The 71,476-nt window shown below is 45.0% G+C and overlaps 1 protein-coding gene across 2 annotated transcripts; it reads left to right on the top strand.

The window, feature by feature from the left end:
• The first annotated feature begins 23,966 nt into the window (after positions 1–23,966).
• On the top strand, positions 23,967–63,656 carry MYL10 (myosin light chain 10). Of its 2 annotated transcripts, none has more exons than XM_063404935.1 (7): positions 23,967–24,167; positions 49,863–49,949; positions 52,674–52,749; positions 54,139–54,243; positions 57,621–57,699; positions 62,649–62,697; positions 63,429–63,656. In XM_063404935.1, exons 1-7 carry the CDS (start codon positions 24,006–24,008, stop codon positions 63,525–63,527), a joined length of 657 nt encoding a protein of 218 aa, XP_063261005.1. In that variant the 5' UTR covers positions 23,967–24,005; the 3' UTR covers positions 63,528–63,656. The 2 variants fall into 2 exon arrangements, with proteins under 2 accessions (XP_063261005.1, XP_063261006.1); XM_063404936.1 differs by lacking the exon at positions 23,967–24,167 and adding an exon at positions 40,113–40,156.
• The last annotated feature ends 7,820 nt before the right edge of the window (positions 63,657–71,476 follow it).

The raw sequence follows: 71,476 nt of genomic DNA, 5'->3' as shown, positions 1-71,476 counted from the left end.
ACAGCCCGGCAGGGACGGGAGCACCGCTCCCGTTCCCGAGCGGGGCCAGCGCTCCGCGGGCACGGGCGGTGCCGCCGGCGGGCAGCGCTGCCCGGGGTGATGTCCCCGCACCAGCACCGAGACCAGAACCAGCGCTGTGCTTCCCAGCAAGGGCCTTGCCTCGCTGTGTGGCTGCCGGGGAGAAGCTGTTCTGCGTGTGCAGGGGGTTTTTTGGAGGCATCCTTGGCTGTCTGATGGAAAACAAACACTATTCTTGCAAACCCGCGCTCTGGGAAAACGCAAAAGAAACTGGCAACTTAAAATAGTTGTGTACAGGCAATCTCTCTGAAAGACCTCATCTGAGCATTTTACAGCTCTCTCCTTCTGCTTTTATATTTTAATTAATAATAATTTTATACTTTATTTATTTAATTATAATAAAACCAGAAGCATTTTCTTCTGCATTTAATTTAACACTAATCCTAAAATCATCCCATCCTTTCATATGACACGAATTATTTCTACTACTTTTACCCTTGTTAAGAACAGCATTGCACATGGAGCTATTTTTTACAGAAATCAGTGAGACTTAACAATTCTCACAATCAAATTTAGGGTGCCAGGATCTGACCTAAGGTCATCTTGCTGATGGAGTCAGTGCTGCTTTGGCAGCACAAGTTTTCTCTCTACATATTACAAAAAATACTTGAACTCAGCCTCTAAAAGGTGCTGGGCAGCTGAAGTTCCCACCAAAGCCAGGGACTGTTGGATTTGCCCCACGTCAATCCAGGCTCTGCTCATCATGTTTATTTGACAGGCAATAACCTTTTTATTGAACCCAGCACATTACACTGATGATCCACTCGTCAGCAAATATGATTGCAATAATCACTCGGTATTTATTTAACAGCCAATTGCTGTCTTTTGGGAAAGAGTCAATTTACATAGTTCCAAATTAAAATGAATACATTTTCTAATGGTTATTTAATAAAGGCCAAGGTAGGGGACTTGTCTGCTGGTGAGAGGTGAGGATGGGACACCAGGCATCTGCATGGAGTATTTGGTTCTGCCACTGCCTTGGTTTTGCTGGATGACCTTGGGCAAATCACTTTGCTGCCACATTCTTTTTATTCCCTTGTAAAACCGATATAATAGTACCCTGGTGCCATGAAGCTTAATTACTGTTTGTAAAGGATTTCAGCCTCCCCAGCAAGGAGCTGCATGAATTCCCCTACAGCAGCCTGCTGACCCCGACTGCAGGAAATGCATGCAGCTGTTTATCTGGAGGGAGGTCTAGCTAGAAATGCAGTTGAGGCCAGTGAAGTATCTTTCTTTTAAGATAAAAGAAAACCTTCTTCCTCCTACGCTCTCCACCAATGTCAGAACTTCCTATTGCTTTTAAGTGCAAAGTCTCATTTTCTCTGAATATATGTATTCAGGAGCCTGGCCAAGCCCCCTTGGTATCGATTCCAATTGATGGGGCATGTAGGAATTCTTTTCCCTTCCCCAGCCTGGGCTTTCCTCATGTGATAGCATCAGAATCTCACTCCTTGTGCTGTTTCTTTCCTCTCCCTCTCCCACTCCTCCTTAGGAATATAAAGCACTTCAGAAATGGGACTGGGTTTGCAATAAGTTACTTTAATTGGATTTTTTTTTTAGGGGGGTATTGGTATGCACAGGTTATCTTTAAATGATTTACTGATGTACTGCCAAGCACTGCTCATTTAACCTCCTTCCTGCTCTCTTTGTGTATGGATTCCTCTAACGATACTGGCAAACGATCTTTTAGAGAGCGTGCCACACATCTCTGCAGTGAAAATCCCAAATGGAAAGCTCCAGACGCTGCCATGGCAGGGATGGCACGTCCCAGTCTCGCAGCTTTTGGCACTCACTCTCCAGAGGCCTGCTGGGCACCCAGCACCTTGCAGGGTGGGCTCTCACCCACCCCCAGCCCCAGGAAGGCAAAGGGGAGCCTTTTTTTTCCCTTTCTGCTTATTTTTTATTATTTTCCTTTTTTCTTTTTCTTTTTTTTTTTTTCCCCTTCCCTGTGATCGTTGAGCCACTCCGACGTGAATTTATGTGTGTAATCATCTGTGTTGTAATTGGCAGCCTGGCATATGAGTCACTAACCAAATTAACTGAAGTTTCCTTTGGGGAAAAATGTAATCAGTTACTACACTCAGATACATTGCACCAAATTAACTCTTGCTGTTTGCAGGGGTTTGGGCTGAGCTGCCTGATGGTTTCCTTCCCCAAAACACAGGGGAGGAGGCCGAGAACAGACAAGGGTCAAAAGCCCCAGGGATGGGGATTTCTCTCTCAAATAGCTCCTGGAAAGTAATTGACAGTAGTTTCTACCCTAAGAGTTCAAAAATCACAATTAATATCTGCCCCATATGACGAGATTGACTTTAAAATCAGTAAGATGGAAAAATACATGTTTTGCTTGTTTGGGGCATTTAGTGCTTCACCATGTGAGCTTATGTTTGCAACTCAAATTATCAGACCTCTACTTTCAGTGGGAAAGCAAGCTGAGATATTCACAGAATCACATGATTCAAGAAGCTGGAGCTTTAAAAAAAAATCCACTATTGCAGAACTAAGAGTGAGCTGGTCAGAGTTAGCAACACAGCCCTTGTTTAGTTTTTGTCTGCACTGAAATCTATTTGGTGCCGAAATCTAAACAGTACTGTGGAAATAATTGATAATAATTTTTTTGGTTTGCTGGCTAAATAAAAGAAAATCACAACAGTAAAATCTCAAAGTGGAATGAAATATTTTATTTGATCAGAAATGAAATATTAACTTAAAAATATATTTCTATAAGAAAAAAATCAGATCCTTAAATAAGTATCTTCACCTTTCAAGAGTTTCTTCCCCAGGTGTGGTAAATAGATCCAGTTGAGCTTGATCTGCAACTGTCAGAATAAAAAATATTCTATGAACAGGTCAGAGGGGCTGACCCAAGAGATCTGGTCTAGTGGGTGACTGAGGTGATGGAAGACTCAAAAAAGTGGTGATTGCTGCTTAGGAGTCCCAGGGCCCAGCTATACAGAAATGTAGGCACCAATCTCTGCAGTTTTAGCCTCTGGAGCTTTGGTATCTGGAATTTTTGGCTGTCACTTCTTGAGGAGTGTAGAACTTCTCACTGGAGTGTTGGTTGAAGGTAAATCCATTAACCAGTATGAAGGGCTGTGAAGGGAGGTAAAGGTGACTGAGGGACCAGGACAGCTTCCAGGAGGACCCTCCAGCCCTGTCCTGGACATCCAGCCTCAGCCTCCCAGACAATTAAGATTTTCTGGTGTCTTCTGTGTAGGACTGAACTTGGCCAGTTGGAGAAAAAGGATGTGTGGAGCCCTGTGGAAGAGGAGGAAGGCTGCTTCAGAACAGAACCATGCTGGGCAAAATCTGTAATTCAGGCACAAACCCCCCACACTGCTCAGGGGATGCCCTACAGCTGCTGGAGGTATAAGCAGAAGATTAAAATATTTTGGCCCTTGCTCCCACTGAAGTCAGTCAGCTGGTGCACAGCAGCTGAAGTTACGACACCTGCTTTTATTTTAATCTTAAACTCCCTTCAAAAAGACTCTGTCTGAAAAGGTGTGGGATTTTTTTTTCCCTTCTTTTCTTCCTTGCTGGCCTTGCAGAAATATAGCCCAGGTGTCTCAGTACCACTGTGACTCTTTAGCATAACTCTGACTCCTGAGTACACTAATATTTCCTTTCTTTTTCGTGTTTTCAATTTTTTCCTTCATATATTTATTTTAATAGCTAGAACAATCTATTTTTGCAGTTGGAAGAATGCAAAATTCAATTTATCTCACAGAACACCTAAAATGAATTCAGCCAGAAAGGGGGTGGTGTAAGATTTAAATCCTGACTGTAAGCTTTTGACTGGAGCCATTTGTCATTTTGCTTCACGGATTGGAGCAGTGAAGGTTTTATGGTGTGAGCCCTCAGAGTGACAGAGCCGGGTGTGATTTCCCACTGCTGGGTTGCCTTTCCCAGGCCTTCACAAGCAGCCTGTGCAAATCCATCCCTGCCCGAGATTGCTGTGGAGATGGCTGGGCTGGACACAGTCCTGCTCTCATCCTCTGTCCTGGGTGTGGGATCTCCTCTGCTGAGGATGGGCACCAACACCCTGCACACAGCACATTCCTGGGAGCTTCTCACCAACACCCTGCACACAGCACATTCCTGGGAGCTTCTCTGTGCCCTAACTCAGGTCTGCAGGATGGTCTCTGACACATTGGTGCTGCAGGAATCAGAGGAGATCATTCCTGGAGGTGTGTTTGGAATCAGGTGAAGCCAAACTGGGCGTGCATTCCAATCTTTAGGGCATTGTCTGGGATCACAGAGCCTTTTGAGGGATTCCATCACTCTCTGCCTCCTGCTAAACGCTGACAGCATTTTCAACTGGGAGGATCAGCTTGCTGGGGCAAAGAACAACTGTAACAGGGGCTGTGGAATCTGGATTTAGTGGAGATGTGGAGGGTCCATATCTTATGGTGCCACCAGAAATCCTCTTTGGCAGCAGCCTTGGAAGGGGCAGGTGTCAAGGGTGAGTTGGTTCTTTCAGCCAAAGCAGAGCTTCCCTGAAATGCCTTTTCAATGGAAAATGGAGCACAGACAGCAGTGATGCTCTGATGGTGGGGATGCTTTTTGGCTGCTTTGGGAATGGGGGGAGCTGGGTGTGCAGATTTCTGATCCTTCCAGTCACTTTCCACAAGTCTCTGCTTGCCAAACTTTCCCAAAGTTCCTGTCTGTGCTGAGGGCTCTTGGATCCAAGCACACTGCATTGGTTCTCCCCTGCCATATAAACCAGCAGGGCTGTAATAGGTGGGTGTTGGAGTCCAGGATATCCCTCTGGCCACCCTGGAGGGTTTGGAGACTGTACAGGAGAGTTTGGAGACTGTACAGGAGGGTCTGGGATCTGTACAGAGGGGTCAGTCAGACCCACACAGGTCCCAGGAGGACACTGACTCTGATTCCTGCCCATGGGAGTGAACACTCACATGCAGGAAGAATCACAAATCCTAAGAATTTAAAATAAGTAGTAGCTGGTTTATTATAGAATATAAATATAGAAATTAGGATTCTTAGTATATGGGGCTGAAGAGACAAGATGGAGGAATTGGGGAGTGGCCCCTGTCCTCCTTGTTCTTGCTCTCATCCCCCATCCTTTGTTGAGTTGGGTTTTAGAGATTGGCTTAGAGTAGAACTGACATGTTAGCATAGGTAGTAGGTATTGGTACAATTTTGTAAATAAAAAATACGTCTCAGACAGTGGTTGGGTCAGGGGTACTGTACATAAGGTGCGGGGCTCTCTGATCCACCCCAGTCCAGCCGCGTGTCCTGCTCTGCTGGGGATGCCCTGCAAAGCTGGACAAGAACTGAGAGATAATTAAGAATAAACAGCCTTGATAACACGAACTGCTGGACTCAACTTGTCGTCTCTGGCTTCGGTGTGAAACACTTAGGGCCAAGAGAAGACTGAAAACCTGATTACCTCTGGGAACAGCAACCCCGAGGAAACTCCCAGGGAACAGCAACCCTGGGGGAACCCTGAGCACCTTGGGGAACAGCAACCCCCAGGAGAATCTCAGGGAATCATGAGAGAGGTGGGTGGGCACCACTGCTCAGAGCTGTGCTCAGCTGGGCTGGGGGTCTGGGCTCTTCTCTGCCAGGGAGAGCAGGGCTGGCTCAGGCCTAACTCCTGCCATGGCTGCTCACTCAGGGGGAGCCCTGGGTGGCTGCAGGGACACTTTTCTGCCTTCCCAGGGCAGCAGTGATGGCAGGGGAGGCACGACCTCAGCCAGCTTCTCCTCCTGACATCCCACTGATGCTCCTCCTTCCTCCCTCTGACAGTGGCCAAGGGCTTGGCTCCAGCACATCACTGCAGAACCAAGCACCCCAAACCCTCCCACTCCTGCTCAGTGCAGGGGATGCAGGCAGAGCCAGGAAACAAGAAGGAAATGCTGGGAAATGCTGCTTTGCTGACACAGCCTCTGTCATGCTGCAGCTCTGCCTGGGTGTTTGTCAGGATGTGTGTGATGCCCTGGGCTGTGAGGGCACGGGGATGTGCCACTGCTGCCCACAGTGGCTGCAGTTCCCTTTTCCTTGGCCTCTGCATTATTAGAATCATGCCAGAGCTGCAGAAAGATCTTTGAGACGTGAATTGTAATCGATGCAAGGCAAAATTTGCACTTGGAGTGGTATAAATAGTGCATAAATATCCTTCTTGCTGTCTGCACTGAGGTGAGTCTTGTCTTCAGAGCTTCCACTGTTTTTATTGCCTTTCCCCCCTCCCTTCACAATACTGAATTGACTGACTTTATCTTGGCACTTTCTGTGTCTTGCCAAAAGAACAAACCCAAAATAGCTTTCCAGGGTGCATTTTGGATGTTTTTTTTTTTTCCTGTGCCACTGAAAGAAGAGCTGGTTGTTCCAAAGAATGCAATTTATTTTACCCACTTTCATCCCGAGTTTATACATGGGCCATTAGCTGCCAGCTGAGTGATAAACACATAAATGGTGGAGGTAATGCCTACATCTTGGATCCACTTGTTCCAAAAGCTTTTCCCTTCTCCCTAGCTGTGGTTATGAGCTAGCAAAACTCACTTAAACCTTTTCCACCGGCAGAATTAACTTCCATTAATGTTATGAGTGCTTCAGGCAAAAGAGCATTAGTCTGTTACACCTCCTCTGAGAGGTCTCCTCTGCGGGGCTGAGCAGCCTGAATGACAAAGCAGCCATTTAAAAACCTGTCTGAAGATCTTGCACCAAGAAGGGGAAGTTTTGTAGCTGAGTTGTTTGGGAAGTGCAAAGTCCCAGATCTTCAGGAGTCAATCTGGAATCTGCAGTCTCTGGTTTTTCTGACCCTCATATTTTTTTTTTTTTTTAAGCACATTTTTTTCCTCTGGAAAAGGCTCCTGGTGAGCTCTGCTGGGGCCATGGTGGTGGGGAATGGAGTCCTGAACCTCCCTGAGCTCTGGAGGTTTGGGGATGGAGAGGGAGGTAACACCTCTCCCTTCCTGTGCCTTCCCTGCCCTCATTTGGAGTGGGAGACCTGACCTCAAACACCAGCACAAAGTGCAACACAAATATGATATAAACGATTTTCAGCATCTTGTAATCTCCTGTCCATGTAATTTCAGCTAATTTAACTGGTTTTGGTGCAGTGACTGCAATCCCACCCTGCAGCTTTGTTCCTCTGCAGGTCTCAGTGAATTTCTGCACAGTTAGAACAGGCAGGGCCCATTTTATTTAGTAATGGAGTAGGTTGTGAACAGGTCTGTTGTTGAAGCATTTATTGTTTTTCAACTTAAGTTATGGTTTCATATAAATAATATATGTAGCTAGTCAATGCTTGGGAAATGCATTCTTTTCCTTGTGAAATATTTATGGACTTCAGTGCCTACTAAGTACCCAGTCAATTTTGAGAATACAGCTCTAGTGAGAAGGCTTGGTTGCCTTTAGAGTCTTGGCCAGGGTGGGACAGACCTGTTAGCTGAGAGATACTGGAAATCTGAATTTTATCTATTGATTTGCCTCCCTCATTCCCCCTCTCTGTGTGGGGTCTGTCCACCCCCCCTCAGATTTGAAAATGGGATTGATCTTGGTGGAGTTTCTGTACTGACAGAAAAGACAATGGAATCCTTTACATCAGTAGGGAACGTCTATGGCATGACCTGGTAAAATTATAATTCATACTGAAATAGAAATCTGCTGGGATTTTCACCTGCCAATCAAATAATAAAAAAATATTGGACTCTTTTCTATAACAAATTACAACCTCCAAAAGGCTGTCACTATTCACATGTGATGCTATTTTGCCCAGTGTACAATTCCCATATGTGGCTTCTGCATTTCCCACATCCTCTGAGGGAAAATAAGAATTAGCCCAGACATGGATTTACATGTGGGATGGTCCAGTGTGATTTGGGATCATCTGAGATCTCTCCAGCCTGGGCAGAGGTGTTTCCCTGGAGGAACTGCAGTGATTTAGGACAAAGAAACAACACACTCAGCCTCTACCTCGGGGAAGAATTCAGCCTCCTTTTTGTCACAGGGCTCTGTCCTGCTCTTGGACTGGATGTCAAGACTTTGTCATACATGAGACTTCAAACAAGGGGCCACCTGAATTTTATTTTGGGTTTTTTTCAAGAAATCAGCACGTCAGCACTTGAAACAGGCACTTGGGGTGTCGTGGTGGGTGAGCACTTGGAATACAAGAAAAGAGGTGGCTGAAAATCTGCCACGATGGAATTCAGTCCTAAAAAAAATGACCCTGAACCCAACAACTTCAAATCTGTTTGAAATGATTGGAGTCATCTGAAACATTTAAATATTTTTTCTTTTTTTCTTTTTTCTTTTAAATTTTTTTATTATTGTTATTATTATTTTAATTATTATTTTATTTTTATTTCTTTTTTACTTAAAATTTTATTTCATTTTTATTTAAAATTTTAATTCATTTTTATTTTAATTTATTTTTATTTTTATTTTTATTTTTATTTTTATTTTTATTTTTATTTTTATTTTTATTTTTATTTTTATTTTTATTTTTATTTTTATTTTTATTTTTATTTTTATTTTTATTTTTATTTTTATCTCCTGCAGGCTGGAGCAGCCAGCACTGGCACAGACCAATGACAAGCTGCTTTTGCAACACTCACTGCAGTTTCCTGCTCTGGTGGCCTGTGAATGGATGATTTTCTCTCTCTTTTTTTTTTTTTCTTAATAAACAACCCTCACGTATCTGTCTGAAACTCACACCATTAAAGCCTTAACTCAGCAATCTAAAATGACGTATTTTTTCCCCTTACCTACATGTCAAATCATAAACATCAGCCTCAGTAATAAATATTTCTATTTTACATGTATATTTTTATGCCTCTATCCCAGCTGGATTTTCAAGGCTAAGGGCGTCAGTGTGAGATCCTCGCTGCATGTTTAACAAACAAATAGTGAAAAATACGGTATGCTGATGTGGAGATTATTATACATAAATCATTGAAAAATGCTCTTTTTGAGAGGAGAGAATCACAAAAAGAGCCATTGACCTGAATAAAAGAAGCTCAGCTGTACTCCAGAGAATTTGCCATTTTCGATACATGTTAGTGCTTGCTAACAATTGTAATTTATTAATCCTGTTCTCTCTTCTTTTCCTCCATTCTTGCACATTTGATTTTTACTGTAAGCAAGAATTGTATTTATTTTCTAAGAGTGCAAATTGATCTTGTGGCCACTGATAAACACTAACAGCTACTTGATAGTCAAGAAAATCTCTCAAAAGACCCATAAGCAAAGCAGGTAGAAAAGACCTCCTCACTAGATCATTCAATTTTAATATTTCTAAGAGAAAAAGCAGTATTTGCATCCTGAAACAGAGCCAAGGATATTCTGGCCTGATTTGCAGGTCATAACTCTCCTCATGCTCTGTTTGGAAACAGAAGCTCCCTGCCTTGTGCAAATTGATGGAGCTCTGCTGCCCCAAATGAAATCCAGCCAGCTCTGCTGATACACTCCAGGATGTAGAGCAGGGAGAGGATTTTATTTTCCATAATCTCTGGAAAACCAGGATGTCTGTTTTGCTATTTAAATGGGAGCTGAACCCTTGGAAATCGCGTTTCTCATGCAGAGAAACCAGAAGCAGCCTTGAGATGCCAGGTACCTTATTTTTATTTCCATATCAAGTGTATCTGTAATGCAGAGCTGTTTTCAGGAGCCATCAGCCCCCTGCTTCCACCCTTGGCATCCCAAAGCTCCCTCCTGCATTCAGTGTTTGCCAAACATGAATTCATGACCATGTACACATACCTGCACCAGCAGATGTGATTGTCTTTCTCCTCATGTCTCTGTTTCCCACTTTTTTTTTTTTTTCCCCAGTAGTTTATACAGCCAGAGTTCTGCAAAGGAAAGGACAGGAATTAAACAGAGTCCGGGGTGAGGTAATCTCACCTCAGTAAATACCCAGTTCTGATTTGTAAGCACCAGATGTCTGTGTGAAATGGAAGTTTTCTCCCTCCCAACACTTCTTCCAGGTACCTGTAGAATTGCCTTTGAATTCAGCTGCAGCCTCAGCACCATGTTTTGTTCTATTTAACAGATGTTGACTTATTTTTCAGTAAGAGCCGTTTCCTTCCTTTGACAGCGTACTCAGAATTTGTCTGAGGAGGTTTTCTTTGAGGTCTTCCTTGAGTATGCTGTCAATTTACTGACAAAAGGAACTGAGTATTTAGCTGATCATTAGTTCTTGGGTTTCCCGCTCATTTGCAGCCACTGAGGGTGGGCTGTGATGTGCCTGCCCACTCCACTCAAGTTTTAAATCTTATTCAGGTTCAGTAAGTGCTGTGCAAAGCTCAGTTCTTCTCTAAATGATTCTTTTCCCCTGTTATGTGGCTAAGATGAGGTCCTTGCTTGCCAGAACACCAATCTCCCCCCACTGCTGCTCTTCAGTGCCTGTAAAAAGGATTGGGGGGAAAAGGAGATGAAATAAACCAGCATGCAAAGAGAAATAACCAGGAAATATGTGGTATATTTCTGCCATATATTTTAGTAAAGTCTTAATGTGGACACAGGAGTATCTGTCTTCGTAGATAAATTTCTGTATTCTTAGCATTTATTGAATCAGCAATGTCCCCATCCATTATGTAACAGGAGCAGCTGGTCAGCCTTTCATGTGATGAACAGTTTCCTTTCCTCCTCATAGTAATGCTAGAAAAATGCCATTATTCTTCAGCACCCCTCAGCTAATGTTCCTTCAGATTGTCATCCTCACTTCTATGCAAATGCAGACCCTAATTTAGAAGAATTAGCTTTGAGTAAAGTGTTTTATACTGGTAGGGTTGGGAAAGAGCTTCTTTCCAAAAGGGAACTGGAATAGGTCAAAGAAACTTTTGTCAGCATCATCCCTCCTGTGTGCCTGAGCAGTTTTGGAAAGAGGGATGTAATTATTGGCCTCAGCCAAAGAAAGTGAGCTACAAGTCTGCATTTCACAATCCTCTCTCCACCATGGGCACCTCTCTGACCCTCTGAGAAAACCTGCCATGGCCTCCCTTAATACTGGGACATCTTTAGCACATTTGCAGACTATGCCTTCCTTCAGTTCCCTCTGGATTTATTTATTATGCACGTTAGGAAAAATTTCACACCAGTGAAAATCTGATGTTGGTGATTTGAAACCTTTCTTGATGAGAACTCATTTATTTTCACTCTCCTGATGCACCCCACAGAGGTTTGCAGCTCTTGAGCCCACGGTGAGAAGCAGCCAGGGGCTGAAGGGAGTGCAATGTGCAATCCAGTTCTCCAGCAGCTAGCAAACAAACCCAATGAAATCTTTTGGGAAATTGTTGGAGTTCGGAGTCTGATTCACAGCCTGGTGAGGGAAGAGAAAATGCTTCTCATTCCATGTGTGTTGGGTTTGGTTTAGATTTGGTGTCAGTGGCAACCCCAAAGTGGGGCAGATGTTGAATGTCTGGTGTCAGGCCAAGGACTCCCTTCTAAAATGCTGAGTAAAGCTGACTAGGGAGCAAAACATGTTTTAGTAAAAATGGGGATGTTTTAGAATTTTTGTGTCATCAACATGAAAACAAGGCTGCTTGTTGAAGAAAGAGCAAGTGAGCAAACAGGTTCAGCTCACAGCACGCCAAGCCTGGTGCTGAGGATATTTCCATAGGATGTAGGAGCCCAGGGTTCATGTTCATGGTCCCTTGAGTGGGGCCAATGTGTTGAGCACAATTGCTCCTCTTGGATGGGTTCTGACTTCATAAAAATCCCATTTCTTGGGGCAGAGGAGAGAGGGTGAGCCCGAGGTTGGGGTGTTTACAGTGGCTGTGGGAAGACCGTGTCAAATCCTTGCTCTGCTTTATTTGGAGCCATCTCAACCTTTATAAATCCACATCACCAGGGAATGTGCTGGCCATGGGCTCCTGGCTATGCTGGGATCCCTTCCCAATCAGGTTTTGTCCATCAGTCTCAAGCTGAGCAGGAAGATTTTTCCCAGAAAGTGTTTTGTGCAAATGCTGTGTTTCCCACAAAACGTTTCAGTTCTGAGAAATCAGGATTTTCTTTCTCATGCCCCCCAAAAGAATGGACACCCCCAAACCCCTCTAGTTGGAAAATGCCTGACTAACACCAGCACTGAGCTCTGATGAGGTCAATTGCCCACTTGCCTCCTTCCAGCATTTATGTCTTTTTATTTCAGAACAGTTTGAGAGCTGCTCTTCTGGCAGGAAATTGCAAAAAAGCCAAGGCTGCATTTAAATTCAGCTGCAGCTTGCACCGAGGGCAGTTTTGAAATAATCTTTACATAGAAGATGTTGTCTCAACTACCTATTGAACACATTAAACCTCCCCCACGCCTAATCTCCCTGCTTTGCACTAAAACATAACATTTATCTCATAAACACCAGAACCAGCACCTAAGAAAGAGGCCTGGAAAAAGCAGCTTTAGTAATAGAAGCAATAAGTCCATCCCAGAGGGACTTTCACTGTCACATGATGACTAACTGGGAATGTGCATGCTGAGAAGGAAGGGAAGAACTGATAAGGGGGTCAGAGAGGTTGAAAACACTGATTTTATTGGCATTAGAAACGTGACCACTATAAGCAGCATGTCCAGGGAGCAGCCTTCATAGCCAGCAGATTACTGGTTGTATTCCTGCCTCTGCTGTTGGTCTCTTGAAGGGTTCTCAGATAAATAACCTTCCCCTTTGTGCTCCTGTTTCCCTCACTGTAAAGTGCTGTCAGTGATGTTTGTTGCCTTTGTAAAGCACTTTGAGATCTGTGGGCCAAAGGGAAGTGTTAGAGTTGTTGTTAGTTCCAAAAGGGAAAAAAAAGCTGTAAAACTGAGCTCTGAAGTCATCCTCATTTTTCTATGTCTTTTTCCTCTTAGTAATATTTTATCTTTTGGGAAGAAACTACTGATTGCAAACTACTGAACTTAGAAGTGTCCAACAGCTTTGACTTCTGAGTCAAGAGTGAAACCTTCCTGTAGCTGAGCTGTGTGCAGGTGGATGGAAAGGCAAAGGGGACAGAGGGTGACAATTTTTGGGTGTCCCACTGGAAAGCTGGGGCAGGGGCAAGCCAGGGATGCTGAGCTCAGGGTCAGAGTTCAGATCCCTCACCAGCCCTGAAGTTCACCCTCCTCAGAAGCTTCTCTGTGCACAGCCAGGGCAGGCACAAACAAGAAATGTGCTCTGTTCATGGGTAAAAACAGACTGAAACAAAGATAAGGTGCATTAAATAGAAATAATATAATATACAAAAAGTCCTCCACATTTTTGCCATTTCCTATGTATGAATTACTGCATTTAGGTCACAAAAAAACATGACTTGGAGCCCTTGTTACTATTGCAATGGGCCTCAGAGCAATCAATAATACAGCCAAAGCAGCTGTATTTGGAGACTTTGTTCTGCCATTTGATTCCTAAGCAGATTTTTCATGACCAAATTAGAGAATGAAACAAATGACTGTTCAGGAAGGCTTGTTATTGAATGGGGTTCTGTAGTCCAGTGCCACAGCTTATGGTCCATATGGAAGCCCAGCTGAGAAACCCAGCACTGCTTTATCAGCAAAGCTACAAATATTTACTGGGAACAGAAGTCAAATGGGAAGGACTGTCTGATCCAAGCTATGCATGTGTGTAACTGCCCAAAGCATGAAAACAGTTTTTTCTCAATTTTTCTTGCTGTATGGGTGGTCTCCAGTGTTATCCATAAATAATCTTTTTTCCTTTTTTTAAACTTTGCACAGGATAAAGAGGATAATAACCGTACCAGCTTCACCAGCCCGTGGAGAGAACAGCTGAGGAGAGCATGTGAAATTGCTGTGATGAATAGCAGAAGTGGGGGAGGCCTCTGGCAGTGAGAGAGATCTAAGCAGCACATCAGGCCAGGAGGCAAACTGAGAGAAAACTTTTTGGATGTACCCAGGTAGGTGGCTAGGATTGAATTAGGAGTGAGGTATGGTGTTAAAGAAGAGAAAGCCAACAGGTTCTCTGTGCAAAAGGGAACCAAAGGAAAAGGAATGAATCAAAATATGTGACTTAAACCTTGTCTAAATTAAGGAAGGAACACTAAAGTGCTGCTCTGAAGAAAGAGCTTGAACTCCATCACGGAAAAGATATTCTAAAACAGTTACAGAGAGCCTTCCTCCTCTTTAGAGGTGCTGAAAGAGAAAACAGCATGTGCCTTTCTGTTAAAAACATGCCTTTCCAAGGAGAAAAGGCTTGAAACCTGAATACTTCAAAGATATTAACCCCAGTGTGCTCCAGTTAACTCGTGCAGTGATGGGCAGCAGTGGTGGTGCCAGAACACCTGAAAACAGTGAGCTGGAATTCTCTGTTTCAGAGGCAAGGCCAGGCTGTCCTGACACTGACCACACTCCTGATGTAAAGGTGGGATATGTGCAAACCATACTGCAGCCTCCAGCCTCCCCTCTGCCTCAGGAGCTGCTCAGCCCAAGGGGGCACAAGCTCATTGCCCCCTTCAGCTGCAGATGCCTCTGGGCTGCTGGCAGGACTGGCCAGGCTTTGATCTGCCTCTGGCCACACAACACACTCACCTTGTGAAGGCCTCAGGCTGCTTCCACTCTCTGCTACCAAATGTTAAAGATCAGCACACTGGATAAATATTAACAGGATTTCAGGCCAACAGCTCAGCGGTGAAATGCTGCCACGTGCTGAGATCTTTGTCCTGATCTGTAGCTGTCAGTGGTGTGAGCTTGTCTCAGCAGCCTCTTCTCCATTTCACTAATGACAGCTGTAAACCTCCTCTATCAACAGCCTGGCTTAAGCCACGACATGACTGCCTCTGCTGTCTCTGTACACTCAGAAACCTCCTCCCCCTGCTCAGAGTGTTTTGGAAGCTCACACCCATCGTGGTGGGACACTGACTCCACTGCTGGCTCAGTGATAACAGATGTCAGGGAAAAAAACAGGAGAAAGCCTGAACAAAGCATTTTCCATCAGAGGCACTAGAAAAGTGCAGGAGAATCTTCAACAGCAATCAGGACAATGTTGTTTAGGTCATTCTTCTACCAAGGTTTCCTCAGGCAATAAGCATGGGAAGTGACTTTTCCATTAGAATATTGATGGAGCTTGTGTAGGTGAGATTGTGGCCAGTCCTGGATTGGAGTTTCAACACACTGAATCCTCTCTTTGAGAAGCCTGAAGCTTCTGGGTAAGTACATTACCAGAAGAGGCATCTGTATACCATTCACAGAAAGTATTATGCATTTCAGAATACACTTGATTTTTAAGTAGTTCTTGAACTCCCAAGTGCTTAAATCACTTCTGAAAGTAAAATAGTGACTCTTGAGTCAGAGGCTTTTGTAAGTATTATCTCTGTGTTTTCCAGTTAAGTTTCTCTTCAAGCCCTTAAGTGATTTTTGAAGGCACTGATCACCCCCAGGTTGTGTTGCTGCTCCTGACAGCTGTGAGCAGTCAGCACCTCTGGAGAAGTTGAGAAGTTTGCTGCCTCAGTTCATTTGCCTGGATTTTAAAACTGTGGCCTCTGCTTTTATTGACTTTTGAGACAGGTGAAGTTGATAAAGTGAACAATATAAAAAGTGCAGCAGAGCATTAAAAAGCAGGAAAGATGACGAGAAGAGATTGCGGCCAAGATTAAAAGGCAGGATTTCATCGGGATGTTTTCCTTATGCCAAGACTTCCTTTTTACTGCCATTTTTCCTTCATGTAGAGTTGCAGTGAAAAAGCTGCATCCTGACTCTCCCACACCATTGTATTTTATCATAGTCAGGGATGCACATCCTTGTAAAAAGCACGCTCAATATTTTTGTGGTTAAATGTCACCTGGTTTGGTGGAAGCAGAAGCCTCACGCACAGATCTTGGAGGAATGAGTCATTTTATAACTTGCATTCTCTGCAGCTCCCCCTTGTCTGGGCCTGTTCTCATCCTGAACCCAGCCAGGGCCTGTCCCTGAAGTCACTTGAGACCTGGGCTGGAGGATTTGTGCCCCAGCACACGGTCCTGGTGTCCTGTGGCAGCAGCTCTGTGCTGGGACTGAGCTCCCTGCCCGCAGCTCCCCTGCCCGGGCTCCTCTGAGGCTCTCTGGGGTTTCTGATTCGATTCTGGAGGTCTGGACAATCCTGCTGCTTGGATCTCCCCAGTTAAACAGGGCCAGGCCTGGTTAGTTCGTGGATGCAGTGACCTCCAAGGAAAACACAGGTGTCACCCTGCAGGAAGTGTGGTGGTGATTCGGGAGGGGGCTCAGTTCCCTCACTCAGGGTTGAACTGGTCTCTCCAGGGCCAGAAAGTGCAGAACTGGCAGTGATGACAACTTCCAAAGGTCAGGGCAGCATGGAAAACCACTGTCTGTTTGTTTTCTTTGTGGGGGCATGAGGAAAAGTTCCTGCCCTAGAAACAAGGCACCTCTGGTGTGATTAAAGAAGTCAACAAAACTCTGCTTCTTTAAAACTGGGAAATCACCCTTTGCAAAGATCACACCTATGGGCTTCCAGGAGGTCAGAAAACCTCCTTAGGCTACAGATTCTTTTTTGCAACAGGTCTCCTAACTTCTCCACTCATGGCCCATTCCCTGCCCCCAGGATCAGCCTGTGCAGAGCTAAAACTGAAAATGGATGGCACAGCTTCCACCTGCCCTCCTCACACTGCTCATCTAGGAACTGTTCTCCACCATGGGAAAGGAGGAGAGTAACTGCTGAAAGGGTTTTCATCCCAACCAGGATTAAAGCCATTACTCCTGTGCTTGGCCAATTGTTTAAAGTGTCACTTAGAAGAGGTGTGGGAGCAATCAGGTCCATTGGAGACCTGATTCAGTCCGTGGCTTGTCTTAGATTTTCACATAACATGTTAACTTGGAATGAAATCCTCAGTTTGCTCTTTCATCCTTTTAGGTCAAACTTTCTTTTTGCTTAGCACTTTTTCTAAGTGCCCAAGCAGCAGTGGATGAGAGTTCCTGTGACATAAATCTTTCTGCCTCTTTGGACTCTTTCCTATGTATTACACCTGGATCAAAACTTCAGCTCTTTAAATGAGAAAAGATGCTGTGGTTCCTCCCACTAAAGCTGGACATTGATCCCACTAACATCAGATTTACTCCTGTGAAATGCCTTTCTCAAATCAGCATGTTGTTGCAATAACATGCCCTAGGGTGAAATCCACCTTTAGGGCTGACTTTTTTCTCCACCAAGGAGAACTCTTTCAGGACTATTGCTGATATTCCTCACTTGCACAGTCTATTGATCATTAATTTATTGCCTCTTTCTGTGGGACAGTGCTGAATGCATGCTGGATTATAAGGTATTGAGTCACTGTTCATTACTGATTTATTGAAGCCTGCAGTGGGAACAGAATGAAACAGTGCTAAGCCTGTTTGAAACTGAAGTCAAATGAATGTAAAGCAGGTGCTCAATGTAAGTGCCTCTTTAAATGTTGTCCCAGCAGAAGCACGGATTCCTCATCCTTAAAGATTTTGCATTAAATCATAGGGGTCAAAATTCAGGGTTTATTTCACTGGATCACTCAGCCCAGGAGCAATGAGCTGTTTCTGATCCCCCACTGAAGGCACTTCCCCTGCAGACGGGCACTTGGGTGCTCCATCTCATCTGCTGCTCCTCGTGGTTACTGCTGCAGCTCTTCATGAACATTCCTGCCAGTTGCAGCTGGAATTGCCACTTCCCATTTGAGAGGAGAAGGGGGGAGCAAGTTCAGCTCCTGGATTTTTTGTGGGTTTAGGCATCTTCATGACAGCTTTACTGAGCTCGCTCGTATTATGCTCTTCCTGGCATTTCCTCCTTTTGAAGTCATTAAAACCAATTTCATATTTATAAATAAAGTGTCCTAATGCATCTAATATATGATGAGGTCTGGCTGCTGCCTGCTTTTCTTTTTAATGTTTGTGCCAGGTGCCTCTTGCTTTCAAGGAACCAAGCAATGAATAAATTTAACAGATATTTCTTTTAATTAGCCCCCAAAGAGCTAGCAATGAAAAACACTATCAGAAACATTCTAGTGCTTTAGGAAAATATAAGACTTCTTCACAAAGCCTCTACACAGAATTACAGAACAGCAATAAAATCATCACTTGCATGCAGAAATAGATTGTTTACACAGGGATCTCTTATGAACTGGCATTTATTATGATTAACTTCTAATCACACAAATGTTTCCACACGTGCATCTGAGCAGAGCCACTGAAATCAGGGGGACAACTCTGCTGCCTGACATTAGTGCAGGCATTAAAGTTTGTGGGATTAGAGCTCCATTTGTATCTCTAAGAGCTTTGCCTTCTCTTAGAAGGGGGAAGGAAAATTTATATTCCAGATTGGTGTAATTACTGTAGGACATACAATATTGGCAAACTAGATTCTCTGAATGTCTGCAACATTTCAAAGTGGTTTAAGATAGAGGCTAAAGGCTGACAATTTCTTATTCTGACTTACATTCTGTCCCCTCTGCTTTGGATTCTGCATTCAGAGCTGCCACAAGAATGTCAGCACTGCAATAAATATGCATTTATGTAGCACCTTTTTTTTTGAAGTTTTCTAAACACTTTACAGACAGCCCTTTATATTCACAGATCTTAAAGTAGTTTAGAAATCTCTGTTAGTATTGTTTTCTTTCTTTTACTGAAGGTGCAATGAGTGTGTTTCCAGAGGAGCTACTGATCCAGGATCCAGTGCTTTCAAATTAGCTAAATTAGAATTCTCTTATGAAAATTTTCTCCAAAAGGTCTCAAGTGGCTCTGAGGGAAAACATAAAGTTTTTATTTCCATCTTGCAGCGTGCTGGCATAGGCAGGATTACACAGGGCTAACAAACCTCATGTGTGACAAGAGTCAGCCCAGAAAATTCCTATCAACAAGACACACAGTAACTGTGTGTGCCCTATGGCTGGGATATTGGGAAGAAAATCCAAGGATCCTGGCTCCAAAGTTGTTTGTTGTAGGTAGATCATGGGGCTGAGGGATGTGATAATTCTGCACTGACTCTCCCACAGGTCAGTTTTACACGTGGCTTTGGGGGAGACTGAATTTACATCTGGAGTCTGTTTTTTGTGCCTGGTTTATCTGGGCTGCAGTTGAATTGCCCCCAGGATGCCCAGATGATAGAGCAGACTGCATGCCTCCCAAAATATCTCAAAACCTGGAGCACAGGGCAGGGGAGGGCAGGGACCTGCACATGGATCTGCAGGAGGCAGCCTGCTGTGCCTCTCTGATGCTCTGCACATCCCAGATCCACAGTCCTTCATTAAGGAGTCACAAACCCAGATAATGGAGTGGGCAGGGTCATCCCATTGTACTGATCTGATCCCTGGAATAGCCACTTGAGGAAAAATCCTCCCTTGTCTCCCCCAGCCACATGGAAATCCCTTCACTAGAGACCACTATAAAGCTACAGGAATATTCTCTTCCAGCAACATACTCCCCATAATGTTGTTATGGGAAGTGCCTTAAAAGTGGAAATCAATTCTTCTTTGAAGTCATTAACAACCAAAAACGAGTGCAGGAGCGAGAGGGCTGGAAACAGGAGAAGATTTAAAGTGTATCTCTTACATGTGCTCCAGCAGAGAGGAGGGAAGAGATCCAATTGCTTTCTTACCCTTGGAATTCCTCTGTTGGTTTTAATAGCCTGATACCCTAATGACAAACTCCACACACACTCTGGGGTATGTTCTCAGCTTAATCCATGGGGATACACGTCTGTAATTCTCATTAACGTCAAGGAGCGTTAGGAGGAACATAAATCTTTGCTCACTAAGATGTGAATCTAGGCTCTGATGCTCACCATACAGCATCAGCTGCTGACTGAAGAATAAGAGGAATTCCAGCACCTAGAAAGTCTCCTTGAGAGTTCCTAGACTAAACAATCAATCCAGCCAAAAAAAATCGGGGATGAAATTTCTACTCCACACTTTTGGTTCAAAACACCAGCTGCGATAGGGAGTGATGCATATCCTAGGGGCAGGCTCCAGCTCACACAGGAACTCCATAAAACCCCTGCAAATCCCCAGCCAGCTAGACAAGCTCTCCAGTTCCACCAGAAACCCTGAAAAATAGATAAGCAGTGCATTTCTCAGTTAATTGTTAGTACCACACGGCCCAGGAAAACATCACACTATGCACATACATAAAGGGGAATTTTGATGCCAAGAAATTAGAACTACTCCATAACAGACTTCTGATTTGTGATTTCTTTGGCACTGAGCCTAACACAAAATCACTGTGATTTCCAACTACAAATATTTTTGGAGCCACCAGACTTGGTCCCACGTGTATGTTAAATGAAATGAATGTTCAAAATCCACAATAAAACTCCAGAGGGGAGACTCCGATTAGAATATTAACATTAATCTTAGGAAGTCACTAGGAACCATTCAAGCTATAATAATAAATTGCAATAAAAAAGGAATATAAGGGCTTTTTTTTGCTGTCTGTTCAGTAAGCAGGTGTTACTGTGAACACACTAATCTACACAGCACACAAGAGAAGTGGTTGCCCTTAAATTTTCCAGTTGCATAAAATAAATAAATGACATTACCATAATATGTACAACAATCCCTCTTATAGGAGCTTAAGTGCAGCTCAGGGACTGGTGCAGATACTGAGATAACGTAATGCAGCTCCCCAGGATAGGACTGGAAAGTTTTCAAAAGCAATCCTTCTCTCAACAGCTCCAGAGGCAGGAGCAGGAGCCCGAGTTCACTCCCTGCTTGTGGTGAGAGCCATCCCAGGGCCACTGGAGTGGAATTCCAGTCCCTGGAACTCACCCTGGGGAGTCACAGATGAAGGACACGAGGCTGTCGTGCTGCTCCAGCAAGGGGCTGAGCTGTGCTCGTCTCACTTGCTACCTGTGCTGAACTTTGATGTTATTTGGATCCAGGCTGAAGTGCTGAAATTTAATTCTCTGAAATGCACCTTGAAACCAGCAGAGGTTCGATTGTCAGAATGAGCAGCCACTTCCAAAAGCAGCTTCCTCCAGGGCTTGATCAGGACTCCTCAGCTCTGTCACCCAGATGATGTGGATGGATATGTTCAGTGTTAAACTTGGTGTTCAGAAGCTTTCACACCATCTCCAACATGGCAATAAAACTGTGATACTCACTGTACAATCTTGGCTTGCAAAATTCAGGAATAAGAATGATCAGGAGGTGAACCAAACCACACCAAACCAAACCCAACCAAACCAAACCAAACCAAACCAAACCAAACCAAACCTTTGACTTTGATTGGAATTTTTTTAGGTTTGCTGTTCTGAAATTTAAGTGGTGACAGAAAAAGTTCCTCGTTATCATTAGAAAATTGGACTCAAGTGGGACTACTAGCACATGATTCATTGTATTTCATGAAAAGGTGAGAAATGAGGTGTACAGGAATTTCCTCATTCAGTAAAGTGCTGCTTTCCAGTTCAGGCACTGGCTCCCGGTGGTGAACACATTTCTTTTGTTCTGGAGAAGTCATTTTTCACACTTGGCTCTTTTGTGGTGTTCACTGTATTTCTGATGCAACTCATATTCCAGGAAGCCTGGGAGCTCCCAAAGCAAAGTCTGCTCTGCAGGAGCTGTAGCTCAACAAGGAGCTGGAAGCTAAACCATTCTGGGCTGAACCATTGAATCTTTTGGGATTCACTCAGGGCTTGTTAGGAAACAAACTCCAGTCCTGAAATGTGAAGCATCAAGACTCCTCCAGGAACTTTTTTGATCTCATGTTCCAAGCAATCCACAAAGAACTGACCAAACTCTGCCTTTAGTGTGTCTGTGGGTCCCTGTGAGGAGTTTTCTGTGTGCAGCCTCGCAGAGCAGCAGAATTGTCCTTGCAGGTATGACACTGCTCTATTAATAGTCTATGAAGTACTAGGGGCAAATGAAAGACACTTCAGATGGCTCTTGAAAAATGAATCAGTATCTGCTCTGAAACTGGACCCCAAGTTTGGAATAGGATGTGTCTGGGAGAGATTATTTTGGGGCCATATGGTTTCTTACTCTGCTCCACCCTCCTTTTCAGGAAATGAACATGTCCCAGCACCCTGTACTCACTGCAGAAGGCCATGGGCACCTTCTGGGAGCAGACTTTGTTGGGCTCTCAGGAATTTTGTTCTTTCCTGACCTGTCTTTGTGGAAAACACTTGAGCAGGGAGAAGCCCTTATGCACCAATTCTTGTCTTCATCCTACAAATAAGTTGCTGGCTTTTCTCTTCACCACTCTGCTTTCATCTCCTGTCTCTCCTGCCTGGCACATCTCTCCTGCTGGCTGCTGGTGGGACGAGCCTGTGATTTGTTCCAAGCAAACACACGTGCACATTTTCCACCATTGTGTGGTCTCCTGTTCTGAACTTACCTGTGGGTGTTTACTTTGGTGGCACGACCTGGTATTTTGTAGCTCTGTACCTCTTTTTTTTTTCCTCCTTCCTTGATATTTTGTTCCCCTCAGCCACGATAACTCTTCGTCAGAAGCCGCTGCATTTCTGCTTTGATCACACAGAATGCTCTGTGTAGCCTCGGGTAACACAGTGCTGCTCAGCACAGATGAAATAGCTACAAACCCTCTTAGAAGTGGGGTTTAAAAAGGGATACCAGCGAAATCAGATCCCTCTAGCTGGACAGCAGTCTGATAGCAGCACAAGGTCTGTTGTGGTATTTGGCAGCCAGACAGTCTTTATTGTTATTAGATGAAACAAAGCTTGTGATCTTTAGTCCTTGACCTTCACTGCAGCAGCACACTCTTAATCAGACCTTAATTTAACACCTAACATGGGCACAGAAAGGCCCAGCCATGGGCTGCTGGTTTAATTACATGTGGCTGATCTCACCCAAGCAAATTTAACCTCATTGCTGTGTGCTGGGCACGGGATGGGCACGGCCCTTCAGACACAGCACGAGCTCCCAGCAGAAACAAACAGCAAAGGGCTGCTCCAACTTTTGTGTGTTCACTTAAAAGAGAAATAATTGCTCCTCTAGATACTTTGCAGGTGACGTTACAACCTTTTCAGGGAGAGCTGGAATCAGTGTGATTTACAAAATCTGTTTGCCCTTTGTGCTTTCACTCTGGCATTTTAGGTATTTCTGTTATATTTAAAGATCAAGCCTCCTGCTGATGAGATTCTCCCATGCACATTCATGGGATCTGTTGCTGTGTAGTAGCATCTGTGTAGCTGGGTAAGAAGTAATATTTATGTGTTTCATGATAAGATTTTCACATTTTGCTGCTGCTTTGTGCTCAGCTCTTCACAAGCTGACACAATATTTATTTTTGACATTTAAATCCAAACAGTCATATTTTTACATGTTTTGACACAAAATTCGGTCTCTCTCTGAGTTAGTCTGGAAATCTGAAAACATCCAAAGTCTTCTTTCAGAAACAGGATTGTTTTGATTAATCAGATTTCACTTAAATTTTTTTTTCACCAAAACCACAATCAGCAAACCAAATGCACAACAAACATTGTAAACAGTCTGCAGCTTTTTAGTGAAATCCCAAATTTCCCATTAAATCCCGGTTAAATACACAAAGATTTTTGTGAGCATCACAGGTTTGCTTGAATGAGATTGCCTTTGTGAGATGTGATGTCTACCTCTGGCAGAGCACCTTCACAAAAATACTACTGAATAAAAATTATGTGAAGTAGTAATGAGCAGCAGGAGCTTGGTCTGTGGGATGTAGAAGACAGAGGTTCCACTGCCAGTGCTGGTCACTGCCTTGCTGAGACCTGCTTGAATCACATTGCTTCAGTCTGCAGATGAACTCTGATGGCCCCTAATGAGGTTGGGCAAGAAATGAACATTCTGTGTGGTCTGTCCTACCTCCTGTGGCAGGGCTGGCAGCACAGGACAGGTGTCCCTTTGGTGTCCCCGTGGCGCTGGAGGTGGCTCTGCCCTGGGACACTGGGACATGCACGCTGTGGAATGGAAAGGTGAGTGTGCACTGCCTGGCACTCTCAGCAGGAAGCTCCTTACATCCACCCTGCCCACACATGAAGGACTTCTCAAGATGTAAGAATCAAGCCCCAAGATTTCAGGATGAAAGGAATTTAAAATCAAACATGAACCCAAAACCTCCAAGGGGAGTTCTGAATAATATTTCTTCTGCTGCAGAGGAAAGCAGGACCTTGCCCATGGAGATGCTTTTTAGCTTTAAAGGCCAGACCACTGAAGAACTTCTCTGGTGCTTTTGGGGCTGTTTGAATGTGAGTTCCACTGGACTGGTGAGTTCCTGTTGATCCCCAGCTTTGGAAGGGCACAAGGCCTTTGTGTGTTTAGTTCTCACTTTGGTTTCTACGTGGTGGCTGCTGTGCAGTCATCTTCTGGTTCACTTTGCACAAACTTTCCACTGTAGCCCCCTTACACTGGCTGAGCTCTGACTGAGACAAAGAAGGACTGGCAGTGTCAGAGCCATGGTGGGGCAAGGTTTAATCTCCAGCTGGTGCTGTGCTTACCCCAAATCAATATGAGCAGCAGGTTGTCACTGGGACTGGGAGTGAATCTCTGTGACAGGCTTATGCTTTTTAAAAAACTATTTCAGTTTATCTTGTGCAGCTCTTTTGCCATAGGTGATTCTTTCTGTTGCAGGGTCTGCTGCAATGTTCCCAGGCCTGGCTGGAGGATCAGTGTTGCTTTAAAACCTGAATAAACAGTTACACGCCCTGGTAGCTTCAGATCCAGTAGCCAGAACAAATGACATTTTGCATGAGTTCTTCCAAGTGAATTGCTCTGTGACCACTGTGGGCTTTTGAGTTTTTGACTCATGATATAGAACACTGTTAAAGCTTTTCTTGAGGAGCTCTGAAATGCCCTTCTTTCATCACCCTGATTGTTTCCCCAGTCAGTGCAGTTAGCTGGGAGCCCAGTATGGTTTCACTACCCCTGTGAGTTATGTTTTGACTTGGGGTTTGGACTTCTTTGTGATTGAATGTTTTTACAGGGCTCCCTGTGACCTCATGCGAGGCCAATGGCTGTGTTGATGTGCAGGAATGTAGATGGGCCTGCAGAAATGTCAGGGTCTCCCATTAAGATGTTTCTTTCACCTCGGCAGGGGGACTGGGTTACTGGAGAGCTGTTGCTGGATGCCCTGCAGTCAGTAACACAGCACCAGAGCACAATTGCCCTGATGTGTTCCAGCAGCACGGTGTTAATGTGCCAGTGCTTCTCGGGATTTCAGCACCCAGGCATCACTTCTGTGCATACAATAACACGGGCAAGGGGCCTTCTGCTTTGGGAAAACACTGCCAGCCCCTGCTGTGCGCTGGGGTAGTGGGAAACTATCAGCACTTTTCCCATTGTGCCTGGATGTGCCATTCTCAAAGCCCTGGATGCAGGACCTGCTCTGAGAGTCCTGGAGCAGGATCTGCTCTCACAGTCCTGGGGCAGGATCTGCTCTCACAGTCCTGGGGCAGGACCTGCTCTCACAGTCCTGGATGCAGGACCTGCTCTCACAGTCCTGGAGCAGGACACACTCTCACAGTCCTGGAGCAGGACACACTCTCACAGTCCTGGAGCAGGACCTGCTCTCACAGTCCTGGAACAGGACACATTCTCAAATTCCTGGAGCAGGACACATTCTCAAAGTCTTGGATGCAGGACACACTCTCACAGTCCTGGATGGAGGACCTGTTCTTGCAGTCCTGGAGCAGGACACACTCTCAGATTCCTGGAGCAGGACCTGCTCTGAGAGTCCTGGAGCAGGACCTGCTCTCAAAGCCCTGCAGAGCCTTTTTCACCTTTTCCCTCTGAGGACTGGCTCCCAGCTAAGGGAGTCAGCAGCACTTCCATTCCTCTGGGACACCTCTGGCAGACGCTGGCTCACTGCTGCATTTCCCTCCTTCACAATGCCTGAACATTTGCAATTGCATTCCCAGAGTGCAGTAAATGTTCTGGAAGTTCACTCATTCGTGTGCAGAGCAATGAGGGGGCACTCACAGAACAACTTTCTGTCGGCATTTGTCTGCACCATCCAATGAGTATTTGCTCTACAAAGGCACCTAAAAGAGCAATTATATCTTCCAGAAAGTCTTGGAAGTTCTCATCATGGGCAGGTATTTGTTATGCTGGGGATTGGACTCTTGCAAGGAAAGCAAAGTTTCAGCTTTCTTGATAAAGAAAAGCAACACACCTTGTTCACGTTTTTCCTGATATTTTTATGTGATGCTTATCATGCTCAGTTCTTCTTAGGTGTGGAGTTCCCAAAGCTGGATGATTAAAGAATCTTAGCTTGTGTGAAACTCCAAACAGGAATTTTTGAGCTTTCATTATTGTAGAGAAAAGCTTGGGAAAAATTGCATATTGAAAACAAGTACTGGAATGCTAAAAAAAAAAAAGAACCCAAAGTCATGATCCAAACTGATACAATATTGTGGGATAGAGAATAATTTAATCCCAGCTTCTCACTGAAAACTGCTGCTTATTGAGCAAAATAAAAATATTTTTAATTGTATTGCCTTAAGTATACTTAATCCAACATCAAAATGTTTTTGCTTAGAAGATTTTTTCAATGTCACAAATATTGCATACTATATTAAAACATGAATTTTCATTAGGAGTGAATTCGATGCAAAATTAAATATTAGCCTTATTTAGAGGTGCTTGTATACCCATGGGGATGTGTGGGTGTCAGTTTGTGTCCATGTCTTCTAATTTTGAGTTAATACTGGTATTTTCATGCCTCATTCATGATTTTTGAGTGCTTGAGTTTGGCAGCACTGAACACCTGCCTCAATTGTGGGTACTAAGCTTCTTTGAAATTTTCACCTAAATTTAAAATTTCAGTCATAAAAAAATAATCTGAGACCAGACAAGCCACTTGGCAAATGCTGGGCTATAAATTACAGCTGTTTCTTTTTATTAAAGAGTTGTACAGTAAAAAAATAAACCCCAAACACCTAAACCCACAAATCTAATTACACCAAATGTGCTTCTTGTCCAAAGCTGAGCTCTGAGCTCAGCCTAGCCCCAGTTAGGCCAAATGGTTTAGCTGCAAACTAAACTTCTGTAAAAACAGAAGCTGAAATAGCAACACAGCAGTAATGCTGTGTTAGCCCTCCAGGGAAATATCTAAATAAGCAGTAAAAGTAATGAAATAGCATTTATAGCCTTTGTGTCATAAATGTATTATTTGTAAATAAAAACAAAAGAGGTTCACTGTGGTAAATTGGCACAGCTCTGCTCCCAGTTCTGCTCCCAGTTCTGCTCCCAGTTCTGCTCCCAGCTTTGCTCCCTGTTCTGGTCCCAGTTCTGTTTCCAGCTGTTCCCATCTCTGCTCCCAACTCTGTTCCCATCTCTGTTCCCATCTCTGTTCCCAGTTCTGTTCCCATCTCTGTTCCCATCTCTGTTCCCAGTTCTGTTCCCAGCTCTGTTCCCAGCTCTGTTCCCAGTTCTGTTCCCAGCTCTGTTCCCATCTCTGTTCCCATCCCAGTTCCCAGCTCTGTTCCCATCCCAGTTCCCAGCTCTGTTCCCATCCCAGTTCCCAGCTCTGTTCCCATCCCAGTTCCCAGCTCTGTTCCCATCTCTGTTCCCATCCCAGTTCCCAGTTCTCTTCCCATCCCAGTTCCCATCTCTGTTCCCATCCCAGTTCCCAGTTCTCTTCCCATCCCAGTTCCCAGCTCTGTTCCCATCCCAGTTCCCAGCTCTGTTCCCATCCCAGTTCCCATCCCAGTTCCCATCCCAGTTCCCATCTCTGCTCCCAGCTGTTCCCAGCTCTGCAGTGCAGCCCCTGGGGTCAATCCAGGCTGGCGCTACGGGGGTCAGGAGCAGCCCTGGCTCTGGGCTCATGCCCAGGGTGGGCAGCAGCCAGGGGGGCTCTGCCCCTCTCCAGTCTCCGCTGGAATTCCAGCTGGAGCTCTGCCCCCAGCCCTGGGCTCCCAGCACACAGAGGGACCTGATGGGGGACGCCAGCCACAAAAATGTTCTGAGGGCTGAAAAACTTCACCCGTGAGGAAAGGCTGAGGGAGCTGGGGTTTTTCAACCTGGAGAAGGCTCCAAGGAGACCCAATTGTGGCCTTTTGGTACTTAAAAGGGACTTAGGAGAAGGTTGGGGTAAAACCCTTTAGCAGGTCCTGTTGTGACCATGGAACACAAGGAGTGCTTTGTGTTCAGCAGAGCTTGAGGGCAGGGAGAAGGGATTTGGCTTTCTTAGCACTGCAGGATGGAGCTGGGCACATTTGCATGCGCTTTGCATTTTCCTGGTAAATGTCCCTGCACTTTGAAAAGTTTACCCCTGGAAGTTACATAACAAAAATCAATTGTTATTGAATTTATGCTCAGTGTGTGAATCCTGTTCCAGGAGGCCTTTTGAGATGGTCACCTCCATGCATTTTCTTGTTTTGGTTATAACATGAGGCAGGAATTGTGTCTCATTTACTGACTATATCTGGCATAGCCACAGGCTCAGTTTGCAAGAGAAAGAGAAAAAAAAAAAAGGTGGAGGCATTAATTGTTCATTAAAAAGAGCAAAAAATTGTAACTAATCATGGCACAGCGCTGCTGCTAATGCATTCAAAACCTCCCTCCACCCCCCCCAAGCCATATGGGGGTTTAAAATGTAAATACAATTTGTAATTGAGAGCAGCATTTTATTACTTGCTTTTAAGAGGCACAGGATGCCTGTAACCCTCAATATGAAATTTCCGCTGGCTGCAGATAAATTCAGCCCCGTGTTTTGCTTTTATTCCCGCCTGGGAAAGGTAAGGGCAGGTCTGCAAGAGCTCAGGATCTCACTCAACACCCAGGGAGGGAGAAGTGGCTGGGAGCTGTGGTTTGCAGTCACACACTGCCTTCCTCACAAGCAGAATAAATCCTAAGAGATGCTGAGAGCTGCCACAGCCCGGGCTGCAGTCAGTGAGAGCTGCAGGCACACAGCCCCTGCCTGCATTTGTTCCTTTGTGCTGCCTAAATGCAGCTTTCACTGCTGGCTGCAGCTGTTTGTCTATCAGCCTTGAAAAAGCACCCCAGAAATGAGGCTGTGGCCTTGGGGTGTGCTGCATCGAGGGCTGCACAACTGTGGGACAAGGAACAGGCTCCTGGCAGATGTGAGTGCAAGGCAAGAGACAAGAAAAACACACGGAAAAAGGATGTGGGGCCTTTTTCTTCTTCTGTGATATGCCACAAGGATATATGATTTATAGTTAGATCCTTTAGGGAGCCAAACAGGCTGTATTTGACTTAAATTAACCATAGCAGGGTTCCACTTCAAACTTTCAGGATTTTAGCAGGTTTGGGAATGCAGAGTTCTTATATGGAGAGGAAGGGTTTAGAATGGCACCACCAAAGATGTTACTCGTGGGTACCTGTGTCAGCCTGGAAATAATCCCCTCACACTTCCTGTCCTTCTCTTTTCTGTCAGCTCTGGGAAGCAGCGTGAAAAGAAATCCCCACAAACAGCACAATAACCCTGCCCTGCAGCTCCTGGGAGCAGGGAAAGGAGAAAAGGAACTTTGCACATCTTGGCTGGAAGGACTGGTGACCTCCACCTGTGCAGAGGTCAGGAATGTCTAGAAAATTAAAGCACAGTGAGGGTAGAGGGATTTAAACAAAGATCCAGATTTACCTCTGGATTTTGAGGTAAAACCATTCCACCAGCTCACGTGCTGGTTGCTCACTTGTAGAAAGGACAACTCAGGGCAAAGTTCCACCAGGGGGAAGGTTTAGGAAACTGTCCAACCATGGGTGTTCCTGGGCAGAAGAATTCACATCTCTGATAGAATTATTAGGGCTTATTTTCCAAGAAGGTGAATCATGTCCAACAGCTCTAGGAAAAATAGAGAAATCAATCAAAATAAAACTGAAAGTGAAATATGTACTGCTGTGAATGGACTAGGCAGCAATATTGCAAGTTTTGAGACCCTGTGAGGTGCCTCATGCCTCACAGGGTTCAACTCTCTTGTATTCCTCTCTGAGAATCAGGAAAGTATTAATTGTAAGAGTAGAGAGGAAGGCAGTGCCAGTGCCTGCCACTTCAGTGAATACAAACTCATCCTGCTACTTCAAGACTTCTCGGCTGAATTAATGTGTAGGACATAATAACAGCCATGCTGAGAGTGAAATATTCCCTCTCTCATTAGAAACCACTTCTGTTCTTGTTGAGCTGTATCCTCCCACCTTCATCTGCTCTGGGTTCTATCCAACATTATTTACAATAATTGTATCCACCTTCGCTGTTGGATTTCTCAAAGGAATTGTGGCTAAGAGGGATAAAAGATGTCTACACACTCAGTGGCTTTTTCCTCAAACAAATCAGGAAGTCAAGCATGGTTTACAACGAGGAAGAGCTACTTGAAGAGCTCTGGGGTGTATTTTTTTTAACCACTTAACGTTGCAGGACACCTCGACATCCTGCCTTATATACGAGGAACTAAAATTGTACATTCTGTCAAGTAGATAAGTGAGTTGATTAAAAAATCCCTGAGTATCCAAGAGCTCCTGCTGAAATCTCAGGATACATAACACATTCCTTGACCCAAAGACTGGAGTAAGGTAGTGTACCCAGAGTTTGTTCTTCCTTCCATGATCTGTCAGCTTACTGGTAAGAAGCAGGCAAACTGCCCAGGACAAGTGTGGAGTGATGATTGCATTTGCTAAAGGCAGTCCTTTGCACCTATATTAGCCTTGAATATTTGTCTGTTTCCTTATATAAAAACCAAAATTATAAACACCACAAGCAGGACATGCAGCTGATGCCTCCTTGCACAGAAACTCTTTGCATGTCACACTGACAAACACCAAAATGCAAATTACCTCTCCTCATCATTAACCCACATTTATCCACTGGGGCTCTGCACAGCCACCGTGGATGAGTGAAGAGGGGTTGGTCACAGATAAACACATGGAACAAAAGATAAACACAGGGTTTAAACAGACTGGACATTTACCTGCCTCACTGAAGTGGGCACTCAGCAGGCAAAAGAGTGTCTGGTTTAATGAGGTTAATGAAAATTGGATTTCCTTCTGCCTGGGATATTTAAGAACCTTAGGTTGGGAGTTCACAGCAGCCTTGCCTGGAGGACTCTGTTTGCTTGTGTGCTCTCAAGAACTGATACATACAAGTGATCAGTGAGTTCTGAGTTCCTTATGCCTGTAAGTGAACACAGAGCATTTCCTGGGTTCGTTTGCATTTTTCCTTTCAATACAGAATGCACCAGTGCCTGCCATTGATGAGGGAGAATTACTCACTCACCACAAGAAAAGTAAAAACCTGGAAAAGGTGGCTATTTGCTAATTCTGTCTTCTGAGGAGCTTGTGAAGTTCCTGGCTCCCTGTGGGAAGCAGTCATTGCTGTTATCTGCACTCCAGTTGTTGGTGGTAGTTAGTCTGGGAGCCACAATTATTCATTGTAAACATCTTCCAGTTCGGATTCCAACTATTTTTCCTTTCCCAGAGGAGATTCCCCTCAGTGCATCGCTCTGTACCTTTTCAGTGAGGTGCAGGGTGTCCATGCACAGCTGTGCTGAGCAGGACCATGGAAGAGCCTTTCCCAAATGATTTTGAGGACGGGGTGTGCTCAGTGTCCCCCTTTGCAGGGACCTGGCTCCAGCTGACCCTGCAGCTGCTGGGCTCTGGTGGGAGAGAGCAGCTCTTCTCTCCTGCCCTTGTTTTCCTCAGCAAGGAGCAGCTTCCATCCCTGCTCTGGGGACAGCAGATGGATTGTGGAGCAGTGTCACCACAACCTGCCACCCCCTAGGGAAGGATCTACCTTGAGCTGTTTGCTTCTCCTTTCAGGAGAGATTTTGGCCTCTAGAAGCTTTAGTCTTGACTTCTACTGAAAGGCATAATGTGGGTCAAGTTTGTTTCTTACTAAAGTTCAACTCTCTGCACCCAGATCGTTTCAGTTTTGTCAGTTCTCGTGTTCTGGGCTTTAGGCTTTGGGATTTGGGGAGTGGCCAGGATGTTGGAATCATGGCTCAGATTGCTTTTAAACCAAAAAGCTCAAGTTAAAGGTATTTCCTTCACAGACAAGGGAGGAAGACTGGTTCCTCAAGGAGTAACTCAGCCCACCTGAGAGGCAATTATTACAATTTATTGTTATTTTTCAAATCTTTTGTCCTCTAAAACATGACTTTTGGGGTGTGGAGTCCTACTTTTGGGATACTTGTATGGGCTAAATGGGAATATGCCAATGTGTCTGAGTGTGGCATTTGCATTTCCTCCTGTTTGAGTGACTGTAGTGTGTATTTCCAAACTACCAGGGGATTTTGTGTTGCATTTCTGAGTACATCGGGGTTGGCTCACACGCATACATAACTAATGTCTGTGTTTTGAAGTGCCAGGAATATCAAATGGGCTAGCAAGAGAACTGAGTCAAAGAGCAGGTCGAGACCTGTCACAACAGGGTAATCCATCCAAGAGAACAGGGATAGCTTGGGGGGTCCTAAGTTAAAAGAGCCTGATTAGTCTCAGCTCAAAGTGAGGATTAGCAAGACTGGCAAAGGCAGAGCAAAGACAGGCAAGGCTCAGAGTGTCAGATCTGTAGGTTCTACCCACAGGGTGCTCAGGCAGTGCTCCCCAGGGAGGCAGTGTGAGGGCTGGAGGTGCTGAAGCACCATTCAGAGTGTGCCTGGCTCTCTCCTGGAGGCTTTTCCAGGGGGTGCTCACCTCATCTCAGAGCTGGTCCCTCCCAGGCCCCACCTGAGCCCTGCTCTGGCAGGATGTGTTGTCACCACTGTGACACCTGAGCCTCCACTGCCAGGAGAATCCTCCCTGCTGCACCTTCCACCTGCAGCTCCTGCACTGCAGTGGAACCACGGCTCCCAGCACTGTGGATCTCCAAAGCTCCCTGCCAACCCAAACCATTCCATCACTCTGTGAATGCTGCAAAGGCTCCAGAGTCTGTCCTCAGCCTCAAATAATCCTGCTTTTTCTAAGAGGTGCCAAGGCTGTTGTTTGTGAGGTCAGAATATAGTACCTTTCTTATATGCTGTGCTCCTTTTGATAATTTTAAGCCAGGTTTAGGGGTGTGGGTTGTTCCATTAGCACAAACAGGGGAGTTTGTTACTATGCCAGGTGATGATTCTCCCATAATGATTTTTTAGAAAAGTGCCAAAGGGTTGAATTAGGAACTTGTGACATTTACAAAAAGTTGTTGAATGCCTTTGTGGCTCCTGGATTTACAGTTACTGTGCTGGAGGGATATTACCACATTCTACACTCATCTGCAAAGCACTGTCAAGCTACTCTATCCATAATTTCCAGAGTGACTATTTCAGCTGGCATTTTCCACTGCACTTAAATTCTTGAATTGTCCCTCATTTAGCAGTCCTTTATCCAGTGCTTTTATGGGTGGTGTAGCCTAAAATCTGTGCTGTACTCCGAGGTGCTGCCTGTGTCCTGTTCCACTCTGTGTGTGCCTGCAGTGGAGCATCACTGGCTCCAAATCCCAGTGTGATGTGACCCAACCAACTCTGAGACTCACCTGCAGCTAAACCACAAACACCTGCCACAAGTTTAGGCACTAGGTCAATATTTAGATATTATTTTCTCTAAACAAAATTGGATTTTGCTATACTGATTTTTTTCAGAGGAGGTGGAACCCTACATTGTGAGATTTCAGGTGAGGAGTTCCAACTGCTCACCCCAAAATTTTAGGAAGACCCATGCCATATTGTAAACATTGCAAAAATTATACATCTGTGTTGGTACAGACAGAAATTAGAAATGCAGCAGATTAATTTAGAAAATAAGATCTCATCCTAACAGAAAATGGCATAGCTGACCCCACCAAAAGCTAAATAAAAGACAGACATACTCAGGTAAAAATTCTGACAGGGAGAACCATTTGTCAAGCCTTGTTCCTTCATTCTTTGAAAGCTTTAAGTGAATGTAATTCCTTTCTGTGGGGATACCTGGCCAGAATGTTGGCACATGTCTAACCTCACCTGGTTTCCCAGAGCTCTTTACTTCCCTTAACCTCCCTGCACTCCTGACTTTTCTTTGCTAAACCCAAACTTTTCAGCAGGCCAGGAAGAACAGGCTTTGCCAGCAGAAACTCATTGCATTCTCATCAAACCCTCCCTTGCAGCAGTGATGTTGTGACCTGTCCCTGTGCCTCCAAGCCTCCCAAGCACCACCAACATAAGGCAATGTTAATAACAACAACAGCAATGCTTAAAAATAGGTCCCAGCTCAGCCAGAAGACATGGGCTTGAAACTGATATATAGAACTCTGTGGCCTGAGCTAGAGAGGAGAAGAGGCTAGAGGTGGTTTTTTTTGATGGATTTGTCTGTAAAACCCTACTGGAAAGTACATTGGGTTTCATTCTAATCCATCAGCTCAATTATTTTTGTTACTGTTGGGTCTCCTGTTTTGGTTCTGTTGGGTGGATTCATCACCAGAACAATCCATTTTCACCTACTGCTGCCCAAGGCTTCCACAAATGAGGTTCATGCCTGCTCTTTGCACTGAGGATCTGGGCAGGATAAAGCAGCCAGGGAATAAAAACAAAGAATTAATGCAAAAGGCTGGGATTTTGCTGCCTTGTGCTGTAGCCTTGTCCAGGACAGACATCCCATTGGGCCTGTAGATGCAATTTTGTGCTTCTGCTCCCTGTCTGTGGAAGAAGGAAGGAATAACAGCATGTTTCAACCTCGTGGGTGTGTTGGGAAGGCAGATTCAGCCTTGGCTTTGAAATACACATCCACTGTAGTAATTAGAACAGTACAATAGCAAATAAAAACAGGAAGAAGAAAAGTACCTAAGCCACAAAAGGATTTGTTTGATGTGCACCAAATGAGATATGGGACCACAGACTACGTGAAGAAGTTAAGAGAAATATTGAACAGCTGCTTTGCTGCACAGTCCTACAGAATGAAATAACCTGCAGGAAAAACAGTGCAGGCTCCTGCACTGCCCAGGAGGGCAGGGTAAGGTTACAGGGACTGTGACTGTGCTGTCATTCCCTTACTCCCAGGAGCTGCATTTTCCAACTTGATGGCTTTCCTAATGTAACTGCTCTTTATGTGATGATTTTTTTAGAGCCTGATTCTTTGCTAGTGTAAATCAGGAGGAAGCCCCAGCAAATCCAACCAAGTGATCTCAGTGCAAAAATTTTGGGAGCCTCAGCAGAACCAGGTGTGCTCAGTCCTGTAACCTTCTTCTCCAAATTCTGCAACAAATGCCCCGTGCTGGAATGGCAAAGGGGTATCACATGAAAACACAAAACAATGACAACAGTGCATTTCTCAGTAGCCACATCATATTATGTCATTGATGTCAGGTTGAGTTATATTGGTCTGCTTCTTATTATGTTGTGTTATGCCTTTTGACATAATGCAACACACTGTAAGTAACATAAAGTGACCTCCAAGTATAAAAGAGTACACAGTTTTTGTCAGATTAGAGAGTGGCTATGAATGCTCAGAGAGGGAGGGGTAGCTCAGAGAAGGGGGTTTGCAGTCAGTGTCCTGAACAACAAATGCACAGAACTTAATTAACAGTTACAGCAGCCCTGGCTGCTTCCAAAATGGTGTTTGTGTCTCTGCTCGACAGAGAGAGGAGATTCACAGTGGGATTTGCACTGTTTAATTTATTTAAAATTCTGCAGAGGTATCTGTAATAGCTCCTTTTCTGTACCTGTACTGCAGGAGCTCTGAACACAGTGAACATAAGGCTCACTTGCCTAAGATCTGCTTTGTTGCCAGGCTCCAAAATACAATATTGAGACCACACTTCCTGAGCAGCACGGGGTAACCTGTCCTCTGTATGAAGAATTTAATCAGCAACTGAGAGAACAACTGCACAGAGAAAAGAAAAGGGCATCATCATGGCTCTTAAAAGAACAGGAGCTCCTGATAAATTTAAAGTGATTAAGGAAAAGTAGTTGGTTCAAGGCAAGTTGCTGATTTTCTCTGGAGGGCTTGAAATCCACCTTAGCCTGGTGGTTGTGCCTGGTGGTTTTGCTGGAATTCGCTGATGTTCTCCCTTTAGTGCCTTGGTTTATTCTCCTGACCCAGGGTTTGCTCAGCTCCAGGACTTGCACAGAAACTGGAGCCCTTGGTGTGAAGGATGCACTCTCCTAAAGGCCAGGGGGTGTTCCCACCTTTTGGCAGGACGTTCCCAAGCCTGATTCACTGCCACAGCTCCTCTTTTGAAGGCATCCACTCAAAGGCAGGCCAGGAGAGGCTCTCTGTGGGCAGGAGCAGAGTCACGTTGTGGTGTGGAGTTGGTCTCAAAACTTGCAATAACCTGCAGCAGCCCCAGTACTCACACAAGTCCTTGCCATTCACTTCCTACCTGGCATATTCAGCATTAGTGGATTTTTTTTTTTCCTGGCTGCAAAAAAAAGGCCACGTTCCGTTTGGCACTGCATCTGGCATCCCATCTCCCCACAAGGATTGTCCCCAGGACCTGTCATCTGCTTTTTTGGATCGTGAATGTTGTACAGATCAGAGACATTCTCATGATCAGCCTCAAAGATGGAAATTGCAAAGGCACCTGAATATGTTTGATGTGGGCTTCCTGAGCAGTAACAGATGTGGAATCTCACTTTAAAAGGTCTTTTAAGATTAAAATTTAACATTACTGACAGGAATAAAGTGTAACATTTTGTGTGAAAACGCTGCACAGGTGAGCACTTAGAACAGCACAGGAAACCAGAATCCAACGTGTTGTGTGCATTTTTTTATCATTTCTCCATCCATAAATGCAGCATAAATTATTATTTACCTAATTTCCAGGTACACAACATTGCTTTTAGGTGTTTATGGGATGCTGCCCTTGTTCATTAGGCCATTAAATCTCCAGGAATGAGCAGTTCCCTCTCCTGAGCAGTGTGCAATAAGGCAGCTCCTCTTCCCACACTGCCAGGAGACCTGTGCAATCAGACCCCTGTGACACCGACACCCACGGTGCTCTGCAGGACTGCACAGCTCTGCCTTGAAGTATCATTTCCTGGCATTAGAGAGTCCAGAATTAAACATGAAACATTCTGCTAATCCTTGTCAAGTTGACAAAGAAAGCTGTTACCCTGTACTTGATCAGCTCCTGAGGAGAGCTGCTCCCCTCGGTAGCACATCAGGCTGTGCTCGTGGCCAGACACAGAGACTCAGCCCTGGAAAATCTCACTGAGATTTGCAGCCAGGCTGCATCTCAGGAGACTTCCTATTATTATTTTCTTTACTAATAAATCATTGTGTTGTCTCCTTCACAGCACAGAGAGTTCAAATAAACCTGTCCCTGTGACAATCTGATTCTCTGAAGGAGTGTCCTGTTCTGTTGAGTCATGTGAGAGGGAAATACAAAGAAGTAGAAAGACAGATCAAAAAGGGGTAGCAGAAAGGGCCCTGGAGGCAGACTTAAGTTTGGTATTTAATATTTCAGGTAAAATATTCACTTAGCATCAATTATCTTGTTGGGCTCCTTTTTTTATTTTTTTTTTCCAAATGAAATTGCTTTCTGAATCAGCCAGCTCTCTAATTACCAGATTGAATGATTGAAATTTTTAGGGCAATTAAATTCAAGCCTTTCTTTTCCAGTCCTTATGTTATTCCCCCCCTTGTCTCCCTCCCCTCTCCAGTCTGGAGCCTTTCTATAATTTGGAGGCAGTTGCAGAAGCAAGCAGACCTTTAAAGCCAAGATGTGTGTCTCCCTTAATTCCTCTGTGGATTTGTTTCACAGACTGAGCAGGGAGGGTTCTGGTCTCTCAGGACACGTGCATTACAAACACACAGCGTGGTGTGGGTTTCATCCCAACGTGTCATTGGAAAACAGCTTGGAAGGATTCATTTAATATAGAAATCCTGTGAAAAGATAAAGATCAATGCAGAAAATACAGGCACTATTGGAGAATGCCTGCAGATCGAGCTACAAGGCTAAGGAGCAAATTGATGATAACAATGATGACTGATGGTATACTAGATAAGAGAAAACAAAACTCCCAATAAAACAATACAGAAGTCTGTTAACAGAGCTGCTGGGACCAAACCATGAGATGGCTGGGAGACAGGATAAGGATTTTCCAAGAAAGGACACAAAATGCACAGGATGGAATCCCAGGCCGGTGGGATCAGTGACAAAGTTGCTGCTGATTTGTCTCTGTTGTTGGGATTAGGGCACTGATCCTGCAGCACAAGGAACCACATCCCCACATGAAGGTTTGTGAGCTGTTCCCTGGATTTCAGTGGGACTATTCCTCCCTAAAAGTTAAGTGGGTGCTTAACAGCCTCGACGAATCAGGATCTGAACCAGTGAACATGACACACCTTGATCACACCTTGGAAATCCTGTAGGATTTCCCTCAGAAACCTCACTGAGTTTTTCAGTTTCCAGACCCAGCTCAGGACACAAACCTGGGGCTGCTCTCCACAGGCACTTGCAGGCAGAGGGACTGAGGGATTCATTCTCATGCTCTGTTGCACTGGGGATTGCTCTAATGTCACAAAGTCAGAACGATGAACACCAGGCTAACTTCCAACACGCATCCACGGCAATTTCACTAAAGCCAGATGAGCTGTGTTATGCCTATTTATTACTTAATTATCCCTGTAGGTGTTTGAGGTGCCCCACAACAGCTAAAGCAGTCCTTGCTCTGAAGAGCACGCAGTCAGATCTAAGATTAGAGATGACAGCACTGCAAGGGGCTGGACCTGGAGAAAGAACAAGGTCCCCGTTCAACCAGAAACTTAAATGCACATCTGTCTCAAAGTTCAGTTCATTTGTTAAGCACTGCTGTGACTCAAGGTTGGGGTGACTGATGGAAAGAAGAATTTCAGATGCAGCTTCCTGAAAATCCTACTGTTTCTGCTGAATTTAATGTTCTGATGTTCCTGTATGTGGGAGCTTTGGATGCTGAGGATTTTGGACTCTGTGCTGACAGGCACAGAACTCGAGGGAAGCACTTAATTTGACCTGAGGCCTTAAAACAGGCTTCCAAAAATGAGTGATAGTACTGGGGTCATGGGGATGTAGTTTGGATTGTGTGATCTCACAGGGTGAAAAACAGATTTGGGATTTCGGTGTATGGTGATATATGGGAGCCAAGATGGAGCTTTGGGTGTGGATTAGTTGCTTTTGACACCTCCTTCTTCCTTCTTCTTCACAAATCTGGGTGGTTTTCTGTTATTGGGGCAAAGAGGTCTGCATTGCAGGTTTTGGGTGATCACAATTGGATTAGAAGCATAAATAATATAGATGTCAACTTGTTATTGGATGATTAAGGCTTAAATAACCTCGAGTAGACACCATTTTAACTTTCCCTACTTGTTAGAGAGAGCTCACATCTCCTGAGCTTGTAATAGATAAGGATAATAAATTTCAGAGTGAGACTTCAAAAACAACTGAGTCTGCTGAGTTTTATTCGGCCTGACCTTGGAGCAGGAAAGAGACAAAAATCCCAACACCTGTATGGCCACTCTGAGAGACACAGCAGACCTGCAGGAGCCATGAGTTCACGTCAGTGGAATCATGCAATTTCATACTGGTTAATGTTTTGGCCCGTTGCAGCAATTCCAGAGGGATGGAATGTGTATTAATGTCCCTGAGCATTCCCTGGGAGACACAGCCCCTGTGGCTCCTCCTCTGCCTCCTGTTGCCTCCTGCTCCCACTGCCACATTCATTTCCACACATCTCTTTTTTTATGCTCATGACTCTCCTCCACTTTGCCTTTTCTTGGGATAAGGCCCCAGACTCCAGACATTTTATAGATTCAGGGAAAAGGGACCTGATGTGAGTCCCTTTATTGCCACCTGCACAGAGCTGCTTTCCCACCCCCAGGTACAGATGCAGTCCTGCAGAGCCTCACACATTTTGCTGCAGCTCTGAGTGCCTGCACCAGGCTCTGGGGCTGCTGAAGTGGCCAGGATTTATTGCTGGTTTCCCCAGCATTTTCTCAAGGAGTGTGTTTCCCTTCCTGCTTCTTTCAGGATGCCATGTCCACTTAAAATCTTGCAGTGCATGCCCTGTGTTCATTATTTAGCAGCACGTGGGAAAACCCCTTCAGCTCGAGCTTGCTGTGAGCGCTGCACAATCGTACCCCAGCTGCCTCCCCTCCTTATCTGCTGCATTATTTCTGTGAAAGCAAAAGCTGTGCATGGAACAGATGCTTGGAATGGTATTGGGATCCAATTACTGCACTTTTCCAACCTTACATCTATTGTCTAAACTTGGAGCTGGGCATATTTTTATTCCTTGGTGACACTATATAAAGAGACAATTGGCATTGTGTTTGCTGGCTGACTGGTTGGCAGAGGAGGGGTGGAAGGAGCAGCAGCACCATGGTAGGTTTTATCCTTCCCATGTCTCTTTATCTCTGTATTTCTTTCTAAGGATTCAAATAGAGCAGGAATGATCACACAGCATCCCATGAAATCTCACCTTAGCATCACATCCAGAATGCAGATACACCCCACAGAGGGAGCTGGGAACTCCCAAGGACTCCTCTGCCTGTATTTAACAAACAAGGAAGGCAGAGAATGTAGAGGAACGTGCAGAAAGGAAGAGCTCATGCAGCTCTGTCCCACATCCACACTCCTGGCAGGGCATTAAGGTCTGCTGTGGTGTGAGGGGCACTGAGGGAAAGGTATTGCTCTGGAGCTGGGACTGTGTTGCTCTTGTGGCTGTGGGGAGAAGCAGAAAGCACTGCAGAAATTTCTGTGCCTTGTCCCTGCCCTGCTCACTGCTGGCTTTTAGCTCTGGGGCGCCACCAGCCACCTCAGTGTGATTCCAAGGAGCAAAGAACTCCTGCCTAAGGAACCTTGGGCAGATTGGGCAGTTCCTTGTCTCCTGAAAATTCAGAGGAATGACTACAACAATCTTAGAAAAAAAAAAACCGAGCAGGTGATTTTGTCTTTGTTTATTTTGCTCCTTTTTGCAGGACCTTTTCAGGCTGTCTAAAAGCAGTGCTGCCCAGTGGCTCCCTGGGGCTATGGAATATTTGATTGTGGAGAACACCAGAGAGGCAGTTGTATGTGAAAAGCTTTCTCAAAGCTTAGTTCAAACTTGATCCTATTTAAGCAGGTGATGAATGTGATCCACGTGTTGCTCTGAGCAGGGCAAAACCACATTCAATGGCATTTCCAAAATCCGTGCACAAAGCAGGTCCCAGTTTCAGCCCAGTGTCAGAGGTTTCACGCTAACCATGTCCCTCAGCAGTGTTTCACAAGGGACCAGGGCCTTGTGCTGGCTGTGCCTCTTCAGGTGTGGATTTACAGGTTTCCCTTTAACCAGCCTCAGTAAAGTCTAAGCCAGCCCTCTTGTGGGGTGGGGGACAAGTGCTGGGTCTCAGCTTTTCTTTTTTCCTTCCTTTTTTGTTTCTTTTTTTTCCTCAAGATTTCACTTATCAGGTTTTTTTCCCTGCCTACTTAGTTCAATGACACACCAGCACTCGCTGATGTTTGAAGATATTCCAGGACGTTCTGTGATGAAATGCTTAAGTTAGGAGACGTGAAAATACAGTGAGAGACTCGTCTGTCTCCTCGCTCCCAGCTCAGCCCACGATGCTCTGTGGTGGTTCTTTTCATTGTGCCTTTTGTTTTGGGAAAATCTCTTCTGAGGTACCTCACTATACAGGGACACATGAAACAGATTTAAAATGGAAAGAAAAAAAATAGCCTTAATGAAAGAAAGCTGAAGAATATCTTTACATAAGGAAGTGATCATTTTTTATTAATCAGAGGGAAATGTATATGTAATTATGCTAGATGAACTCTGTGGGGAGGTTTTTTTCTCTCTTTATGATGTCTTAAGGGATTTATAAATATTACAGAGGTTTTATAGCATCATAATATTTCAGATGTGCAGTAAAGCTACTTTCAAAGGATTAGTGCAGACAAAGCAGCATAGTAAAAAATAATTACAAGTCAGCCAGTGCTACTAGGCTCTGACATCCAGGGCTGATGACAGTGAGAGAGGCAGGGTTCAGGGAGATAATTTTTCTAACGAGAGCAGACCACACAAGTGCTGTGGAATGGAGTTCTGAGAACTGTCTGCAGCTCCCCGTTTATTCTGGGGCATTTCAGACGAGTTGGGGCTGTGCTGTCTCCCCACAGGCTCTGTGCGGATGGGAGAAGGAAGGGCAGAGGGAAGGAAGGAGAGGGAAGCCTTTTCCTTATCCCCCAACACCCCCGTGTTTGTTCAGTTCCAGTGACCCCTCGCAGCGCATTTCTGTGTGCCTGGGGAACTGCCTGCCCCAAAATATCCCGTGTTCTGCTCAGATGTGCCCTGCGGGCTGGAGCTGCCACCTGGGCAGGACAGGCACCGAGCACGGCACAGCCGCGCTGGCTGACCCTGCCAGCTGAAACGGGGCTGCTGCTGGCACTGCTGAGGAGTTTGAGAGTGTGTGACAGCCCTCTGTGTGTGACAGCCCTGTGTGTGTGTGACAGCCATGTGTGTGTGTGTGACAGTCCTGTGTGTGTGTGTGACAGTCCTGTGTGTGTGTGTGTGACAGCCCCGTGTGTGTGTGTGACAGCCCCGTGTGTGTGTGTGTGTGACAGCCCTGTGTGTGTGTGTGACAGCCCTGTGTGTGTGTGTGACAGCCCCGTGTGTGTGTGTGACAGTCCTGTGTGTGTGTGTGACAGTCCTGTGTGTGTGTGTGTGACAGCCCCGTGTGTGTGTGTGACAGCCCCGTGTGTGTGTGTGTGTGACAGCCCTGTGTGTGTGTGTGACAGCCCTGTGTGTGTGTGTGACAGCCCCGTGTGTGTGTGTGTGTGACAGCCCCGTGTGTGTGTGTGACAGCCCCGTGTGTGTGTGTGTGTGACAGCCCTGTGTGTGTGTGTGACAGCCCTGTGTGTGTGTGTGACAGCCCTGTGTGTGTGTGACAGTCCTGTGTGTGTGTGACAGCCCCGTGTGTGTGTGACAGCCCTGTGTGTGTGTGACAGCCCCATGTGTGTGTGTGTGACAGCCCTGCGTGTGTGTGACAGCCCCATGTGTGTGTGTGACAGCCCCATGCGTGTGTGTGTGACAGCCCTGTGTGTGTGTGTGTATGTGTGTGACAGCCCTGTGTGTGTGTGTGACAGCCCCATGCGTGTGTGTGTGTGTGTGTGTGTGACAGCCCTGTGTGTGTGTGTGACAGCCCTGTGTGTGTGTGTGACAGCCGTGTGTGTGTGTGTGTGTGACAGCCCCGTGTGTGTGTGTGACAGCCCCGTGTGTGTGTGTGTGTGACAGCCCTGTGTGTGTGTGTGACAGCCCTGTGTGTGTGTGACAGTCCTGTGTGTGTGTGACAGCCCCGTGTGTGTGTGACAGCCCTGTGTGTGTGTGACAGCCCCATGTGTGTGTGTGTGTGACAGCCCTGCGTGTGTGTGACAGCCCCATGTGTGTGTGTGACAGCCCCATGCGTGTGTGTGTGACAGCCCTGTGTGTGTGTGTGTATGTGTGTGACAGCCCTGTGTGTGTGTGTGACAGCCCCATGCGTGTGTGTGTGTGTGTGTGTGTGTCTGTATGTGTGTGACAGCCCTGTGTGTGTGTGTCCATGTGTGCATGTGTGCATGTCCATGTGTGTCCTTGTGTGTGTGTCTGTGTGTGTGTCCGTGTGTGTGTCTCTGTGTCTGTGTCTCTGTGTGTGTGTCCCCCCACATGTGTGTCCATGTGTGTGTCCATGTGCGAGTCCATGTCTGTGTGTCCATGTCCATGTGTCCATGTGTGTGTCCCCCCACGTGTGTGTCCATGTGTCCATGTGTTCATGTGTGTATGTTTGTGTCAGTGTGTCCATGTGTCCATATGTGTGTCCATGCATCTGTGTGTCCATCCATGTGTGTGTCTATGTTTGTGTGTCTGTTTGTGTGTCCATGTGTCTGTCCATGTGTGTGTCTGTGTGTCCATGTGTGTGTCCATGTGTCTGTCTGTCCATGTGTCCATGTTTGTGTGTCCATGTGTCCGTGTGTCCGTCCGTGTGACAGCCCCGTGTGTGCAGACAGGGACTGCCCATCTGTCCACGAGAAGGGGAAGATTTGCCGGGTTGGAAAAAGCAGCTGTGGGAATTGGGCTCACCTGTTGGATTTGGGCTCACCTGTAGGATTTGGGCTCACCTGTAGGATTTGGGCTCACCTGTAGGATTTGGGCTCACCTGTTGGATTTGGGCTCTTCTGTTGGATTTGGGCTCACCTGTTGGATTTGGGCTCACCCGTAGGATTTGGGCTCACCTGTAGGATTTGGGGTGAGGGCGGTGGAGGAGCCTGCCCTGGAGGGGCCGGGAGGTTTCTGCTGCTCCGGGGTGAGTGTGGGGAGATAACGCCTTCCTCTGCGTGCCTGCAGGAGGAGGAGGAGGAGGCTGAAGGGGTTCTGTGGGGCAGGGGAGAAGGCCTCAGTGTCCGGGAGGGTGAAGCAGCGAGGCTGCAGCCCGAGGGATTCCTGTACCTGGCAGGGATCAAAGGTGTGTGGGTGTGTGCAGGCTGGGGCTGCACACAAAGGAGTGAGGTGGGAAGGGAGGGGTCTGTTTGTGACTGCAGCACAGGCAATAAAAGATCTGCTGTTTCTCACTTCTGATAACGTGGTTTATTTGAATGAGCTGAGGCTGCTGCCTGTTTGAAATGCAAATTTTGCCCTCTGAGCAGTCTGTGTTGCTCACTCCTCTAGACTGCTCCCTCAAAGGCACGCGCCTGGGTTGGCCTTGTGCTGCTCACCTGCCCTGGAAAGGACCTGAACCACTCTAAAAACGGTGGCTTGTCCATGGCTGGGATGTTTGGTGCAGATGCAGTGTAAATTATCTCAGCAGAGCAAACTTGAGAGGCAAAAATCAACAAACACCCTGTGCCGTGCTGCAGCAATGCCTTGTCCAGGCCTGAGATGCGACTTCTGATTCAGGAGCTGTGCTTGGTGATAACAAAAATTCAAAGACAGGAAACATCAGCACCGAGATCCCAGAGTGGATGAAAAACAAGGAGAGAGTGTGATGGATGAAAAAGTAATAGTAACAGAGAGTTAACATCATAGAGTGGATCACAGCAGGGGACAGAATCTGGGCAAAGTGATGGATGATTCTGTCTTTTCTGTAGTTGTAGATGCAGTTGCAGAGGAAGGAAGTACAAAATGTGAAACAGTAAAAGCCTGGTGGTATCTAATGTCTGCTCTGCCCTGGACTGAGTAAACACTGAAGGGTACCAGACAGCAGAATCAGGCTCTTAGCAGTGCCCACTGCTGCTGTCCCTGCAGGGCTCTCTCCCTGCCTGTCCACTGAGGCTGCCTCTGGCAGGAAAATTAGAAAAGGACACAAAAAGTGGCTGGGTGGGGAAGGGTTTCTGCTGGTGTTTGTGACACACTGTGTCACCATGAATTATTAAGAGTATTTTCTGAGGGGCTTCAAGCATGGTGGATTAAACAAGGAAGTGACCAAACCAAACCAAATAAACCAAATCGAACCAAAGCAAATTGAACTAAACCAAACCAAACTGAACCAAACCAACCAAATTGAACCAAACCAATCCAAAGCAAAGCAAAGCAAACCACACCAAACTGAACTAAACCAAACTGAACCAAACCAAACCAAATCAGACCAAACCACACCAAACTGAACCAAAGCAAATTGAACTAAACCAAACCAAATTGAACCAGACCAAACCAAACCACAGCAAACAAAATAGAACCAAACCAGACCAAACGAAAACACACCACACCAAGCTAAACCAAACCAAACCAAATCAAATTAAACCAAACCAGACCAAACCAATCCAAACCAAAGCAAACTGAACCAAACCAAATCAAACCAAACCAAACCAAACCAAATTGAGCCAGATCAACCAAACCAAACAACATCAAACCAAACCAAACCAGACCACACAAAACAAACCAAACCACAGCTGTGGCTCGTGGCAGCGTGCTGCCCTCCTCTCCTGACTGCCTGCGGAGAAGTTCCTGCCCTGCAGGAAATGCCAGGCTGGTTGTCTCTTCCTTGCTGAAGGGTACAAGTGTCCCTCTGAGCAGCCATGGAGGGGCCCTGCTCGCCCTGCAGCACCTTGCCTGGTTTTCCATATTTTCCTGGGTTGCCTGCAAAAGGCACTGAGGGGTGGAGATGATAAAGCTCAGCAATAATCCAGGGTCATGGGTCTGCTCTAGCATCACCTTTTTATCAGTTTATCAGGCCAAACAATGCCTCATGTTCTGAAGTAAGAACGAGGTATGTTCATCTCCTTCCTCCTTTGTATGTAGAGACAGAAACTGATTCCCCACCCCCTCTGCTTCTAGGTCACCCTGAAATCAAATTTCCCTCTGGTTCACTTGAGCGTCCCCACACGCACACCTTTGCAGCACATAAAAAATGGAACCCAATTCTTACACCCAGAGAGGCACAGGCTGCACACACTCACTGTCTCTGCCTGCCCTGGTTCTCTTGGGCTCCCTGACACTGCCACAAAGGAGAAATATGAAGAACCTCAGTGAGGGAAACTCAGCTCAAAGAAAATACCTGGTACAACAGAGTTTTCTCGAGACCAGATTTTGGTACGGCTCCATTTCTTCATTTAAAGCCTCCAAAACAAACCAAAACCAACCAAACCAAACAACAGCAACAACAAAAAAGACCCTTTAAAACCCAGGCTAATTGAACGAGTGCTAACACTGGTAAGACAAATGAGTGATACGCGACAAGCCTGTGGTTTCTCCTCTAAAGTGAAGTGTTGTTTTCTTCACAATGGGATGATTAATACGCTCAGGCAGGAATATTAATAGGCTTGTTCAGTTGTTGCAACATTCTTCCCACTGCTGTGCTATTGAGGCCTCGGAATCCGAGCCCGGGGGACCCTCAGCTCCTCAGCTCCTCATCTGGCACGTTTTGTATCTCAGCCTCACAGCACATGTTGCAGTGAGAGCTGCTCTATCTTTGCAAAGTGCAGCCTGGCACGCTTTGCTTTCAGGAGTGGGGAAATCAAGGCAGGCAGAAGTGATGTGGCAGTCACCCACTTTCTCCTCTGTGGGTCACCTACTAAATCCTTGAAGCTATATGTTTGCTCAGTTCTGTGATGTTCTTTTTAATATGCCATTCTTTCAGAGATAGACTCTGGAGTCAGAATGGCTCATTAAAAAATTCTGGAGTGTTTGGAACTGTCAGACAGCAGCCCAGAACTATTCTATTCCCAGAGTTATTTTTTTCTGTAACACAGACCTATTTCTGTTCTCTTAGAGCTGTCTTTTAATTCAAGTTACCCACCAGAAAGACAATTAACTCTGTTCTGTTCCTGCTCCACCTACTCCTCTCTCAGCCTTCCTCCCCATAGCACCTCCCTGCCCACAGCTTGTGCAAAACTGGGGTGCAGTTCCTTCTGTGATTGTGAATTTCCTGGCTTTTGAGGGCAGGTAAGCTGCATTCCCTGGGAACTGGTAATCCAAGTGCTCTATGCAGGATGCTACAAGACTTAGCTTGAACCTGGTGATGGAAAGCAGCCCCAGCTGGCAAATGTTCATGGGCCCCTGTGAAATGTGTTGGTGGTCTCAGCCCCCTCTATTTATGAGCAGGTCATAAACAGGATCCATAGCCAGACCTCCAGCAGAAAAACTGAAAATTGATTGAGCATCATGGGCACGGATTTCCTCTGTCATTCCTGGAGACAACAAACCAGACAGTAACACTGAACATCTTTGTTAGGATGAATTTTTCCAGTACTTCATCTAGGCTGGAAGTAAATTATTTTAAAGGTCCTTCCCAACCCAAAAGATTCAATGATATTACAGTAATTGTTCCCTGTATAATCAGTTTTCAATTTTCTTTGCCTTGAAAAGGGCTTCACTAATGTACAGAAGTTTTTTGGGTGGCTTTGTTTGGGTGGTCTGTTTCTAATAGATATTGAGCTGCAGCTTTTGCATTTATCTGATCCTTCCTTACAGCTCCAGCCCTTGCTTGAAGTGGAGCAGAGAACCCAATAAACTGAGGAATAATGGAGGCACTGCCAGTGTTTGACATTTAGAAGAGCTGGACCCCACCGTCCGTGGTGATAGCTGAAAAAAATGCAGATATTAAATGGAATATTTATCAGGCTGAGCATGGCTGCTGTGTTTGGCCACAGCAGAGCAGAGCATGAGGAGGGCAGAGCCTGCTTTGTGTCCAGCTGCAGGAGCCCAGCAGAAGCAGCCCCACTGCCCCATCCCAGCCCCAGCCCCTGGTCAGACCCCCAGAGCTGGCAGGGCTCTGCCCTGGGTGACATCTGCCACCCCTGCACCTCAGGGAACAAATACAGGGAAATACATGGGGTTGCTCTGAGTGTTTCCATTCGATCTGGAAGTGTTGAAAGCCTCCTCCAGGCACCTCACGTTATGTGGAAGATTGCCCATTACTGCTCAAAATAACACTTAGTTCATGTGTAGGAGGAGAGAATCTGTTTATTCCAAAATCAATATTTCTACATTCATTAAACATTCCACTTATTAACTTATTTTTTCCATGCCTTTGGTGGCATTCTATCCTTGTTTTTATCCTCACTACAAGTATATTTTTCACTTCATTTCCATTCCTATTTCCAGATTTTAGTCCTTTGAATTAGCTGATAGGGGCTTGACAGGTCTGGAGTGTGGGTATGTGGGAGAGTGTCTAACACTGCCCTGATCTCCCCCCTTCCATATCCTGGGATCTAAACCAGGGTGGCTGAGTGCAGAAATCTGCCTGGCAAATTAAATTGATCAGACAATGTATGCTTCAAACAGAGTCAAGTGGGAATATTTCCTTGAGCTGCTCTGCTCCTCAGGATATTTGAAATCAGTATTGAATTTGAACTTTCACAGGCTTTTTTATTTTGATGAGAGGAGACAGTAGAAGTTGCCTTCTGTTTCATGCAGAATAGCCCAAACAAAGTAAGACTAATTTTCTGTGACACGAGAACCAGGTGGGACTATGATAATGAAGTTTAAAAGTAAAAATGATAAAGATAAAAGTAATCTGTCTGGAAGGGAACTCAAAAGGCAATGCAGCTCATTATGCTGCCCCAAGTAAGGATAACACTGTGGTTAAAACACTTCTGTAATCCTCTGGAATCACAGATTTTATTCTTTACTGCAGAACAAGAACTGTATTGTCTTAGGCAAGCTGGTTGGGCCCTTATTCAAAGATATTTAATGAAGCCTAGTTCTGACTGATTTTTAGTGAGCATTAGATTTTTAGATATCATTGTAGCTCTTTCCCCAGTCATGCTCTGTCTCAGCCTCCAGACTCAAGAACGGTGATAAAAGCAGTCCTGCCCTTTCATTTAAGATAACTATCTTGAATATTAAAATAACATGGTCTGGTAAGGTACTGCACTGCAGTGCCAGAGGTTGGTGCAGGAATTGAGACTCCAAGAGCAGAAGGTGTTCCTGCTTGGGAAGGGTTAATCTGTTCTGTCAGTGCTGCTCCAGACCGAGCAGATTTTTAAACATTTCTGTGTGAGTGGGAAATGATTTAACTTCCCTTTATAGTTCCTGAGCTGAGTCTTCATGCAGGGCCTCGTTCGGAGTCTGCCCTCCAGTCCCAGCATGGGAACTGGGAGGAAGGAGCCCTTGCAGGCCCTTCCCTGGATTCTGGGATTCCTTGGGAACAGCAGGCTGGGAATTGCAGCTCACATCTCAGAGTGACACCACTGCACACCAAGGGGATCACCCTGGGCTCTGCCCTGTGTGAAATGGTCTGGGATCCCCTGAGGTGACCCTGCCCCAGCAGCAGAGCCAGCAGTGCCCCAGGCAGGGTGTGTCACACCTTGGGTCCCTCACCTCTTGGAAGGCAGCACAATGACAAAGTGTCCTGGTTCACCTGAGCTGCCAGGACCCAGGACACAGCAGGGAGGGGCAAAAGGCCTCAATCTGATAACAAGGCAGCAATTTTTATCCCTTGTATAAATATATATATTCAATCCCAAATATATATATAAATCTATCTGTCTATAAGATTGAATTTTAAAACTTGTAATAACAAAGCACAATCTTCTTGTATTACTTGACTGTGTCGTTTTTACCTTCTGTTGAAGATGTAATTTGTTTTCATGGGTGCTTAACAGACACAGGAATATGTATTTGATCTCCTTGTTTGTACTACAGGCTCCCAAAAAGGCAAAGAAGAAGATAGAAGGCGGTTCCAATGTTTTCTCTATGTTTGAACAAACCCAGATCCAGGAGTTCAAAGAGGTTGGTCACTACTCTGCTGTTCTCCATAGTCTCCTGTTATTGCTAATGAATAACATAGGTTTTGTTTGTAATCCTTATTCAATTCTCCATCTGCTTTAATAGAACACACAGTTGTTTTCTGAATCATCCCTGTGGTTTTGGCTGGTAGATCATTTTCCTTGTGTGTTTGTTTGCTCTTTCTTTCATTCTTTCTTTCCTTACTTCCCTCCCTCGCTCCCCTGTTTCAGGCTCTAGAGTTATTTGCAAAGCACCCAAGCCCTCACCCCAAAATAAAGGAAAAGCGTCCTCTCATCCACTTCAGCCCTGACTCAGGAAAACACTCGAGCACATGTTTAAAGTTAAGGGGTATTTTAAATAAGAACAGTCTTATGTGCTCCAGTATTGTCCTGAATAGAGATGCCAGGCTGAACCAGGGCTTTCCTTCGTGCCCTGTTCCACAGCAGCCACAGAAAATGTTCATCTGTGCCCCTCTAAGGCTGCCCACAAACTAGAAATGAAAATGCCAGGAAGCCCTCAGCCAGCCTCCTCCACAAATGCCAATAAAACAACAACCTGTGGAGATGAACTAAGCATCTTTCAGCTCCAAGGGATTTGCTGGTCCATGCACTGCAGGTTCTTTGCCCAGTTATCTGTGAGGAGGTAAAACTGACAGGGTGGCCTAAAAGCTGGAGCTTATAAAAGACAGATAATCTGTTTGATGAGTCTGTGCTCTTTTTCTGTGTGGACAATCTAGGAGTGTCCATGAGACCATCACATTCTGCACTGGTTTGTCATTTTAAATTACTGATTTTCCCCCATTTTTTTCTAACTCAGATCTCCAAAACAATTTCCAGTGTGATAAATGTCTGCTGTTCCTTTTTGTGCTTTCACATGGCTTTCAAGTTTACTTTTCTTGACAATTCCCATCAGGAAAGCTCAGTCATGGACGAGACTAAACCCCAAGGCAAGGCCTGGGAATATGACCCAGCCTAATTAATTGGAACCACTAATCATTTCCCCACAGTCAATGGGAACACATTTGACTCTCTTCTCCCACTTCTTCTCCATATCCCAGGAATCTTCATTTTATTTTCTCCAAGAATTTACTGTTTGAAGATGGACCAACAAAAAGAACTGGACAGAATGCCATCATTTGATCTTCTCTAAATATGATAACACCACGAGCACTTCTGGGGGGATGGTGGCAGAATAATGGCAAAAGCATGAGGCAGTGCAGTGGTCGAGTGAAACCCAAAACCATGTTGTGTCTAAGGACTGCATGTTTGGGACACATATTTCTGAAAAGCTGGTTTGGATTAGAACATTTTTATCTAGGGATTTCAACCAGCTCATCAGCAAATGTTTCAGCACTGCTGTTATGCTAAAATTCATCCATTACAGTGCCTGATGCTCTTCCTGTCTCCTGTGAGCTGCCCAGGTTCAGCTTTGCTCTTCATATTTTCTTTCTCTTTTGCTTCCAAATTGTGGGGAATCACCATTTAAAGCAAGGGCAAAGCACCTCTAAAGAGCTGGGCTTAATTTTTTGTAAGGGGATGGTTTGGAAGGTAAATTTGGAAGGTTAGATTATGAACATAATGCTGAAAGGAGCCTCAGAGGCAAACTGGGCTGTCAGCATTGGGGCTTTGCACGAAACTGGAGGAGAAAATACCCAAAGATATGTGGAGATAACTTGTTCATGGGAAGAAGTGCATCCTGTAGGACTTTAAAACTCTGCAAGTTTCTCCAATCTCAGGGGAACACTGAAGAAATGATAATTCCTGGCCATTGCAAAGATACTCTCCCATATCTCTCATATCTCTCATATCTCCATATCTCTCCAAGATACTTTCTCTGATGTGCCTGTCAGACAGATAACCAGCCTCAGAGTCATGCCAGGATCAACTAATACTCCCCATATCATGACCAGGGGAATTTCAGGCCACTGAAATCTTTCCAAATCAATGAAACATTATAAGTGTGATGGCAGCCAAGAGATGGACACACAAATGGGTAAACAGACAGATGAGCAGTTAGCTGGCTTGGTAAACAATGGGCAGAGCACATGAAGTCTATGTTGGCTGAAAATAAAATAAAACTCAACTTTTTTTTTTTCTATTGAAAGTTAAATTTTGCCTGGCTAGTGTTTAAGGTCAGCACCTCTGTGTCAGTCAGAGCACAAAGCTCAGTCTCAAAGATGCAGTGTATTGGAAAGGGGAAAAAACTTTGAATAAATAATCTTGTGGAACCTACATTTCCCTGTACTTTTGAAAGTTCAGCTATCTCTGTGTGATGGATCATTCCAAGGCCCAGGAGGAATCGACTTCAGGTTGATCCACAGAAATTAAATGTTTTACAGAAATATTTCAGCCTCATTCAGAGAGAATGGGAAGGTTTAAACAGAGAGCAACCTCTGGCTAAATCTGCCCTGACTGAAGCCTCCCTAATTCAAACTTTTATGGGTTAAGGGCTGAATGGCTGGAGCTGCCAGCACTGGCTTCAGCCCAATGCACGCTGCACTGAGCATTAATTTAGTAAGAAGAACTTTGGCTGGGTTTAATTAAGCCCCTTGCCAAAATACAGTAACGTGTTGAAAGTGAGGAAAGAGCAGTGATGTGGAGGAATCAAAGGAAGCTGAATATTCCTTTTTACAGCATGAATATCATCCTCGCATGGACTGATGTGTGTGATTGGAGCACTGTCCTGTGCAATGGAAATGGCAATTCCTGTTCCTTTTCCTTCCCACAGGCTTTTACCATCATGGATCAGAACAGGGATGGCTTTATTGACAAAGCAGACTTGAGAGACACATTTGCTGCACTAGGTAAACTTTTAATTCAATGCTTAAGAGATCTGCTGCCTCAATTTCAAGCACAGAAGAAAGGTTGGTGTTAGAATGACAGTGGGGGAGGAAATGAGATACAGAGGGGGAAAAAGGAAATCTGTTCAGTTTGACCTTCCTCCCTGTGGCAGTTGGGATCCCACTACAGAGCTGCAGCTGCAAACTCTCTTGAGCAGGGGGTGGAATGAAGATCTGATCCCTCCCCTGCAATGGCTTCAGAAGCAGCCTGCCCAAGCAGGGCTCCATGCCAGGCATTTCTGATTTCCTCTGACCCAGGCTTCCCAGGCTGCACCTTTTTCATCTGGGAGCCATGGAATATCCACTGATTAGCACTGCAGTCATGGACTGGCTGCCCCTCTGCCCACACAAACCTAGGAGGGCTTCATGAGAAGCTCTGTGCTGCTGTGAGTTTGTGTGGGGTGAAATGTGCATGTCATGAGATTAGGTACTGTCCATTCCATGGCCACCACAATCTGGATCATACCAGGCAGATTAGAGCAAACCTTCCCAGGGAAAGAAATAGAAAAAATCCAAGCGCTCATGATCCCAAACCTGGAGTTGTATCCTTGTTGCAGCATTTGAGCCTTGAACAGTGATGTAGGCATTTGGGCTTTTGCCATCTGGAGCTTATTAAAAAGAGCTTGATAAGAATCTTTAGTGCTCCCTGGGGTGGAATCAGACGCCAGCAGAGTCAGTGCAAGGAGCAGAAGCTCCTGAACTCTTTATTGTGACAATGAGGTTTGCAAACTTTGGCCTGTAGCTACTGTTACCCTGAAATATTTATTTCTTAAGGCCAAGTTCTGCTATCTTTCCTGCTCAGCGAAGCCTTTCAATGCCTATAAAGTACATTCACAGCAAATTACCACTCAGTTTGAGGAGGGCTGCCAGGGTCTAAATTCTCATCAATAGGGCTGCACAGGGATGGGGTAGGGATGCCACTCCTCAGCTCCTCCATCCGCCCTCTACTCAGAGACGTGGCTCAATATACAGGAGGGCAAAGACTGAGACCTCAGATTCACTTCAGTCACTTTGATCTCTGCTATATTAATATCAGTGGGGCCCATATTTCACCTGAGGTAAAAAAAAAAAAAGCCCCAACCCCAAAAGCAGTTTATTTGGAAGAAGTGCCCTCTCTCTCGTCCACTGCTGGCCATGTCTGTGTTATTTATCCCTCTTGCTCCTTCAGTCACCCTTTGATCTCAGAGCCAGCTCTGCCAATTTCTTTTTCACTGGGGTATTCGGGAGTTGTGCTCGACCATGTTATTAACAAAGTTGCACCGAGCCCTGAGCTCCCCGGTGGGAGGAGATGAATGGGAATCGTTTTTTGAAACACAATTTGTGATTTATTATGAAAAATGATCTCTGCTGCAGGTCGTCTGAATGTCAAGAATGAAGAGCTTGAAGACATGGTGAAGGAGGCGCCAGGTCCTATTAACTTCACTGTCTTCCTCACCATGTTTGGGGAAAAGCTGAAAGGTAAGCACCTCTGGGGGATTGGAGAGGTATCTGTCAAAGATCCTCGGCACTGAAATATCTCAGCACCTTGCAAATTATAATAATGTCTGCACAGAACAGTGCTTAGAGGCAAGGAGGGATCTCTGGTTTTGCAGACAGAGGGGAAGAATGAAAGGCCAAGGGACGAGGCAGAGGACAATTCAAAGGTGTGATTTAGCTTACACGAGCTAACATGAAAGTGGTGAGTTGGGATCCAGAGAGTGATGAAACCTCAGCAGCCTGGAGCACAGTGCAGGGGAGTTATTCACCATCAGAAGGCTCCTGGGATGAACTCATGCTCTAGTCAGTGTTAGCTGGGTTTAAGTGTTTCTAAAAAACCCACCCTTCTTGCACTCCCCTGTCACATTAAGCAAACATGGGCTTCCCTGATTTTCTGTGTTCATTGTAACTCAGTGGCGCAGCCTCAGTGTCACTTGAGGCCAATAGTGATTTTGCCATTAGGTGAAGATTTCACTGAATAACCCTTAATGGAGTGGATAAATGGAAATAATTAAATTTCAGTGGATTTACAATGATAACGGAGAGGGTGTTTACCCATTGCCACCGAATACATAGGGAACACTATGGGAAGTCCAGGAAATGTGGTTATAAATTTGCTGTGTGAGCTGGTAATTTAGTCATCTTCTCCAGGTAATGGCTGGAAACTGCAAGAGAGGAGGTGTGAGGCCAAGACAGAGCTCCAGTCATCTTCCTACAGGCAGATAAAGGTGAAAGCCTTCAAAGCAGGGCTGGCCTCAGCCAAGCACATTCCAGAAGTTTGCTAAAACAACTACTGAATAGAAAAATGGAAAAATCTGATCCTATCTTCTTAAAAACATATTTTGCTTTGTTGCCGGACTCTGGCTTTGTATTGCTGAACACAATTCCAGTGAAAGGTTTTTTATGCTTGGAATAGAAAACAGAGAGGTCTGAAAGAAACAATTCATGTAGTTGGTTCTGGAAGAAAGACACCCTTGCTAAAGAGGGCAGGAAGGCTGGGAAGCACGAGGGGATGGAGAAAGCTGACTGAGGAGGGGATTTTATTCCCCAGACATCAACCTGCCTGTGCTACCTCCACCAGGACATTCCTTCTGGCAGAGTAGGGAGTGCCCTCCTCCATACTCTTCCTCCTGGGAGATGTGAATGTTGGTTGTGGGGTGCCCTGCTGCCCATTCCATTTGTGAGCATGGAAATGAGCTCTTCCTCCTCTCCCCTCTTCCTCCTCTCCTCTCTTCCCCCTTGCTGGTTGCTGGAGCTGGCAAAGCCTCTGGCCCTGCCAACCCTGTGGCCTAAAAGCAGAGCCAGCACAGGAAGGTGAATGGCAAAGCAGAACCCTCTTGTCTGCAGGTTTCCTGTTGGCTACTAGCAAAGGAGGAGGGTTTTTTTTTTTAATTTCCATTTGGTGAAGGGAAAATCACAGCTGTGCTTGTCATGCCCTTCTGGTTGGGTTTGTCATGCAAAGGAAGCAGAGCCAAAAGACTGCACATTCCCAATCAAAACTAATTGGGATGAAGAGCCTTTGTAGTGCAATTAGAACGGGAGAAAGGGCTAGAGGAAGTGGATATGGCAATTTTGCAACACTCTTTATTAGCTAAGTACCACTCAGAGAATTTGGTGAAAGGTGCTTTCTAAGTAAAATTTGTTGTGCTATAATTGATTTCTGTCATAAAGGGGAAGCTGGGATTTTCAGGATGAGCTTTAGCTTTGTATGTTGAGATTATGGTGCCAGATGAACAGCTAACAAAACTCGGTTTATGTTAATGCCAACCACATGGAGCTGCTTCTACAGGGAGTCAGAATAATACAATTTGTACAGAAAACAGAGATGCCGCACATCAAAGAAACCACTTTATTTACCAGCTAATCAATAAAGAATGCCTGCTGCATTGCTTCTCTTCAAAGCCAAAGTCCAAGGATATGACAGAGTAGAAAATGTAAAACACAGTAAGGAAAAAAAATCCCCCCCACAGCGGTGACTACTTAAAATGCAGCCCTCTCCTTGGAGCTGGGGGATGTTTCTCTTCATGGGACAATCAAAACACTCATTAAACACCAATGCTCTTTGTATTGATCACAGATTCATTGCAGTCTGAATACTCTGCCTACAGCCTGGCAAAAATAATATCCATGGCCATTGTGTGGCAAGGAGGAGGCCATACAGCCCGAGGTTTGCTCACTATTATATCCTCGAGGATCCTGCTAATCCTTGTGAAATCTTTCAAACAAAGCAAACTATGAAGTGTGTAGAGCAGGGAACCTTGGCTGGGTTCTGTTCTGGTTCTACCCCTGCCAAACTTTGGAACAAACTTTAAATCTGCACCCCTTTGTGTTGTAACCTTTCAAAATTACTCTTTCAGCATACCAAATAGCTTCATTTTGTCCATGGAATCAGTTCATCTCCTTGTAAATTTGGTTTCCTACAGTTACGAAGATTTGTATTATGTATACTACGGTAATATTTTGAAATATTGGGGGATAGTCAGAAACAGAGTACACAGTGTATCCTTTGGTGTGGGTTGAAAATGAGTGTACTCAGATTCTGCAGAATTACAGAATAGTCAGAAGACCCAGCCAAGATTAAGGCACTGTGAAAATGAGTCCCTGACACAAATGTTTTCCAGTCTAAAGAGATGGGATAGATAATGGAAGGAAGAAAAGGAAGACCATTACAATCATTTTACTGCTGGGAACAGAGGGACAGGGATAATAAAGTCATACCAAAAATCTGTGGCCCAGCTAAGAGCAGACACAAAATCTTGTAGCCAAAGTCTAGTTCTTTAAACCACTCAGTTTCTGCAAGTAACACTTAATGAAGAGACACTTAATGGGAAGGGCACAATGGGATGTAAGTGCAGATCCCCATCTCACATTGATCATCCTGTTTCCATTGCATTCCGATGGCATTTGGATTTTATGATGAGCTCCATTTCCTTTAGTGAGGGAAATAACCTCTTCTCTATATGGCCAAGAACAAGGAACATCAAAAAGTGTTTTTACAAGGAACGTACAGTGCAAGATTAAAGGAAGCCAGCGAGGGAAACAGTTTGTTATATTTTCATTTCTGAAAGCCACTAATCCTCTGGGTACTGATATTGGAGACCAGTTCCTGGAAGTTTTCTCTCCTGCAGACATAGAATAGATATGAGTTATTATTTTTAAGCTTCTGAGCATTGAACTATTCACCTCTATTGTTTATCTGACATGACAAATGCTGCCAACTTAGGGAACCTTTGTCTCCAAACCCACAACTGCAGAATTCTCCATTTTGCACTGTTTTCAAGCGAATGTAATTACTTAGCAAGAATCCTCCAGCCAGAGAAATACATCCAGGCTTCTAAATTATATTTCATTAATTTTAGGCACGGACCCAGAAGAAACCATTCTGAATGCTTTTAAGATTTTCGACCCAGAAGGAAAAGGCCGCATAAAGGCAGACTAGTAAGTTAATTTCAAATCCTGTAGAAGAATAACAACAATAATAATAATAATAATTGCACACTTTTAAAGAACTGCTTAAAAGCTGTATTTTACACAGTGTTTTAAGAGGCAGAGAAACATTTAGCTTTGTAAGCCAGAGTTAAAAGTCTGGACTGTTGTCTGAATGTATTTGTATACCAAAAAGAGATGTTATTGTCTTCAGACATTGCAAGAGCCAACGGAAATATAATCACATGTAGGCCATTAGATAGCCTCTTTTTGAAGGTCTGGATATAAATCGACACATGACTCTTTGTAAATTAACTCCATATGTAAAATTAAAATGAATCTCTTGTGCCTAACTCTCAGTGCTTGACTAAAATGGGAAAGCTACTCCCCTCTTTAAAAAAGTGATCAATTTAATTAACTCTGAGACATGGTTTTAGTGCAGGACGTTTTCCTTTTTATGTGTTTATCATTTGAGCCTTCTGCTCCTAGAAATAATTTGCTGTAAAATTCCATTGATACGGTGAGAGCCAAACCAAATAATACTATTAATAATCTGGCAATTATTGTCAATATGGCTATTTTTAAATAAGGAGGCAGAACCTAATTTGTATTCATATTCCGTTGTACCAACAAAGCAACGTAAAAGGACTTTAAGAGGTATTTGCACAAATGCAAACCCTCCTTGCACTGCCAGAATGGTGCAAGCAGGTGAGTGAGATAAATTAAATCAGGGCAGGGAATGAGGAGGTTGGACTTATTGCTCCAGAGAAATATTTTTATGTACCTAGATTTGTGCATATGTTTAAATTTGTTCATATGCTAAAATTCCACGGTGAATTTGGGGTCTGTACTTCTACTGCAGCAGCCATTTCAGGTAGACTTTATAAAGCATGATATGTATAGGAAATCTATGTGGGAACCATGAGTTACTAAATTGTATTTGCATCAATTATTTCTGCTATGTTGTGATAGCCTCTGACCAGAACCCCGTGGAGATTTCCATGACATTATCTGCAATTATTGATGAAAGTTAGTTGAAAATGTAAAATTCATGTACAATATTTCTTTCCTTTACCAAGGTGGTTTTCTATGGCAGTACCCCAGTGGGTCTGAGAACTTTTGCAATATGCAAAATAAGAGAGAGTCCTGTGAGTAAGAACTTCCAAATTAATTAAAACACAAGTGGATGTAAAAATCAATCAGAAGGAACAGGGGGTTAAGAGTTGTCCTGATGGTTTTGAATTTAACATCACCCAAACAGCTTGGGAAGAAGAATCAGGGGATCACAGCAGAAGGGACTCAAACAACAGAATAAATGTAGCCTGTTGCCAAATAGGGCAGATCACACAGTACAGAAATCACAGCCATGAAATACAGACTTCTGATACCCCAGAACCCATGAAATGTTATATTTCCCACCACTATCTGTAACAATATCCTGCATACAAAATCTGCAGCTTGCCACCCCGTGTGCAGCCCTACATTCCTTGGATGCTGGAAGCCAGTTGGAGTTTGGGGCAAATCAGGAATGCAGTATCACACTCCAAAATGAAGATGAGAGAGAAATATTTTATTTTTCCTTGATGGAAAAGGTCAACCTTGTCCCCACCCCCACTGCACTGCTAACATTAGACAATTGTTTTAGTTCATCACCACAACAGAGCATAATGTTTACTTATTAGACCCGAGGGTAATGTTGATCATTACAGAACAAACCATTAAATCAATTCCGTGGATGTCTTTGAGGTTTAACTTCTATTCATATGCTTCCAAAATGTAGACATTTGAAGTTTTGAAATAATTTTTCTGTTGGTTCATGCAGCCATTTCAATGCGACAGTTAATGCTAATAAATAATATTTCTCCGTGTTAAAAAGTCCTGGAATGTTTCTCTCCAAAACCAGCCATGCTGACCTTTTAATCAGAACTTTTTTATGTTCATGGAGTTAACATCCTTCTGGGGATTTTTATGTCTCTTCCCTCTGCGTGTTTTCACCTCTAGTCTGGAAATGACTCACTTAGTCCATGTGGTGGTAGCTGGGATGGAGCCTTCTAACCTTTCCAGAAGCTCCAGGAGTTTATAACTGACTTCCAAGTTCAATGACAGACTTTGTTTGTCTGCATCATTACAGCACACATAAAACCCTCCCCACAGCACGGCGTCAAAAAGAGAAAATGCTCTCAGTGCCATTCTCAGCTGGCATGAACTGGGGCAGTGTTTGGATGATTCAGTCCCAAATGCCACTCATGGGGCAGGGTGAGTCAGGCCAACACCAACTGTGCCTGATGCTGAGGCCAATGAAACTTTTCAGATTTGGGCCAGATGAAAATGGACCCAGGGAGATGGAAAAGGTCCCAGGCGTGCTGGACTTTGGAGGTGTTTGGTTGAGCTGGAGATGATTCTCCCCGTAGCTGTGGAGCTCTGCTCCTTCCCACTCACCTGTTCTCCTCCAAGACAGCACTGTCGAAAGGGCAAACCCAAAGGAAAACCAGAAGTGTCCCAGAGATTTCACAGAGAATTTTTAAAAAGGCTTTTAAAATACCAGGATGCAACAAGGTATTTGTAACTGTAGAGGGAACTGATGTGAGCCAGGACAAGGGATAACATTTAGAATCCTAAGTCAAGGCAAATGGGGTTTTTTGGGGGGGTGGGATGTTGTTTGTTTTGTGGTTTGTTTTTGGCCTAGAAGACTTGGGGTTTGGTTTGGTTTTTGGGGTATTTTTTGAGAAGAAAATAAGCTTTCTAAAGAAAACAAGATACAAAAAGAAAATAGTGCATGATTTCTGCCTTTGGAAATTGTGAGTGTTTGTTTCCCTATAAAATAAATAATGGAAAATGTGCATAGATCCTTTAGTCAGTCCTTCTTCCTTCTGAGTGTGCCAGAGCCTACTGGACTGTGCATCAGAAGATTATAATTAGATATTTGATCTCTTCTTTTCCCCTAAATACTTCAAGCATGTGGGTAGAAGACACACAGTGCCCAGATCTCTTTTTAATTCGGGCTTGTTTTGCGATGAAGTTTATTTGTGACTCCTGACAAAGTTGCTGTGAGTGCTTCCTTCTATTCACCAAGCTCCTTCCTGGATCACACTTCCTATTTACATTGCTAACGCTGTTTGTCCAGGGCATATATAACCAATAATCAATTTATGCTGAGGGGAATGATATCTCTGCTCTTGCACCCAATGATCATTTGAGAATTTGCCTTCAAAAATGCAGTCACCTACCAAACGGCCAGAGGAACAGAACAGAACCAGAAACTTGAGACAAAGAGATGAAGAAACTTAGCTAACTACAGAGAATGGTGAAGTAATGCAGGGAAAATACATCCAACAGCTTAAGCTCTGTCTGTGACTTCAAAGTATTTCCCAAAGCTTGCACAGATAGTTTCACATTTGTCTTTTTGGGTAAGATCCCTATTCATTGCCCAGAAACCTCTGATTTCAATTTTCCCTTTCTGGGCTTCCAAATGTGTACTTGGTATCAACAAGAGCTGCAGAAGTGTAGCTGCAAGTGTATCCCCTGCTACAAACTGGGATGTGTAGCCTTTTCCTGGAAAAAAAATCACATTTGTCAGGGTGCCATTGTAGCTTTGCCACCCAAACTGCACTTCTGTCTGGGGGACTTTTCTCATGTTCAGTGTCTGGGAGCAGAAAGGAAAGATTTACTGTTTTGCCTGAACATCTGCACCCACAGTAGGTGAATTTTGCTCCCCTGGAAGTGTTCCTGTTCAGGCATGACTTCTATTATAAATAGTTTTAAATATTCCCTTTAAAAAGCAGAAAGGGCTTCTTCCAGATGAGCTGCCACTCTCACTCCCCCAGAACACATTCTTCAAAAAAACAGCCTTTTTTCAAATCTACCAACCAAACCAGATTTCTGTATTTGCCTCAGCTTTTGGTTTTGTACAACAGGCTGCTCACCTGTTATCACAGCTTTACAGTTTGTTCTACTGCCCCAGAATTGTGTCTGATAATGTACAAATACATTTGGTAGTGACAAAACGAGACAATTCTGCCTCTGCAGCGTGAATGAAAACTGTGAGATTAATACAGGAATTCTTCTACAGGAAGGGGAAATTATTGGTGTTATTGAAGGGATGGTTATGTGAATATAAGTGAGTTTATACTGGTGGATGTCCCAGGACGTGGTGCATGTGCTGCGCTCAGCCCATGAGTAACTGGGAGAGGTATAAAGACATTTTATCTCCAGGGGTTATGCTAGAAACAGAAATAATTCATCCTGGCTTATCTATTCACCTCTAAACTTAGGTAAAAAAAAATATATTTACATGCTCAACTGCTTTCCCACCATGGGTTTAAAACAGAGGGTAAATCAGCTGAGAGTCTGTCCCCAGAAGACTCCCTCTGATGCGATTGCATGGATGCAGATTGTGTGTGGGATAAGCTCCGTGTTACAGCGCTGTGGCTCCAGATCAGGACAGTGCACCGTGAAATGCAGCGGGGCTCATGCAGCTCCACAGCCTCCCCTGGGAATGGCTGCATGCAAATAAAGGAGTCTTGGGTGAGGATTCAGAATAGCTCTCTTTCAAGTCCTCCTTCTCATTTCATGCTCTGTTCCTTTCATCCTCAGATTTTACAGAAAATATTCTGTCTTTTGGTTTTGTTAAGTGATCCAAACTTTAAGCAGCGAGTGAGGAAACCTACCATTTTAGGCTAAGATAAGCATACAAAATTGCTGTATTTCAGTCACAGTAATAACCTTAAACAATTTTAAACCTCTATAAAATGTCACAAAAGAGAAATAAGTTGGCAGAGCGAGGCATTGACACTGATGGGTGCCCACAGAAAATCTCTTACAATATCATGTAAGGATTAACAGCTCTAATTTATGCAGTCACACAGATTTTCTTTCATGCAACTTCAGGAGGGATCTTGCCATCTGAATTGTCATGTGCCATTATCACCCTTTAATCAGGTTATTTCGTTTTATTTGAACAGCATCAAAGAAATGCTTATGACACAGGCAGACCGGTTCAGTCAAGAGGAGGTAAGGAACTTTACTCACAACAGGAATCCAGCCCCTGTTCAGCACTAAGTCCTTGCCCCTCTTCAAATGCATGAATTTAGCTGAAATCCAGACTGAGAGGAGGTTGGTGCCAGCTCTGGCAATTAGAAACAATTCAAAACATCTCTTCTGAAGAGCTCCATGGCTAAATCAAAGTCAAATAGATTCTCTGGACTCCCATCCAAGTGCAAGTGTGGCCTGTCTCGTGCTGTTCTTCCCCATGGGCAGCTGGGCAATTGATTTACTGCAATCCAAGAGGGTTTGGGTGGGGACTGTGCTCTGGTCTCCATTCCTGTGAATTACTTGGTTTGAAATCTGAAATGAGGTACTGGCTTGGTGGTTTGTGTGAGACTGAGCATGGATTCTGCTGGTTGGGAGGAATTTATGGGGCCTTTGTTTTCATAAGAGGAGATGGAGTTGGTCTGTGGACAGAGCAGACTGGACAGTCTGTTCCAGTCAGAACAGAGACTGGACTGTACATTTATCAACCAGGGCTTCTCTGGGTTCCAGGGTGAGCTCTTTCAACAGGGAACCTGTGGGATTCTAGCAGGACTTTGTTAACCAGTCATGTTCCAACTCCAGTTTCAATTTTACCGAGCCCAGGGAAAACTTTTCCACGGTGGTTAAAGGACCAGGGCACCAGGGAGCTGAGCTGGGTTGAAAATGAAAAGCTGTCCCACAGTCTGTGACACTTATCTGTGTTTGCTTGGCAGATCAACCAGATGTTTGCTGCTTTCCCTCCAGATGTCTCTGGGAACCTCGACTACAAGAACCTCTGCTACGTTATCACCCATGGTGAGGAGAAAGACTGAGAGCAAAGAGAGGAGCTTCTCCTGTGGTGCTGCACCAAGTTATTTCACGATCCTTTTGTGTACAAGACAAAGGGCTAAGCACCCAGGATGTGAAGCCATGTGGTCATCAGAAGTGAACCAATAAAATAATTCAAAACATAATAAAGTTATTTCATGCTCCTGTTTTTATAAAATATCAAAATACCAATTTTGTGAGGGTTTTTTCCCCATCTTTTTTTTCCCTGTCAGTGGTTTGAAATGGAATTTTCTTGATGAACTGATCCATTTGTGATTTATTGACAAACCTAATGTTCACCAGATGCTTCACTGGGCACTGCAGTCTTATTTAACCTCTTGTCTTTTATAAATAAGTTCCATGTATTAATTGAGAATTCCTCTAACTTATTGCACCAGGAAGAGTGTCTGACAAACAGAATTATGTTCCATTCCACAGCCCCTAGCAATGGAAGTGTAAATAAAACAATCTTAGGCTTTTGTTAATACATAATATGCCCTCTCCATTTCAGTGATGTGGCCAGTGCCTGAAACCACTTGAATCATTTGTTTTGGTGCAAAGGAGCAGAAATAGTGGAATATTGGCTGTTTCTCTCATAGTAAAGTTTACCTAGGTGCACTTAGAATCCAGGAATAATTAATTCCCTCCTTCAGAGACATCTTTATTGTGTGGAGGAGGTTGTCCATGGCATAACAGCAACACCTGGTCTGTCACCCTTGGCCATCATCCTTGGGTTACAGGTGAGACATGCACAGCAAGGATGTGTTTGGTCAAGGATCACCAACTCTAGGGACAAAGAGGACAATTTGGGAACTGTAGCCCATGAAAGCAGATTACCTCTCACTTTTCTAATCCAAGAGCAGCCTGGTTTTTAAATGGGCTACAGTTTCTTGTATTTAGACTTCTAGGAACAGGGCATATTCTGCCTATGTGGAATATTGCATGAACACTTCCTGCGTGGGAGGCAGGAGGATGCTGCAGCCAAAGGAAAACAAGCTTCTGCTGTTTTAACAGCTCATGAAAATGCTTTCCTTCTGCATCAGTGCTGCTGGAGCCACAGCCCCACAGACACTGAGAGGAAGCAACCAGCCACTTATTTTCTGTTTGCATCTCCTTAGCTTTGCAGGAAGAGAACTTGAGGGCAACGTGTGGAATTCTGCCCTCCTCAAGAGGGGCAGAAATTCCATAAGAAAGCTCTAATATCTACATCTACTCGGGGATGTGACATTCACCCCCACCTGCATTTTCTGTTGTTCCAGCAAAGTCCTGTGCTCTGTGCACTTCAATAACAGAGAACAACTGGAGTGAGAAGGCTCTTAGCACACAGAAAATTCATAAAATAAACCTCACCCTTGCCCCTGCGTGTGGAAGCTGTGTGAACACTCCTGCACCAGCACTGTTCTTCCAACATAACAAGTGGATTCCCAATTGTATCCAGTAGGAGTTACCTCTTTTAAAAATATCAGTGGACACAGCTGGGGCAAAATTTCCTCCTTTCCTGGATCTTGCTGAAAATGTGGACAAGGCTTTAGCACTTCTTGCTTCCTGTAAGGGTTGAAGCACACCCAGAGCTGTCCCTCCTGACACAATGAGCAGCCTCACTGGGCTTTGGTGACTCAGAAATCCTCTTGCAGTGCAGGAGTCCACAGGACCTGTCCTTCCACCTCCTGGCTCCCTCACCAGCTGAGCTTTCCTGGACAAGTCCAGCTTCTACCACTGTTTCCCACCATGAGTTTTTTCTGCCCAGAATGTTTTTCCTCACAGGTCCATGACACTGCCCATGGTGTGGGGTTGCAGGTTGGCCGTGGGAGCTCATGGAGGTTGAGGATTTTCTGTTGGCACAGTCACAAAGATTGTTTATATCTGAGCTTCTGCTTTAGGCTCTTCTGCAGACCCAAGCAAGTGACTGCTCCTCCAAGCAAAGAACTGAGCTGCTCATGGGGGAGGGCTACAAAATGGATGTTTCATCTGCAGACCTAATTTGGAACCTTCTGGAGAGGTGGGTCTGTAAAATGCTCTTGTGTGGCACAAACACATGTACAAAGTGTAATGCTACCTTGTATAAGCCCCACAAAATCACATTCCCCACCAAACGAGTACTGAGCTGAAGTCACTCAGGCACAGATGTCAGACAGTGCTTATGGTTTTTACACTGTGTAAAGATTTCAGAATGAGGCTGAAGGCGAGATGAAACAGCACACAGGCTTACCCTTGGCCTTCAATCTAGAGAGATTTACTTTTCCTCATACAAGCTGGTAGGCAAAAACTTGGAGGATAATGCTCTTGAAAGATGAGGTCACACTTTTCCATCAAAGCAGAGTTTTTGATGAGTCTTTTTTCATCTGTAACTGTTGCATGACTTCTTCCAGTGCAGCTCTGTGACTTCTCAGGCTGATGGGAGTCTGGTCTGAGCAGTTCCACATTCTCCCCTTCCCCTGGCTGCACCCCCTCCCTGCAGTCAGCCCTGGGGCTCAAACACACACAGCAGGTGCTGCCTGAGAAGAAACCTCCTTGCTCCCTAAATTTCCTTTCTGGACTCTGGGAGCTGACATCCCTTTAGTTCTGCCTCCTTTGGGTATTGCTGAGGTCACTTTGCCTTGCCCTGCTGCAGACCCAGACCTGCAGAGGGGCAGGAGCAGGGGGCTGTGGGGAGGGTGGAAAGCAGGACCACCCGAGCGTGGATTAGGCTGAGCCAGGTTTATCATCAGGAGCGGTTCAGTTTGCAGCACTGCAATTTTGGAGCAAATCTCTTGATTGCCCTTACTCACCTTGAGCAACCTGGGCAACTCTTTTTGGAGGAGGCCAAACCAGAGGCTCTGCTTGGAATTCAGTCCAAATTCCCTTTGGTTCCTGGTGGGACCAAACCAGGGTGCAGCTGTGATGCCCTGCAGCACCAAACAGTGCAGCACCACCAGGGTGCTCCCAACCACCAGAGCCCCCGAGACCCTCTGAAGTGGTTTGTGGCTGTGCAGAGCCCCGGGTTCCATCTGACCCTGCGTGCCTTCAGGCTTTTTGCAGTTCTGCTCCTTCCTTGTTGCTGCACTTTTATCTTGGTTCAAAATCCATTTCTTGCTTTTCTTTTTCTGCCTGTTACTCTAGAATTATGGCACTTCAAGGGCAGTGCAGCTGAGGAGCCTGTTGCAGATTGCTTGGGGAGATCTTTGGCTTGGGCTATGCCACCAGTCTGGTTGCACCTTGGACCCTTGGACCATCATGTGACACAATTTGGGGTTGTCACACTTCCCTTTCTATAATGGGGAGGGACAAATGTTCAGATAAACATCATGAAAATATTCAAGATTCAAAACAAGCCTGTATCAACCCCAATTTAATTTCAATTTCCATTTCCATACGGGGACACAGGGCTGTGCTCATGGGGTTTGGATGCAGATTCAAATAACCAAAGGGAACAAAGAACTCAGATTAATTCCACAAAACAGACTTTCACCAAGCAGCATTAAAATGATCAGATGGGAACTGAACTCGCATGAACCTTAGCAGTTGGTCTTCACTGTCAGCCCTTTCACAAACAATTACTATTTGGATGGGAAAAAACAAAGAAGCCGGGTAGAATTGATAATGCATTTTATTAACTCTTGAAAGTTTAATCCCATAAACCTTTCTGAAACCTTGTGAAAGGGTAAAGCAGCCTTTGAAAGAGACTGCAGAGAAAGGTTCTCATGAGTTCCCCCAGTTTGTTGTTCTGCTTAGAGGCAGGATTGTTGTTACAAATGTTTGTCTGACCTGTCTGAACTTTGTAGGTAGCCTCAAGTCCAAAGCTAGCCTTAGATTTATGCATTTTTTCCCCCTAACCTAAATCTTTCTGTCTGCAAATTAAGCCAATTTCATCCTTTGCATCCTCTCGGTAATGACGTTAGCACAGTGGAAGCCTGTTTAGTTTTCTTTTTTCAATATTCTTTTTCCAACTTTTCCTCCCAGTAATCTTCTCCACTACAAATTTTTCTCACTCTCTTTAGGATTACCTTAAATTTGTGCATATTTTGTTTTTAAACATCGTGTGCCAACTTGGACACAAAATTCCAGCACCAGCAAGATCGGAATAATTATTTCAGAGGTTGGTTGTCTGTAAAATGCCAAACAAACCAATCCTCCCCCCCGTGATTCAGCAGCACTGAAGGTTATGAATGTTTCTAGGCAATGTGGGTAGAAGTTTTTTCCAGACCTCTCTTCCTTAATAACTGCTTGTTTCTGATCCCCCTGTAGCTTCTTCTGTCTATCCCAGAAAGTTCCTCAGATCTGATTCCCTCTGCCTCTGTTACCTTGGTAATGTGCCAGCAGGGGTTACCTGAGGACATACCTTGAATTTTCACGAATGTTAACGAGGTGTAGATCGTCTGGAGCCTGCTTTTTCTATTTGAAAACAATGCCAAAAGTGTTTAACATTTTCATCACCCGATGACCTGGGTGATGGGACCGGGCACAACAAATCCACGCCCTTCCCAGCAGTGTCCATGCACAGGCTGAAAGGCAATGGACCTGTTGGAATACAAGAAAGCCCCTTTAAGCTTTTGAACTGTGAAGGTGATCAAATATCAAAAAATAGCTTGGCCAGATAGGCTGTGGAGCTCCCCAGAATTGCTGGAGATATCCCAAACCCAGCTGGGTTTGGCCCTGGGAATCCTGCTGGAGCTGATGCTGCCCTGAGCAGGAGGTTTGGTCTGAACAATCCCCTGTGGTGCCTTCCCTCTGCAAACCCCTGATGATGATGCTGATGTTACTGGTGTCAGCACTGTTAGCACAGCCCAGGGGACACTGCCCTTGCACCGGGGTGACACTTGATCAATCTGTGCTGCACTTTGAACCTCGGATCCTCTCCTGAGCAGCTGCAGCCTGACCAATTACTCCTTGAATTTTACTTTCTTCTAACATGTAACAACCTGCACTGATCTTTAATTCCTTCTCGTTGGCTTTCTCTCTCCCCTTCAGTTTAAAGCTGTTCTGAATTCTATCCCAATCCTCCAAACTCCACATAAGCTGCCTTAGCTTTTAGCCTATCATCCAAAAGTTTTGTATGTTCTCGGTTTCATGCTCCAAAATGTTGATATTAAACAGTATCTGACCCTGGGACAGTCTCATCCTCCTCTTTTTCCTTCTCCCTTGTCATCCTTGAAATGTCTCCTAATTTTATCAGTGATAATTCACGTTGGATATGTTTTTTACTGTACTCAGCGCTGGTCTTTAACCTGCCTGCAGGTACAGAGAAATTTCTGCACCTCTGGGCCTCACCTCATTTCCTCCTCAGTCTGTTTGAATTCAGGTGGTCACCAGCAGGATGTCCAAGAGCCACATCTCTCTGAGCCATCCTATGACAATGCTCATGCCCAAAGAGAGGGGATTTTCCACTGTGAATGGGCAAAAACCAACTTCAATCCAGCTGGGTTATATGCAAGAGTAAATCCATGGATTCCTAAAGGGGAAAAATCGTCAAATCCCATGGCCGTGGCTGAACTCAGGGCATGGGCTCCCAGCTCATGAAGGAACACTCTTGGGATCTTCTGTCTGTCCAGCTGCAGCATCTGAGGTCCCTTCCCTGCTGTGGAACCCTTTTTCAAGCTCGAGGCTTTGGGAGCCATAGGAAGGAGACAGCATTTGGATCCTTCAAGACATGTGGGCACAGTATTTGAAACAACAGCTTCCTGACATACAAATCTGGGAAGATTTATCAGAGTTATGGAACTTGGGGGATTCTCATGGGCATTAACTTCACTTTGGCCACTTGGATGTGATGTATATTCAAGGAGGCTCCTCTCTGCAGGACTTCTCTTCAGAGGCTGAAGGAAGAGAGGTCCCTGAACAGGCATTTTGTGGCACTTAACCTCTTCTCTCCTCTAATTCAGGCCCTGCAACCATCTGTCCAACCCCACTGGTTGTAAAGCAGGAGCCCAGGAATGCTAACTCAGGTATTTAAGGTCAGGGATGGCAATACCTCCTTGAGTCCTTATCTGGTGAACTGTTGCCATTTGTTACTGCCCCTTTCAGTATAAATGATTGTTTGATGTGCCTGTTGACCTGAGAAACATAAATTTTTTTTGCAAAATATATGAGCAAGCTCGTGTTTGGTCAGCTGCTTTAGCAGGGACACAGAGCTCAGATGCCAGGCCAGGCAGGATTTTTTTATATATAATGATTAAAAGAGAGCAGCTGCCCTTTCCTGGGGTAAGAGGACTTATGTAAAAGTGAGGGGAGATCCAAACAGCCTTGTCCCTTTTAAGGTTTGGAAGCTGCAGGTACCACCACAGCTGTGATGAGCAGAAAATTCATGACCAGAGAGCAGGGTGAGATGAGGAGAGGCTTCCTCTAACAGGCCAGAAAGAGATAAATCTCCATTAATTTCCTGGTAAGCCAGTGCCTTTAGGATATCAATGTAAAAAGGATGTAGATTAAGTTAGAAAGGTTTTGGTGGTTTTTTTGTAGAACAGGCATTAGCCAGTTTCAGCAAGGATCATGCCCGTCCCTGACCAGGCTGAGAGAAAAAAGGCTGTGACAGAACTTAATGCTTGGAAAAATAATCCTGGTGTGAACCAAGTGCTGAAGCAGTACAAGTATCCCTATTTGTCTGGAATTGCAAAAAGCCTTATGGAAATACCAGTGATTTCTTTTTAATTTGGTGTCTCAGTTCACCCAGGTTTGTACAAGCAGGTAATGCTGAAATGCTGTGAGTTACTGCCCTGGAGAAGGTGGAAAAGCCAGTTTTGTTCCAAAGTGAAGCACAGATGTGGGCAGACCCCCGAGACTGTCACAGCCTGGCCTCTGGCAGTGTCCTCTGCTGTGACACCAAATGCCACCAGGTTTTACCTTCCCACACCGAGCTAAAGCCTCCAGCTGAGGGCTCTGCCCAGGACCCCTCTCCCTTGTGGGGAATGTGAGCTTTTTCACCTGCATTTTTACATTAAACTGCAGCCTCATGAAATATTTCCAGCTTTGCTAAACTCAAATCTCGATTTATCAAGTACTGTAACGCCTTGGAGCTGCTGCTGAGGACAACTGGCAAGCGTTTGATGCACCGTGTTTGAAAATTCTTTCTTAGCTCCAGTGTTTCCGTACCTCGGGAGAAAAAAACACCGGGGCACGGCTGGCACCCCGAGCTGCCCCACAGCCGGTGCCTTTCTACTCCATACCCGGTGCCTTTCTACCCCATACCCGGTGCCCTTCCAGCCCCACAGGTGAATTTACCAGGGGGCTGTGAATATCAAGGGAATTCCTCAGGGAAATGCCTCAGGGGAGCCGCCGGAGAGGACGAGGAGGGCTCACCCCGGGTCCCCACACAGCCCTGGCCCTGCTCCCGCACAGCCGCGGCGGAGCTGAGGGCTCGGCATGCCGAGGTAAGCCGGTGGTTTTTGTTTTTTGTTTTTTTTTTTCCAAGGATAATTTTTAATTAGGGGGTTGGAGGCCTTGGAACAGCCCTGGGATTGTGCCTGGGGGACGCGTTCTGTGGGGAGGAGGGACGGGGTTTTGTTGTTTTGTCTTCCCTTGGCCGTGAGTGACTTTCAGTGCCCTGTTTAGTCAGCTGTGGCTGATTATATAAAGTAACCCCCTGGCTTTTCATATAACGTAGAAAGCTTATCACCTTTTCCAGCCACTACAACACTCATTAAAGTCCCTGGAAAAACAACCACCTGCTCTTACTGTTAAAGATCTCCTGTGTTCTGTGCCTGCTGCAGTGGGTGAAGCCCTGGGTGCTGGGCAGTGTGTCCTTATGGCAGGGCCTTTCCAGCCTACCTGGCTGAAGGAGGAAAAAAAAGTCCTTCTTTTTGTTCCAGATGGATCCCTCTCCTTGTGTTTAAATCTCCAGGTAACAACAGTACAAAAACTGGAGTTGAGTTCCTCAAAGCTCTGCTGCCATTGCAGCAGGACTTTCCATGTTAGGACTGGGAGGAAAAGAAGAGGCCTGAGCCAGTTTAACTGCTGTGGGTATTGGTGGTGTTCTGTGGAA

The sequence above is a fragment of the Prinia subflava genome, chromosome 8 (genome assembly GCF_021018805.1).
Source record: "Prinia subflava isolate CZ2003 ecotype Zambia chromosome 8, Cam_Psub_1.2, whole genome shotgun sequence".
NCBI lineage: Eukaryota > Metazoa > Chordata > Aves > Passeriformes > Cisticolidae > Prinia > Prinia subflava.
This window is presented reverse-complemented; position numbering and strand designations above follow the sequence as displayed.

Bases quoted from the DNA above. Each gene is read 5' to 3' on its own strand.
- MYL10 (XM_063404935.1), top strand. From the start codon at position 24,006: ATGAACCCAAAACCTCCAAGGGGAGTTCTGAATAATATTTCTTCTGCT. The intron at 49,950-52,673 runs GTTGGTCACTAC...TCCTTCCCACAG, and splicing joins AGATCCAGGAGTTCAAAGAG to GCTTTTACCATCATGGATCA. The intron at 54,244-57,620 runs GTAAGCACCTCT...CATTAATTTTAG, and splicing joins GTTTGGGGAAAAGCTGAAAG to GCACGGACCCAGAAGAAACC.